Here is a 72,089-nt window from a genome sequence, read left to right on the forward strand (position 1 = left end):
CACCCTATCCGTAGTATCCTCCTCTGTCCTCTGATTTCAAGATTTCAAACCACAGGAAAATCACTGGGTTACAAGAAGCAGAAAAGCATGCACACATAGGACATGTATGCTATTGCTATTCAAATCTGTCAAGGACAAAAACATGAAGACAATTCTGTATCAAGCCTTGTATTCATTGCTTTCCCTGGTGCAGTGGATAGCACTGTTGCCCTCACAGGGTTTGCATGTTCTTCCCGTGTTTGCATGGGTTTTCTCCAGGTACTCTGGCTTCCTCCCACATTCTGAAGACATGAAGTTAGTGGGGCTATAGGTTAATTGATCATTCTAAATTGCCCATAGGTGTGAGTGTGAATGGTTGTCTGTTTCTCTGTGTTAGACCTGCAATACACTGAAAAAAAGGCCATGTTGGATTTACTTGATTCAATAGTGGACATCGGTTGCACACAAATGTTTTGCTTTGGCAGAAACTTAAACAATTGAGTTCAATCAACACAACTTGTTCATATTCAATAAACCTGTGCATTTTGTGTTCATAAAACGCGATTGAAACATGTTTAGATGAAGTAAGTTGAGCTCTTGGAATATTTTAATCCTTCACAATTTTGTCATTTTATTTCAACACTATTCAATAACTTTTACCCCAGTACTACTTGGTCACTTAAATACTACATGTTCTCTTCATATTATGTAATGTTCAACAAAGTCTAGATCCTGGTTACCATAAAAATTCAATGGATCTACAACAACTACCATCCTCCTATCTTTATCCTGGTTGTAGGGGGGCTGGGAAATAACCCTGAAGTGATAGGTTTCAAGGCAGGGTACACCCTGGACAACTCATAAGTCTATCACAAACAACCATTTGCACTTACATTGACAGGTAATTTAGAATCACCAATTAACCTAACCTAACTCCAACAACTGCATGGCTTTTAACTGTGGGAAGAAACCAGAATACCCAGAGAGAAACCAGTGCAAACTAGCCAGATTGTGGATTTGAACCCAGAATCTTCTTACTGTGAAGCAACAGCACTAACCACCATGCCAACAATCCAGACTTAACAGAAGTAGGAAAGCTATGATTTCAAGGCTTGATGCAGAAGTTTTTTGTACGTTTTTGTCCTTGACAGGTTAATCCACAATAAATAGCAATAGCATACATGTGGTGTGTGTGTAATTGTCTGCCTCTTATAACTCCAGTGATTTTCCTGCAGTTTGACATCTCGTGCGATCTTGTGAATTTCATGAGTTCAGCAACTAACCACTCTTACTAGATTGTATCATGTCATCTCAACAAGGACAAATTAAGTTGTTGAATTTATGTATTAAAAGATCAGATACTTCATGATTTAATTATGTTCATAGAAACATGAAATTATTGTGTTTAAATTACAAGTTAGACTTTTTTAATGTAACAACCACCCAATTTACTTTTTTCGGTATACCAAAAAAAAGTAGAAGCGGCTGCTCGATTTGACTGAGATCGAAGCCTTCCTGAAACCACGATCCAAAGCGCACGAGACTGAAAGTTATTGACTTACTTCACTCGAACATGAAATGAACAATTTAATCTAGTCTCTCTGCATATCATGTAGTTTCTACACTATATAGTTACACTTAACTTTAAAGCATGATGCACTTATGTTAAATACACGCAAGATGCTTACGTAAATCCAAGAGTTGGCCAATCCCTTCTTTTCAGTGTAGACTGGTGATCTATCGAGGGTGTCTCCACCTCTCCTCCTATGCCCCATGACATAGGCTCCAGCCCCCCTGCGACCCTAAAAGGGACAAGTGGAAGAGGATGGATGGAGCGACAGCTACGTGAATTTTGTTAAAAACTGATCAAACTGGAGGAAAAAAAAGATTTTTTTTTAATGTTAACCAGACTCTAGACTTTGTTGAACGCTCCAAAAAATAACGCTTTAAATGAATTTAAAATAATCATGAAAGGGATTTCCGCGTTAATAAATGGCTTTCTATTAGATGGAATAATTCTGTTCGACTAATGTAATTTGCATGGGTTGGATCAACGGAATTAAATTAAGTTGGACTCAACTGCAGTAAATAAGTTGATTCATCATTAATTGATTAAGTTGGTCCAATTCAAGTACATTAAGTTGAAACAGAATTGCATAATGATAAAATAAAGCAATTTAATCACGTGAATTTGTTTAAATAGTTATTTTTTTGAGTGTGTGGTAATCGGAGCACTTGTGGCAGTGACCCCTAAACTGGTTGAGTAGCTCCAGCAAATCCCAGGATCAACATCTTCTGTCCAGAAGAGAGCAGTTCTAATGCAGTTCTAGGACGAGCAAAGATACTGAGCTGCTAGAGGACCCAAGCTTGAAGGAGACCACCCTCAGCGCAAGTGGGGAATCTATTTATTTATTATTGTCACGGCTCTGGGTCATTTTGACCCAGCATTTTGAGTTTTTTATGTTTTGGTTTGATTTTGTATTTTGGGTTATATTCTTGATCTCTTGTTGGGCTTTGTTGACTATTATTATTATTTAGTCTGTTTCAGTTTATTCTGGTTAAGGGTTTAGTTCTTAGGTTTTGTGTCTCGTGTTAACTGTAGGTTTAGTTCAGTGTCAAGTTTGCGTCTTTGTGTTATTGTTTCTTGTTTCCTGTTTTATTGTGAAGGTCTGTGTCTCATGTGAGTGTATTCAGTTTTGCTTCCCCTGTGTCTTGTCAATTACTTCCAGCTGTGTGCCCCACCTGTGTGTAATCTCCCTGTGTTCTTCTGTGTGTATTTAAGTCGTGTTTACTCGCGTGCTGGTCGCTGGTCTGTCTGTGTGGTCACCTTGCCGTCCACCTTGATATGCCGCTGCTCACCCGCCGCCGCCGTGTTCGTGTTCGTGTTCATGTTTGCTGTTGGATAGTTTAGTTTCTTCCAGGTTAGGTTATCTTTAGTTCCGTTACGCCATTTTTCACCTTGTGTTTTATTTTTACAATAAGCCTCCTTTGCACCTCCACGAGTGCCTGCACTTGGATCCTCCTTTATTTTCTCCACACGGCTCATCCCATTCGTCGTGACAATTATTATTAGTTTTAAACACCTTAGTAAAAATTTCAAGCAAACTCTGTTCACTTTGTCATTATGAAGTATTGTGTGTCAAATTCTCAGGTGAAAAATTACTTACTACTTCAGTAACTACTGAAGTGCTGTGAATACTTTTTGGATTCACTGTAGAGTTTGTTTTTGTTTTTGTGTTTTCAGCCTAATGATGGGCTCCTTAAGTCGTGTTGACATCTTACTCTCTTATTGAAAGTTCACATCTTGGTTTTCGATTTAACCTCCACTGTGGTAGAATATATTGATATACAGAGGAGTTTGTGGTTGGCTCCTCTCCACTTTGGGTCTAGGGTCTATTTACGTCAGCATTTTGGCTTATGGATTCTGTTAAATGAAAAGTGAAATGGCATAATGTGTTGTTGATCTGAGGCTGTATGTAAGACCTGCTAATGGCCCTGTTATCTTTAGACAGACATAGCATACAAGAGCTTTGTGCAACATATGGGTATTTACTTTAAGTACAATTTACCAACATCTACTACGACATCATGGTGACCTTACAAGAATAATTAGTCTAATGAGAAAAACATCTGAGATATTTCTATTTTTAGTGAACCTTCCCACAGTATCACTTGCCTGAGGGAAACCACAAGGAAGTTACAGAGAATGGGTGTTGTATAATGAGAAAAGGAATAGAAGCGGTTCCTTCCATCATGCTGGTTCCTGTACTGGAACCAATTCTAAAAATTCTAACAGTTCAATTTAAGAGGTTGCCAAGTTAGTAATGGAACTATATATTTTATTATTATTATTATTATGTTTGTTTGAATATAGTGTAATTTTGTACAGGTTTGCAGATTTTCAGATAGAAATGTATAAACAATTTCCACAGAAAGCATATATACCACTGTTTCATGATTACTGTGCAAAAAAGAGAGGTGAGCAAAGTGTAGACAACTGATGGCCTGCTGTACCCCAGTCAGACAGAAATCAGAAATACACTGAACAAATGGTTATCTGCTAGGGATACCTACATTACTAAATCATTTTACTGAAAACCTTTTTAACAATAGAGTTTATATGAGAGTACTTTAGAGTAATTTCAAAACAATCCAGTCATTAACTTTAAAAAATAACTTCAAAAACAAATAAAGGAAAGGACAGAGGAAGGACCTTTGCTGCTGGGCGGAGGCAAACACGTCAATTCTGACACAAAGGTTGTTATAGGAAATACGAATCAATTTTTTTTTCCGTGCCGTTGCCTGAGATGCTGTGGCATGAGGCGGTGCTCGAAAACCCTCTAATGTGGGTTACAACAATTCTAAGATTCTAAGATGAGTGGGCCAGAAGTCCCTCACAGAGCTGTAAAAGACTCATTGCCATTTATTGCAAATGCTTAATTGCAGTTGTTGCTGCTAAGAGTGGCCCAACCAGTTATTAGGTTTAGGGGGCAATCACCTTTTTACCGAGGGCCATGAAGGTTTGGATTTTTTTCCCTTAACAATAAATAACTTCATTTAGAAACTGCATTTTGTGTTTACTTGTGTTTGTATGTTCACCATATTGACAAACATACAAAAAAATAGGAAATTAAGAATGGGAAAACACTTTTTCATATCACTGTATTACAATTCTTAAGGCTGTAATTCCTAAAGAGTTAATACAATTCTTAAAAAAAAATCCATTCAATTAAATGTAATGGTCTTCAATAACAGACTGGCAGTTCAATCAGCTGTTTGAAAAGAAAGTATCATTCTTCAAATACTTTTGAACCTGGGAAACCAAAGGCAACTGTTCAATCTGCATTAAAATAGCCTGTATCATATGTTCAAATATGACTAAAATATCAAGCCATCATTTAGAGTGGCACTGTCATAATGTATTGAAAAAATATTACAATCCAAGAGTCCATGATTCTGGTTAAGTAAATATAAATATGTATATAATATATAATATAAATATTTAAAAGTCATTAGAAAAGCCATCTTTTAATCGGTCCAAATTATATGCTCCAAAAGATAATGGCGGGTTGGCATTGTCCAAGATGGTTTGGTATCACTATGCTTTCTCCCTCTCTCAGTTAGTTAAGATATACAATTCCCTTACGGAGAAGCCTTCATGGGTTGCGATTGAGGAAAGTCTTGTGGCTCCTTCGTCTTTAGAGGCCTTCCTCACTCAGAAGGGAAGACCAGTACCGTTTAAAGATCCTGTATTGGCTTTCATGCAAGAGACCTGGTCTAGAGCTCACCAATATATCAACGTTAGCCCTTATCTAACCTCTAGAGCCTCTATCTGGCATAATAAGAAAATATTAATTGGTAAGAAACCAGTCAGGTGGGAGGCTTGGGCTAGGACAGGTATCAATCAGGTGGGGGATTTATTTGGGCAGACTGGCATGAAATCGTTTGCAGAAATCAGACGAGAATTTAATCTGGATCCAAGGGAAATTTGGAGGTTTTTTCAAATAAGACACTGTATTAAAACCATTTTGAATAATAACCCAGACCCCCATCTAGTATTCAGGAGATGTTTGCAGCTCCTGGCATTAATAGAATCAGGGCATCCAAATTCTATGGGATGTTCAGAGGCGCACTCTCCCAATTTGGGGGATTGAGGCAGTGTTGGGAGAAGGATCTGGGTATCCAGATTTTAGAGGACACTTGGAAGCAGCTGGTTTCATCATGGTATGTTTGCTCACCTGAAACACAGTCTCAACTTATCCAGTACAAGTTGCTTCACAGAAATTACTGGACTCCCAGTAAATTAGTCAGGCTGAAGCTTGTGGATAATGACACCTGTTGGAAATGTCAGGAGGAAGCCGGGACTCTATTTCATATGTTGTACACATGTCGGAAAAATGATTATTTGTGGGACGGGATCATTAACTTGGTGAATGATATTTTTAAACTTAATCTCTAAATCCCCAGCTGTATGTGTCCTGGGCCTGTTACCTGACAACAGTATTCTTTCAAAAAACAGAGACTGTGGATGCGTCTGGCTTTCATAACAGGATGCAGGATAATACTGAGGCACTGGAAGTCATCCAGCCCCTGTTCTCTCAGGGAATGGACTGAACAAATGTCTAAGATGGCATCATATGAACGGGTTATGTACAGAATTAAGGGGAGAGAAGATATTTTTGAGCAGGTTTGGGGTCCTTTTTTGTTGTATATCGACAATGTCTCTTAGATATTGTGATAAGTGTTTTTTTTTTTTTGGGGGGGGGGTGTTCATGTGTCGTTGGTATTCTGGTTGTTGTTCTTTTACTTTGAAAGTCAGCAGAGGGAAGAAATTGTCTAATGTTATCAGTGGTCAAGGTTATGTCTTATTTTTTTGGCACCTGGGGGTTTAGCCCCCATTGATTTTGTTTTTGTTGATGTTTCCCAGGAGGCGGTTTATCTTTTTGTTTCTCCTGGAGTTTTTTTTGTTCTTTTTTGTTTTTTTTTTTGTTTTTTTTGTTTGTTTGTTTGTTTTTTGTTTTTTGTTATTGTTTTGTTTTTGTTTGTTTGTTTGTTTGTTTGTCTTTAGTTATTGTTAGTCCTTATTTGTTGGTTGTTGTTAAGAAACGGACAGAGAACTGACAGTATGATTATTCCTGTTGTATATTTGTTAATGTTTCTGTCCATTTAAAATATGAATTAAAAAAAAAAAAAAAAAAAAGTCATTAGAAATGCAATGATGTAACTGTTCATAGAAGTAAGAAGCAAAACAATTAAGAGTAATTCAAAAAGGATGTAGTAGCTTTTTTTCATATGAGTACTCTTGTGAGGCCAAGTTGCCATGTCTGCTCGGTACAATCGGATGTCATTTCAAAGTTCAACAAGCTCATTTCAAAAGCTCACAATTCTTAGCTTGTTGGATGTTGAAATTTTGTTTATTTGATTTATCTGTTTGGTTTCAAAGATTTAAGATGTATATTACCTTTTAGTTATCTCGGAGGCGTCTTGTCAACAATTTGGCTGGCAGTGGTGTTTCAGCAAATATGTATGCAGCTCCAGGGGTCACAGATTCTCCATCCAGGTTTGAGCAGACGAAAAGTCCTGCTTGTTGTTCCTGCACTTACTCAGTCTGTGCTGTTACACTAATAAAGAGTAATGCAGTTCAAAAGAACTGATAGTTTACCCTATTTTCTTTTGCCCATGTCCCAAAATGAGTTAAAAAATGAATAGACAGCTGACTCATTACTGGAAAGGCTGTTTAAGCGTGCTGCTAACTGAGTAAGTGAGAGGAGGGTTGTTACTGACCATTTTCTGTAGGATGATATTTTAATGACGGAGTGGGTGCCCCATGAAAAGGATTTCATTGTGCATCCAATTTTTCAAGCAGTAATTCCATTCAGGTAGTGTAATTTGTTTGGTGACTTACCTTCTTGCACTGAATGGGCAGAGTGTGATACTGATGTAGGCGATGCACAGACTATTTGCCAGGATTTTTGTAGAGTAAATATTTAAAAGCTGGGGTGAGTATGACTTTGTCTGGTTAGGAAGTAACGAACAAACAAATGGTCACAAAGTTAGACTCTATTTCACTGACACAAGTGATCAAGTGATGCAAGCTGGTTTGACATATGCACCAAACAATCAGTACATTCACACACACTCCAGTGACATTTATCTAGAAGTCTGTGCTTTACTTTTCATCATAACATCATTTTATCTATCCATCCATCTATCACATTCAGACAGTTTGCGATTCCCATGCTCTATAAACAACCATGTGCCCTTGATAGCCACAATATTATTCATGCAAAATATTCAAGTTGTTTTTAGAAAACAAAAACATTTTGTTTTTAAATTCCACCTTTGTTTCCAAATAGCTACAGCCAAGAATAACGGAAACATCGAAGGTGTGTAGCGTGGCAACAGCCCTATGACATGTAACCAAAACAGTAAAATGTGTTATATTTACAACTTACCAGTATGACAATGTCATAATCAAACAAACAATTTCCAAATTGTTGTTTAAGGTGATATTTTTCCTTCTTCCAACTGCAACCCAAACCATGTGTTAGTGGCTCTGTAACCTCAGCTCATTGCTGCAGTTTCTTTTCAGCTGTTGTTGCTGTTTTAAGTTCATTTGCTTATTAGTTTCCACTTGTGTTTTCAACCCCGGGTGAGTCTCCCTTGCCCTTCATGTGTTTCATGTCTGTGGCTGTATCCCAATTCAGGGTCTGCAGCCTTAAAGGCCGCATTTTAAGGCCGATTACGTCACAGCGACGCGCCGAAGGCTGTCCCAATTCAAAGGCTGCTCGAAATGCGGCCCTCAAATGCGTCCTTCATTTCCCTGAATTTTAAGGCTGTGGCGGTGTAGACTTCGTGGCCCAACATATCCCACAATTCATAGCGCGGCGGTCGATGTGGATAATTTTGCCGCAGACGGCAGAAGCGGAGCGGCCGAAGAGTAAACTGTTAAAAGTAAGGACTGAATAATATGTCACTTAGTTATGTGCAAATGTTTAATAATGGAGAACATTAAAACATTACTGTTGGCCACATGTCGGCAAAGTTATGTGACATTAGCGATGTTTGTACTTTAAGGGTTTACTTGTTTTTAAAGCCTTTCAAATATACGCCGTTCAATAGTTGACCTTAATCTTACAGAGAATCTGATGATTTTATGCATAATTAAAGTCAGTCACATATCCACAAACACAACAAGCTGAAAGTCAGTGATGCTGCTCGGTTTGCAGTCCTGAATATGACGGCACAAGCAGGATTCACTGCACTGTTAATGTTAGCTATGTTATATTGCTGCCTCTGTTCGGTGGTGTCGAGCCAAACGGACTTTAACGTGTGTTTGAACGAGCTGACGGTTCACTCGTTAAGCTGAAAGAAAGATGCTTTAATCACAGCAGTCACACATGTGTCCACTGGACCATCTGGGAACTCTTCTTGTTTAGCACTCGTAATAACACAAACACTAAATCCTCCTTCTCTTGTGCTGTTTTGTAGCAGTGTGTACACCTGAGACTGTCACCTGTCTGTCTGCCCTGCACTCCCTCTCTCTTTTTCTTTCTCTCTGATTGTGGAATAAAAGTATGAACATGTATTTATAAGTTACACTTGTGTTTGAATCCTGCAGCTTATCACACATTTGATTTCCATGTGTGACAACTGCAAGTGTCCAGAGTGAGGACAGACTGAGGGACTCACTGCTGCACATCATCTGTGAGGCTTTGCACCCCTGATGATCCACCAGGACAAACTCAGCAGTGTGTGAGGAAGAGGAGGAGGAAGAGCCACAGCAGCTGACAGATGGAGAGAATAGACAGACTGTTCCTGTTTGTGAAGGACTGCTAGGAAAGTTTAACATAACTAATTGTCTGTCCTGAATCAGTCTTATTAGGTAATGTTCAAATAATGTTATCATCCCAGTGTTTTCAGTGTGGGAGAAAGTACTCAGGGCCTTCAAGTTACACACTATGAAAGGCAGCAACAAGTTTAATATTCAGAAACCTAAAGTATGTATCAGCAGCAGAATGGAGCTAAAAATAAATGTTTGTTTCAGTTCTATGAAGCTTTGAGTATTTTGGATTAGTAGCACTGCTGTGTTTGTTGCATCATATTGCTGTAATTGTTTATATGCTTTATATATTCTGAGGTAAGTTGATCTATAGTGTTACATCATATTCTATAAGGATGTTATGTGTTTGTAGACTTTCTGCCCAGTTTGACCCATTTAGCAGAAGTCAGCCTGTTTAAGGCTCTGATATCTATTCTGTATGACTTAAAGCAGTTATGACATGGTCTGATTTTCTCACCCAATAAAGGAATATTTAATATATCAGTCTACTCTTCATTCTATCAGAAACAGTTTTCACAGCTCGTACATTTTCTTTTTATACATATATGTAAGCATTGAGCCATATTTAGTAATGCCAACATACTGAAGGAACAACATTTGTCTCTTATATATATAATACACCTATATATACACTGTCAAAGATGCTTGTCTTTGAGTGAAGATTTAAGGTGATAGGAAATATAAACAACTGCAACTTGAATCTACTGAAGCTCAGTATTTGACACAGAGTTCACTCACATGAATTTCACTCACATGTGCTGTACCAGTGTACCTGCACATAGAAGTGATTTGATTTGAGACTTCAAACTCACTGCTGTAATAACTAATAATGATTAATATAATAACTATAATATTGGCCATATCATATTTACACTGACTTTAGTCTCATGAACAACATTAACTAATTTTTATTTACTAGCTAATCTTATATGACTGTTCAGTACAGATATGAAGGCCAACAATCATGTTTTACAGTCCTGTGGTCTCAGCCTCAGATACTTATTAAATTACACAAAGCTCGTGTAGAAACAAACAAACAAATGAACAAAATATGTTCTCCTTCATTTCTGTCAACCACACGTTTCCAGCTTTCATGGTTGCTAGGCAACCTGGGCAGCGCGACGGAGGCTAGACCGTCCCATTTCACAAGCCTCGCACTTCCGGCCTTAGCGGTCTTTGAGTACGCGGCCCTTGAGGACCGTTGAGGCTGCGTACTTTAAGGCTGCAGACCCTGAATTGGGATACAGCCTTCGTGTCTTATGTTGTCAAGTTCACATTCTCATGTCTGTGTCTCCTTATGTTTCCTGTTTTATTTTGTGTTCCTGTGTTCTGTTTTACTCTCGCCTTGTGACATCGTTATGTTCATGTGTGCCAGCTGTTTCCCCATGTGTTTCCATTTCCCTCATTATCCTCCTGTGTGTATTTAGTCCGTCTGTTTTCAGTCATTCCTTGTCAGGGGCCCGTTCTTCGTACCTCGCTTACTACATCCAAGAGCAAATGACACATCCAAGATCAAATCATCGCGCTAACTTTGAGCTCGCTAATCCGGTTCTCCGAACACACCTGTTGTTGACGATTAGTATAGCTGGATGAAGTAATCTGAGATCACTGGGTGGCTTAAAAGGGGCTACGCATCGATAGTAGAAACATTGATCGGCAACCCTGTGATTGGTCGGCGAAGATGTCGAAGGAGCGCGCTCAGTATTTCACGGCAGCAGAGCAAGAACTCTTGATTGAGGGATATCAGGAGTTTCAGAGTCTAATTAAAACGCAGGGGAACACTGCAAAGGCTGCAAAAGCAAGGAGAGAGGGCTGGCAGAAAGTTGCTGACAAATTAAACTCGTAAGTAATATATTATATTATATTACATTATATCCTCTTTCACATTAGAGCCACAACAGGACCCACTAACATGGGAACAAGTAAAAGTGAAATATAAGAATATTCTACAGAATGGTAATATGTATCACTTATATTGCTTTTAGTCTCTTGAAAAGAGACCCTGAAAAAATCTGTTTGTTTGTTTATAACAGCAACCAAGAAAAGGGCAGAGCAAATAAAGACAGGTGGTGGTCCTTGTTGTGGAAATTTCTTAACAAAGCCTGCAGACACGATGAGCGGTTACAAACCCAACACTTTATTTCCCATGCATGAGGAGAGACGTCAGTCAGGGGGGCACTGAAAGTAGTCTCTGACAATGAACAATTCAAGTTCCTTTTATACATAGTCGCAGAACAAAAGGCTTTTACAGTTGCAGTTCACACCTTGGCTCTAAACAGAAAGACCCTCTATCACTTGTGTGAATCTCCCCCACTCTGGGGTCAAGTCTTCCTGTGTGAGCTTCCGTCTCCTGGCTTCCCCCTCCTCGGAGACATTCACCAGTTTCTCACCGTCTGTTTTCCCGGCGTGAATGAGGTGTGAACCAGACGTACTAAACTAAGTAACATGAAAGCATTTCATCAAGACAATACATTAAAGAGAAATCCCACAACCCATACTAAACTAAGTAACATGAAAGCATTTCACCAAGACAATACATTAAAAGACAATACACTAAAGAGAAATCCCACAACATCCTGCACCCCTTCGTCACACCCCGGCAGAGGAGCTGGCCCTAGGGTTGAATGCCACCAGACCCATTGTGGAGGGCATCCCTGGGGGCAGCTCTTCCTTAGACCAGCAGCCGGGGTGCAGTAGCAGCACCTTCATAACTGGTAAATGAGCTCATAATTCTATTTGTACAATGTAAAATATTTGGTTGTTGCCTTAATTAAAATGCTTTTTGTACTGTGTCATTTATTGACATTGTGTGTTTTTTTGTGTGTAGTTTCACATAACACTCCATCACTTTTACCTGTTCCTGAAACGTGCCACTCGCAAAGAAACGCAAGGCAATGCACACAGTTTGTGCAGTTGTTAATGCCCGACTACGGTGAGTGGAACTCTTAACATAGGGATCCAACAAGTTGGTTAAGTAAATAATACCCTAACGGGAAAATCGATATCTCTCTATGAGCACACTGTCGCGCTGAGCTAAAGGATCCTGTCTATCCCGCAATATACGCTGAATTCTGAGAACTCTCCTTATCAATCTTGCACCTTCCGCAATGGGTTGCTCGCGTACAAACGGACAGGACATGGCTGCGACAGACTTCCCAAATCCACCTTCGCTTTTATAGCCGTGGTCTCTCATCTTGATTACACGAAGTGTTTTACTATTACTACTCTAAAATATGAATTACATCTGAAATAATCAAATACATGAAATAGAATGATTAATAGTACATTTCCCTTTTTTTTAAGAAATGACCTGTATAAAAGAATCAAATACTGCATTATCTTTAGTTACATTGATAATATTTATTTATGGAAAAACAGTGGAGAAATATCGCTGTTGCTTTCGTATAAATGAAGCGGACATACCTGAGTGGCCGCGATCTAATCCTGTTTACATAAAGTAAGCCTGCTCCCGAGCAGGTTTACGCTTACGGATCTGTTGCTATGACAGCAAGTCCCGGATGAGCTTCGGAGAACCGAATGATCCAAGATCACGCGAAATCGTCAACATTCAAATCCGGCTAACTTACTTAGCGAGGTACGAAGAACGGGCCCCAGGTCGTCTGTGCTTTCATGTCGTGTCTCCAGGTATCCATGCCAGTTCTCCATGTTTAAGGGTTTTTGTTTTTTTTCTCATGTTTTAGTTCTAGTTCAGCCAGTTTAGGTTATTGTTTAGTTTCACCCATGCCCTTTGTTTGTATTTATTGTGCTAACCTTAAATGACAGTCTGCCAAGTTGTTTCCCACTGCCAAGATGAAAGAATTCACTTCCTTTGCAGTCTTGGTCCACTGATAGTGAGTTCATTGAAATTTTTTAAAATGATCAGTTCTGCTGCTCTGTATTTGTATCTTGTCAATTAAAAGTTTTTAGGAATAATTTGAGATAGGGATACTGAGTAGAATAAACAAAAAACTGAACTTCATTGTAAAAATAGAGAATATAGGGAGCAGGTAATGAAACAAAATAAATCAATAAAAAAGCCCAAAAATCCAAGCAAACTGAGAGCTTAAATACACCAAGTTTACTGATATATTCATTAAAGAATTTTAAAAGTTGTTTATTTACTATTATTTAATAGTTTCAAGGACAGCTGAAAGACAATTACATAACCACAAAAAGCTCTTTTAAAGTCCCACTTAAAATGAGCCCAGCTGAAAACAATGAAAAGGTAAATTGCATTCAGCTTTGATCCTGGAATTAAGTGGATTATAAGCAGCTGAATCCACTTATTATTTGTGCCATTTCAACACAAATACATATTATGACATTTTGCTGATGGTGGCAAAATTATCACCTATAGTGTGCACAATAATGTCCTGTTTGGATAAGTGCAGTGTGTGGGACCTATATCCTCAAGTGGCTTGGCCATGAATGCAAAGGTGAGGCATTTAATGTCTCAGTACAGTAAATATTTTCACAAGTAAAAAGATGACCAAATAAAGTTTAACACTGCTTATTTTGTTCAGTGAGCGATCGCGTCATACTGCTTAGTCTTTTATTTTTCCCCTCATTGGTGCTAAAGCAACTTGCAAAAATATCATGCTTATGATTATTCTCAATTCAGTAACACTTGTGCAGTAAGTTAAATACATTGCACTAGCTAGGACCACATCCTCATTTAGGTTTGACAAGGTTTCTACTAGAAAATGGTGAACAGCTTGAGCATGAATTTAGGCTGCATTTTGGAGAAGGCCTCAAATTGGAGTGGCAGTGGCTCCAGAAATTCAGATAAATTATCTGCAGTCTAAAGTGTGAAAAGTTGTATTTGAGTATTGAAAACTACTGCAGGGCTAGAATAGACCTGCAAAGCTAAAATGAGTATATCCAAATATGTTGCAGTTTTTTCAGCTGTCTGGCATAAATCCTGCCTCCAAAATGATTAATTATAATCAACATTATTCATGACAGATGAGTATCCCCTTCATATTTCCTTTTAACCAGCCTAAAGTATTGATCACTATGTAGAAGTAGTGTTTTAAGAAGAACAGTTCAACACATTCAGAACTCAAATATTGGATGAAAAGATGATCACAGGGGAACTACATGCCAGAGTCCCACGAGGATTATCAAGATTCAGATGCAAGCATAACCTTTGGGTGTAGCTGGTTAGAAAGTGGACAGACTTAAAACCACTAGTACCTGATCTTGGATCATCTTATTGGTTGGACACAAGCCCCATTGTGCCAAGCAAAACCAGTCAACAAATTCCATAACAGGCTCACCAAAATTGAAATTGAGCTTCACAACTGAGGACACAACTGACTCTGATTAAGAAAAAAAAAGAAAAGAAAGAAAATTGGGGGATTTCAGGAATAGTGTTTAAGTTTTGGGACCAATTGAAAGTAAAGACAAAAAAAACAAGACTAAAAGCAGTAAAAATAAAGTTTGTTCACTGTATACACTGTCAAGGGATATACCTTAGCAAGGGGCTTTGAGACATGCCCTTGCAACCCAAATGATTTGGATAAAGAATATGGAAAAACCAAAAAAACAAAGTACTTTGGTTATCAGCATATGTCAAGCAGCATGTAGAAGCTCATCAGTGTCAAGAAGTGGTTGCCTTATCGATATGGACAAGAATGTTAATTTAAAGACTTATATTAAATTATGTTAGCTAAGTAGTCACATACTTGATAACTCAGAGAAAAATAACAACACTAAAACTGTAATGGGATAACGTCTGTGCTGCCCCTGGCTGCAACAATGAGTTTTATGTTAAGAAACTGAGGATATACTGTTCACTTTCACTGTCTGTCTCTTTAGTAGCAAGTGGCTGTTCACTGATTGGCTAACAGCATTCAAAATCCAGCTGTTAGCTGTAGTGTTCAGGCTTGCATAGCACCTTAGGGAGGAGAACCCATTTGAGTCACCAGACAGATAAGCTGGTCTCCAGCTTTTCCTCACCAGGCCAGGTTGAGGTGAAAATGTGCCATCAGCTGGCAAAGCAGATGTTGGCAAGATGCGATCAGCGCTATTTTATGTAATAAAATGTTCTCTCATTTCCCAAACACAACTAAAACGTTTACAGCATCACAGGTTACTACAAGCATATCACATCCCTACCTCTTTAAGCAGGTCATACGGGTGGTTGCCATGGTGATGTGTGAAGTGATGTCTCCAAATAAGGAGATGTCCAGAAAGCATCAGAAGAAGAAATGTAAGCCGTGTATTGGATTCCAGTCGAATAAGGAGTGGCTTTTCTCCAACTTTTGACCAATCACCTTAGTATCCTGTTTATCACATATAATAAAAAGTGTTTACTGCCTGGGTGCAGCAGCCTTTTTGTCTCTGAGGCAGAGAGGAGGTCCATGGTGCCATGTAAAACTCATCTGAAATTCGAACTGTTTTGATAATAAATTGGGAAAACTTATAATTCGAGCATATTTGTCTTCTCTCTCATAAAAAACCCTACACTTCACACACATGATGTATATGGAGTGGACTGTTATGTTGTAAACTGTCTGAATGTGCTAGTGAAGTGAAGGATTATTTTATTGATTAAAATGGTGCCGATCGCATCAGCTAATTGCGCCGCTGGGTACACAGGAGGAAAAAAGTTTCTGTCAGTCTTTTGAGCCACCTGTCACCTGGCTCAAACAGGCTCTCCTCCAAACAGTCCTCATTTATAATGGGCTTTACAAACTGGAACATCATATGATTGCTCGGTTTTTCTCTGTATGTATTATTGTAAGGTCCACCTTACAATATACAGCACCTTGAGGTAATTGTTGTTGTGATTAGGTGCTGTATAAACAAAATTGAATTAAACTGAATTGAATGGTCCTCTTGTCCAAGGAACAAGTCACTTAAATGGCTGTCAATGTGGTGCAACCAAGTCCAACACAAATGGTAGATACTCCTGTTCAGAAGTTAAAATCTGTATCTCATTGTACAACTGTATAGTGACAATAAAGGCATTCTATTCTATTCTATTCTAAAATCAACTTTTCATCACAGCTGTAGTAGCAAAATGAAGATCTGCAATATCTGTGGATCAAAGATAGCCATGCGGACACAAAGTACACACATAAGGTGCATAGAGAAGAAAAACAGAATTCAGTTATTTCCAAATTTTATAAAGTCATATTTTCTTCACAATACAACATAGAAAATATTTTAAAACAAAATAAAAAAAAACATTTTGAATTTGATGACACAAAAAAACTACTACAAAAAACAGGGCAATATTTCATATCAATACAGTCCATAAATGTCTGGGAACTGAAGAGACCAGCTGCTGGACTTTTGGGAGAGAAATGTTGAACCATTCTTGTATGAAGGCAGAAAAGGATCCAGGAGAACCGGACCATCTGCAGCCCCTAAGAGTGCACATAACCACACATCTTGGTGACATCTGCCCAGAGGGTAGAGTCCCAGAGGACCAGTAGTGACAAGCAGCCAACCGCGCTAGAGGCCAGCCATGGAATGTCCTTGACTGAATTTAATGTAGGGCTTTGTATGGAGGGCTTGTTTTTTTCTGCTGTGCTGCCACATGTCATGTTGACTGATATACTTGGTTGGAGCCTACAAAGCAACACCCCTCCCCCACATTGGACAATCGGACCATCTCTCCCTGTTCCTCACACCTAGGTATTCACCACTCATCCAACGTGTGAAACCTGCTGTGAGGACAATTAAAGTGTGGCCAGAGGGGACAGACGCAGTGCTCCAGGACAGGTTTAAAAACACAGACTGGAATATGTTCACCCACACAGACCTGGACCAGTATGCCTCATCTGTACTGGATTACTTCTCCAAAGCCACAGACAGTGTCACCACCCAGAAACGGATCACCATGTACCCCAACCAGAAGCCTTGGATGAACCGGGATGTTCGTCTCCTCCTGAAGGCCCGCAACACCGCCTTTAGGTCAGGAGATGCACACGCCTACAGTACAGCCAGGGCTAATCTAAAGAAGGGCATCAAAAAAGCCAAACACCATTACAAAAAGAAGGTAGAAGAACACTTCTCCAACTCCAACCCCCGACGCATGTGGCAAGGACTCCAGACCATTACAGACTACAGGACCACCAAACCCTCCCCCACATCCTCTGATGTCTCCTTCCTCAACGAGCTCAACAACTTTTATGCTCGTTTTGAGCGAGGGAACCCCACAACCACAACCAAAACAGACACGACGCCAGACCACCAACCTCTGACTCTCTCCCCCACCGATGTAGGAGCGGTGCTGAGCAGGATCAATGTCCACAAGGCTGCAGGTCCTGATGGCATCCCCGGGCGTGTTCTCAGAGCGTGTTCTGGGGAGCTTGCAGGAGTGCTCACAGACATATTCAACCTGTCCTTGGCCCACGCTGTGGTACCGGCCTGCTTCAAATCCACCTCCATCGTCCCGATACCCAAAAACTCCAACCCATCTAGCCTCAATGACTACCGCCCAGTAGCACTCACCCCCATCATCACTAAGTGCTTAGAGCAGCTGGTCTTAGCACTTCAAATCCTGTCTCCCCCCCACCCTGGACCCCCACCAATTCGCATACCGCCAGAACAGGAGCACAGAGGATGCAGTGTCCATCGCACTGCACTCTGTCCTCTCACACCTGGACAACAACAACACCTACGCCAGAATGCTGTTTATAGACTTCAGTTCAGCGTTCAATACAATCCACCCCTCACAACTCATCAGGAAACTGACAGACCTGGGCATCAGTTCCCTCATCTGCAAATGGTTACTGGACTTCCTGACCAACCGCCCCCCAACATGTCCGGCTGGATAACCGCTGCTCATCTACAATCACAATGAACACCGTGTACCACAAGGCTGTGTGATGAGCCCTTTCCTCTACTCCCTCTTCACCCACGACTGCAGACCTGCTGATGGTTCCAACACCATCATTAAGTTTGCAGATGACACCACGGTGATTGGCCTCATCAGTGACAACGATGAGACCGCCTACAGGGAGGAGGTGGATCGTCTGGCTGAGTGATGCGACACAAACAACCTGCTGCTTAACACCGAGAAGACTAAGGAGCTCATCGTGGACTACAGGAGGAATGCTGACCCACATCCACCCATCCACATTAAGGTGACGGCTGTGGAGCGTGTGAACAGCTTCAAGTTCCTGGGAGTCCACATCTCCGAGGATCTCATCTGGACGACCAACTGCTCCAAGCTGGTCAAGAAGGCTCACCAGCGCCTCTTCTTCTTGAGGACTCTGAGGAAGAACCACCTGTCCTCAGACATCCTGGTGAACTTCTATTGCTGCACCATCGAGAGCATCCTGGCCAACTGTATAACAGTCTGGTACGGGAACTGCTCTGCCTCGGACCGGAAGGCATTGCAGAGGGTCGTGAAAACTGCCCAGCGCATCGCCGGAGCACCACTTCCTGCCATAAAGGACATCTACAGGAAGCGGTGTCTGAAAAGGGCTGGGAAAATCATCAAAGACCCCAGTCACCCATCACATGGACTCTTCACCCTCCTGCCCTCTGGGAGGCGCTACAGGAGCCTCCGGACTAAGACCACCAGGTACCAGAACAGCTTCTTCCCCCACAGCTGTCAGACTCCTGAACTCTGCCTCCTGACATCTGACCCACGTTAAACTCATGGACTGAACATACACACACCCACAACCACCTACACACACACACACAATGGACAACTGTACCCTCAAACACACAATAATAACATGGACTGAACCACCACTCACAACCACTAGCACTTTATATAGCCTCTGTAGAAATTATCCACATATCTCACTTATCTAACTGCACTACTGTATAGTTCTGTGTAAATAATCATTCTGTACATACAATAATTTTTAATCCTACAACTGTTCATAACTTGCATAGTTCACATTTCTGTATAACTGTATATCTCATATTTCTGTATAGTTTTTTATTTCATATTCTGTATAGTTTTTCATATTTATATCCTGTTCATAGCCTGTACATAGCTTGTACTCACTACAGCCTGTACATACTTATAGTTATAGCATATTCATAACATACTTCATACCGTGTACATTATAACTGTCACGGTCCTGGGTCGGTACGACCCAGCATTTTGAGTTTCCTATGTTTTGGTTTATTCTTGCATTAGTTCTTCTCTGGTGATACTGTTTTGATTATAATTATATTCTGTTTCTTTAGCTATCTGATGATGATGATTATGATGATGATTATTATTGTTTGAGTTCTATGCATTATATTCGGTCTACCTCTGAGTCTGCGTCTGTGTCTCTGTCTGTCTATGGTGTCACCCCGTCTGTTTGTGAATCTGTCTGTTTAGTTCAGCGTCTTGTCTGATTTCCTATGTCTGAGTTTCATGTTTTATTGTGAAGGTCTGTGTCTTATGTGAGTGTGCTCAGTTTACGTTTTCCCTGTCTCGTCATGTGTGATCTCTCCCAGGTGTGTTCCCCTCCTGTCTCTCATCCCATGATTACTGCCGTGTGTATATAAGCCCTGTGTTTCCTTTGGTCTCTGTCGCGTCGTTAACGTCTTCTGCCCTCACTCCCTGTGTGTTCTGTTTGCCGTCATGCCAGTCTAGTTGTTTTTCAGTATAGTTAGTTTTCTGTTCGGTAACCCCTGCAATAAAGCTGTTTGTTCGGAATTCACTTTCGCTTCCATGAGTCCTGCATCTTGGGTCCTTCCTCTCTGCCTGCCTGCACACAGCCGAGACATGACAATAACATACCATAATAGACCCATTTCTGTAATATACTTACATATCTATATTATTGCTAATATATATTGTAATATATCTATATCATGGCTAAAGCACTTCTGGATGGATGCAAACTGCATTTCGTTGCCCTGTACCTGTGACATATGCAATGACAATAAAGTTGAATTCTATTATTCTATTCTATTCTATTCTATTCTATATATATTTTTTAAAATGCACATATTAATGTGTTGATGTTAGTATTTTTGGTGGTACCCAATTATCTTTAGTAACACAAGGACTCTTCAGGATATGGAATAAAGAGTGTTGTGTGTTCTTTTACAGCTTGTATATGTCAGCTGTTGTACACAGATTTCAAGTTTTTAATACTTTGTAATAAGGCAGTTCTCCTCTGGATAAATCCTGCATGCCATCTGAGTCTCTGTTCTTAGGACTTCAAAGCCAACCAGCCCAGAGTAATTCCTAATCACTAATTGCTAATATTACCATATATATAGCTGCTTTGGGAGGAAAATCCATGGGTAAAACCAGAGTTTTGGGGGGGGGGGTTTGGTTTTTTTTTGGTAGGTTGATGTTTGCTCATGTCTGCCTGTTCAACGGCCAGTGTCCTTTGCAACTGTGTGGCTTTTCCATCCTGTTGCTCTGATGAAGCTATGCAGCCTTGATGCTTGTTTCACTTCTGTACATGCTCTGACTCTTCTCCCTCTGACTGCGCTCACCTCCCATCTTTTATGTGTGAGTGTGTGAGCAATTGTGGAGAGTTGCTTTGATTAAGGTGTGGGAAGGAAGTAAAAAAAAAAAAAAAAACATACTATAAAACCAAACCAATGAAAGACAGCATGAAGCATTAAAACAAGTTATACCCCGTAACACATAAAGTAGCGCATTGTTTTTAGATCAGCTGAATAACTTTACCCTCCCATTTAGCATTTTTGTGATTGCAGCCTCATGCAAATGTATCTAATTTACTACCACTTGGTAAATCTGGCTGTGAGAGTCGTACCTGCAGCTTGAATTCTCCGTGGTTCTGAATGTGTTTGCTGGTCAATGTGACTGATCATAACACGCCAAAACGACCCGCAAGCCACCGGGAAATAGCCACCGTACCCCCCATGCCCAGTTTATCTCTGTAGACATCATTTCTGCTTATCCAGCTCGGATAATCATCATGAAAAATCGTTGTAATTCTATAAATTTGATTTTACGCTATTGATAATGATATTGGGCGTTTTGAAGCCTCGCTCTTCACTGTGTCTTCACAGGTTAGATAGATAGAGAGATAGATAGATAGATAGATAGATAGATAGATAGACTGCGTTTCTTGCTCTTTTTATGTCTACTTCCACTCGTTTGCAATTTGCTATAGAGATTTTGAGGCTTTTTAACTAAGCACCCACCAAATAAGATATTGTAGTTTGATTTCTAAATGGTGTTAACAATAACGATATCTTCACCAGAAAACCACTTCAAAGTCCGATAAGTACAAGAAAATTTGCTTCACTAACATTTTTAACAAACTACTTTTCAATTGTGCGCTGAGGACGAGCAAAACGAGAAAAGCACAAATCTGTCGACAAAGATATTAACTGAAACTGGACAACGTGGAATGGAGATTTTGTTTCTTTTAACGATGTGTTTATGCTGTTTGTTTTTAAGCTATTTAATATATTCTCGTAGGAGATTAGAGAGCCTCTTATCGGTCGGACTACATGTAGAGGCAGAGCGGTCTGAGGACTGCAGGTGGGAACAATCTCTTGTCGGCAAAATATGGACCATATCCGTATGGCATGTTAACTATAAGAGATGTCCTTCACAAACACTTTCCAAAAAATGACAAGCTAACTCCCACGGGTGTCTTAAGGGCAACATCAAAAGAATAGAGCAATAATATATAAAGTTACAACTGTTCACCATCATATGTGAACGCCATAAAAACTGAACCCAACAATAAGAAAGGATAATCAAGCTTGCGCTTGAAAAACATTGTCAACTATTTCAGGTAAGGGAAAAGTCAGTGCTGGAACCAGTTTTGAAATCTGGTGATCCAGTTTTAAATTGGTTTTAAGTTTCACCTGAGCAAAAATATTAAAGTCTCGGTGGCGTTTCTATCGTACACCTAATTACTATATCCTGTAACAGATGCATGCTGAAAGTCTTATAATCGCGTTTTGCTGACAAAGCGCTTGTTGGGTGTAAAAGTGTTGGGCAAGCACACTGATTGTGTCTTTATACATGCCATATTTTTAGACTATATCACGTGGGGGTGTGGCTTTAAAAGAGCTTAGATTCATCTGTTTTTTCCCTCTTGAATTTCATTCTCATATTCAGGCACTCAGATTCTACTAAAAGGCTTCCTGATGTTTCCTCTTTGGGGTCTAGGATTTGGTAGGTTGAAATCGTTTACAAAATGACTTTAGGATTATTTGAGATAAATTCTATTTATTTGATTCTTTACCTACATATCTATACTTTTAATAATGCTTATATGTCCATTTCAGCCTGGCTGATTTTTGGCTTGACCACTAATTCTGGTGAGTTTTTCTTTCTTTTTTTTTTCTTGTTTCTCTTGTGTGTGTGTGTGTGTGTGTGTGTGTGTGTGTGTGTGTGTGTGTGTGTGTGTGTGTGTGTGTGTGTGTGTGTGTGTGTGTGTGTGTGTGTGTGTGTGTGTGTTTGATTGAAGGGCCGCTTGATCACTGTTTCCACACAGTTGATACAATTGTTTTTATTTATGCTTTGTTGTACATCTGTGCGTATATATGTTTGTGTTTAAGAGGCAAAAGGCGGATGGAGTTATAGAAATACTGTATGCGAGTTATAGGTTCTAAGACTGCATGTATACATAATGCGCCATGTCAATTTGGCATCATTGTTTTTAATGGGTGGCTGTAGCTCAGGTGGCAGAGCAGGTCAGCCACTAATCAGAAGGTCGGTGGTTCGATGGCTGCATGCCAAATATCCTTGGACAAAATACTAACCCCATGTTTGCCCACTACTGGTGGTGGTCAGAGGGTCTGGTGGCGCCAGTGTCCGGCAGCCTCGCCTCTGTCAGTGCGCCCCAGGGCAGCTGTGGCTACAATGTAGCTTGCCATCACCAGTGTGTGAATGACTGAATGTAGTGTAAAGCGCTTTGGGGTCCTTAGGGACTAAGTAAAGCGCTATACAAATGCAGGCCATTTACCATTTTAAGAGCAGATAAGTGGTTGTAAGTCTCATGTGCGTGATGACGCAATAAGCACTGTCACGCGCATGATACTTTTATCTACTAATTTATTGGAGAACAACTCCAAGTTCGTGGAAACTGTGCCTTTGGTATTTTTTTCTTCTCTTGCCTGAAACCCTCCTCCTTATGTCTATGGTGTGTATTTTGCCGTGACGTAGAATTTTACAGTGATGATGCTTTGGGAAAGAAAAAGGGCAATCCGTTTGTTAGGGTGACATGTGGGTGGAGGCGCTTGGCTGATACTCGCATTTGAAGAAACCCCAGCTCACTCTTGTGCTGTTCATTAAAGCACAGTGATAATCATGTGTAACCAATGTAATTATTTAATGATTGATAGCTTTAGAAGCAACTGAACTATACAATATTTAAACAATCCCAGTGTTACTTTCATATGGAGATTAAGAAACTTACTATCAATCTAGATGATTGTTGAAATATGAACAGAGTTTACTCTAATTATATTTATCAGTGACTCACACTTTGGATCTTGTCCTTCCTGACAGAGCCTGCAGTGGGAGCTAATGCAACCTCCAGAGAGGACTGTAATCAGTAAGTCACTCCCTCTTCACTCACTGTGTGTATGTGAGGATGTGTTCTCCTTTTATAATGGGGGGAAAATGCCTGAGCCCTGAGGAAAAAAGGAACTTCCCACTGAAAGTGTTTTTGAATTCCCTGCCTTTTTGGAGCTAAAAGAAGTCACCCACATATATCAATATCAATGGAAAGCCCAGGATGTCCTCTATTTAGTACAACAGGACTTAGTAGGGTAGCTCAAATAAGTCAAAAGACATTGACTAAAAACGAATGTCCATTACATAGGACATAAATGTATAGGCTGGTTCTCAGTAAGATATTTTTTTCTTTTTTGGAATGCTCAATTCAGTTTCACTAGCCACACACAACCTGTTTAATGTCAGACTTGTTGAATCAAGAAATCACTTAAATAGATCCTGTCCGACAAAGTGAAGCAGTCTAAAGGATCTTGGAAAACAACACACCTTGTGCCACAACTTAAAGAAACTCAAGAACAGAGGCAAAATAAAGCAACTGAGTAATCTATCAGTCTGGAGAGGGTTAAAAAGCAATTTCTCAGGTTTTGGGACTCCGCCAAACTATGGTGAGAGCCATTATGCACAAAAGGACAAAACAGTGGTGTACCTTCCCAGGAGTGGCTGGCCTACCAAAATGATTCCTAGAGCATATCTGGTGGTCACAACAAATAAAAGACAACATTTAAAGACCCGCAGTACTCACTTGACTCAGTTAAGTTTGGCGTTCATGATCCAACAATAAGAAAGAAATTGGGCAAAAAAATGGCATCCATGGTAGAGCTCCAAAGAGAAAACCGCTGCTCCAAATAAACCTGTGGTGGCGAATTTATCTCCCAAGATTTGAAAAAGTAATTCTTCTACTTGTTAATGTGATCTGTCCAGGTGTATTTCTGACTCGTACATACAACAAAGCTATCATATCGCAATGTCACGTGATTGCAAACTGTTTGCTGCTACAGCGCACATTTCCCACGATACAGTTAGGTCCATATATATTCGGTCATTGAAAAAAGTTTTTTTTTTTTTTTAACCTGTTTACTGAAACATAGTCCAATTATAGTTAAATAATGGACATAATGTGTAGACTCTCAGCTTTCATATGAGGGTATTCACATTCAACATGAATGAAGGGTTTTACAAGTTTCAGCTCCTTAACATGTGCCACCCTCTCCTTAATGTGGCCAAAAGTAATTGGACAGTTGACGCTAAGGCTATTTCATAGGCAGGTAAGGGCAATTCGTTTGTTATGTCATCACCAATTAAGCAGATAAATGGCCTGGAGTTAATTTGAGGTGGGGTGCTTTCATTTGGAAGATTTTACTGTGAACAAACCACATTCAGTCAAAGGAGCTCTCCATGCAGGTGAAACAAGCCATCCTTAAGTTCAGAAAACAGAAAAAACTCATCAGAGAAATTGCTACAATATTAGGTGTGACAAAATCTGCAGTTTGGTACATCCTGAGAAAGAAAGAAAGCACTGGTGAACTCAGCAACGCAAAAAGACCTGGATGTCCACAGAAGACAACAGTGGTGGATGATCGCAGAATCATTTCAGTGGTGATGAGAAACCGCTTCACAACAGCCAACCAAGTGAACAACATTCTTCAGGAGGAAGGCATATCATTATCCAGGTCACAAAGAAAAGACTGCATGAGAGTAAATACAGAGGGTTCATTACAAGGTGCAAGCCACTCATAAGCCTTAAGAACATAAGCCTTAAGAATAGAAAGGGTAGGACTTTGCAAAAAAAAAAAAAAAAAATCTAAAAAAGCCAGCACAGTTCTAGAAAAAGATTATTTGGAAAGATGAAACCAAGCTCAACCTCTAGCAGAAAGGTGGCTAGAAAAAAAGTGTGTAGGAGGCATGGAACAGCTCATGATCAAAGCATACCACATCATCTGTAAAACACGGCAGTTGGCATGCATGGCTGCCGGTAGCACTGGGACACTAGTGTTTATTGATGCAGGATAGAAACAGCTGAATGAATTCTGGGGTGTTCAGAGACATACTGTCTGCTCAAATCCAGCAAAATGCAGTCAAACTGATTGGTTGGCAACTGACCCAAAGCATACAGTCAAAGCAACCCAGGAGTTTATTAAAGCAAATAAGTGGAATATTCTTGAATGGTCAAGTCAGTCTTTAACAACTGAGCATGCATTGCACTTGTTGAAGACTAAACTTTGGACAGAAAGGAAAACAAACATCAACTGAAAACAGCTGCAGTAAGGGCTTGTCAGAGCATTAAAAAGGAGGAAACCCAGCATCTGATGATTCCCATGACTTCACTGCGAGCAAAGGGTTTTCAACCAAGTATTAGAAATTAACATTTTATTTTCAGTTAGTTAATTTGCCCAATTACTTTTGAGCCCCTAAAATGACAGGATTGTGTTAAATAATGTTTTAGTTCCTCACACGGCATGGGCGTGATGTTCGACTCACTTTGATGGTTTTGGTTCTCCATAATCTGCATGGCTATTCTGTTTATGAGATGTTTACACAGAATAAAATTGTAACAAATAGGTCACCTGTAAATAATAGATGTGTTTCTGGGAGAGAAACAATAGAAAAGATTGGAGATAGAAGTGAACATTTCTGCTTTTCTGCTTCTCAGCTGATTTCAACTGAGGTAGTTAATACATTCATAGTTCAGTATTCTTCTCTCTCTGTCTACTGATATGAGTCCATGCAGCTTACCCAATCTCGTTCTTTCTCTTACTCTCCTTCTGTTTTAAGACATTTTATTTTGAAAAAACACTTTGGATCCCGGTTTGGTTAATTGCTCATTTACCTACTTGTATTAAAGATAAGTAATACTGAAACCATGAACATCTGTTATTACAACGCATAGCCAAAAAATGGAATCCCGGTGCCACATTTGGCATGGATTAGAGAAAACTGTAAATAAACCTGTGCACCCAATTCTTGATTTTTAAAGTCATGAAACCATGCCAACTGTAAATGCTTTGTTAGATAAATATTAGATAAATATTAAATAAGCCTCATATCTCTCAAACTGGATTAAAGCCAGGTCAAAGACGTAGTCTTGGGCAAGGACTTAAAAACACCAGTGAAGGAGCAGATCTCATTAAAGGGATGTTCCAAAGCTTCAGGGAAGCAACCAAGAAGACACAATCCCTGATATAGGTCATATTTACTTATGTCATAGAAGCCATTATGGTTGGTCTATTTAGCAATCACCAGACCACGAGACCACATAGTCTGATAAAAACATGGTACAGCTAATTAACATCAATTTAATACTTAGTTGCTACATTTATGATATATAAACTGAAACAAGCTTCAGAGGAACTTTCTACTTTAAGCAGAGAATTTAAAAGAAACCTTCTCTACAATTTGAATATGCATCATCAGCCAAGTTCAGAAACTCTGTTTTTTAAGTAGAAGGGATTTTAAAATGTGATCGAGTAAGTCATATTTTTAAGTAAGCACATGCGCAACATGGGTGCAGATGTGTGTATGCAGTAGTATGTATTCACAGATTATGGCTACTTATTTTAACATTCTGAGTGTTTTCACATTAGTCCATCAGAGGTCAGTATTGCAGAGGATTATGGAGGAATGCATAGGTCTAACTTTTTTTATATTTATACAGAATTTATGTACTTTTATGTCAGATGAATACAAATGAGTCTCAGTTATAATGTCCTGGATTTTGTCTTCTATGCTTTTCAGAAGAGACTGCAATGGAATACAGTATGACATCCGAGAGGCTGTTTGCTGTGAAAATAAGCTTCACCCTGGTGTAAGTCTATTTTGCTGTGGAAAGGAGCCTTACAATCCTGGAACAGCCACTTGTTGTAAAATACGACATGGACACAGCACCACAGGTAATCAACTTGTAAAACAACTAACAAAAGAATCATTAAAATTTAAAGTGGAATTTTGACTTTGTGATCTTGCAAGAAATTGGGCACCTTTACAAGGTGAAAATGAGAATTTAATAATGTAAGTATTAGTTAATGGTGTGGTGAGCACAAAAAGGTTTAAAGCAGCAGCTTCAGTTATGGAACAAGATATTAATCCAATGTTGGAACTGCAGTTAGTGGAACATTTGAACTGTAATGGACTATAAACGTTAATACTGTGTAACCTTAACTGAATAAACTGGCAACTGGCCTCTTAAAAATCATTGTAGCTACTGTCCTGCTAACATAAATAAACACTGTGTAATGACCATGCTTTAAATTTCCTTGGGGTTACAAAGTGCCTTACGGAGATTAGAAACAGCCAAACACAAAAGATTCAAACAAAACTTTAAAAAAGAGCTTTTAAAAAGACCGTGCTAACAAATATGATTCATCCATGGATTCATCTGTTAGCACTTAAACTAAGTTAGATGTTTTCATTTATTCAAAGCTGCTGCAACAGTCCTTTTTTACTGCTCTGTGTACGTCACTCACCCTGACATTGTGCGCAGTAAGCAGATCAAAGGCTTTAGAAAAACATCAGTGAGGAAATTTTCTCTGAGTCATTCACTTCTCCCAAGAGTAAACAATGCCTTGAGTGCATGATGAAACACTGTGAAAGATCAGATATTTACTGACTTTGTCAAACCACCACAATCTTCATCAGAAACATTTCTTTAAACCTTCAAGAGTTGTGGTTGTGTTTTTTGTGGTTGGTTCACGTAAAAGTGAATAAACCCCTAGCTATTTTTAGATCAAGCTTTGGGACTCGTTGAACTTGTGAACCTTCTAGTACTGAGTTAATGCACTTACCATGACACACTTTCAGCTGTTACACAGGGTCTAAGTGAAAATGTGTCCAAGTGCTGTGACCTGAAGGCGTACAACCCAGTCAATGAAATATGCTGTCAATCAACCATCGTAGCAAAACCTGGACCAATGGCTGAATGCTGTGGTAAAGGTAAGCAGAACTGAACACACTGATGAAAAACATCATATTATAACCCTATACCAAGGAAAGTTAACTGTCCAGTTAAAAGAAACTTATGAAAATATACAAATTGTGTTGGAGAAGTTTAAATATAATGAGCAAATGTGATTTTATCACTGAATTTTCTGGAAAACAGCAGAAAAAGTTTCTTTTAATGTAGTGCAATTGTTTATTCAGTAGAATAATTCAGTAGTACAACATTTGTAGGAGGTAGAAATATAATGAATCACCAAGGTCTTTTTCACAGAGGCTTATGATAAGGACAAGCAGTTGTGCTGTGGTCCGACTGAGAGCAAGATGATTCTGATGAGGAATTCCAGTCACCACCAGTGCTGTGGTCACAACCAGTATGACACAGAGACTCAGTGCTGCTGTTCAAATGAGGAAAGCGTGGAGATACAATCAAAGGATTCATCCTGTTGTTTCAAGGACTTTGGTGTATCTGCAGGTCAGTTCAGGACTTAACTGCATGTAACACTGTGTGGGACCAATCTAATGAAAGTTGATGCAGTTTGAGTCACTGTACAAATCAGTCTTAAGGGGGGCAGTCTTGGGGGGAAAAATGATTGACTAGAAAGTATGCAAGCAAAGACAAATTAGTAAACCTGCCCCAACCATGTGCATTTTCCTAACTTGCAATTCAAAAACGAACAAATAAACAAAACTGTTTCCTGAGCAAATGTGTTATTTTCTGTTTTCCTTCATGCAATCTCTTTGTCTAAAAGTTATTATACAGTAGTTATGTTAAACCAAAAGCTTAGGTCATTAGCACTGGAACTCCAGTGTTAAATTTGACAGCAAATCTTGACTTTGTTTTAGTCAGTCTGTTGTCTTGTCATTTACGTTTAGTTATAAGTTAGACTAAAAGTAAAAGAATTTAGAAGCCTATTTTTAGTCAACTAAACATCATGAGATTGTAGTATACTATATCTGAAGTTGATTCAGTTGACTAAAATACAAAGTGTAAAAGTTCGCTGAGATTTTAACAGTTTTAACCTTTGTTCTTTGTCATTCAGTGCCAAATATGCATGTACTTACTCATCTCTCCCTCCAAAGCGTTGACATTTCTTTCATGAGAAACAGGGAGCATGGGAGCGAATTATAGTATTTATTCCCTCAAATAAGTTGTACAGTTTCTTGGAGACAGATCAAATGTGCACATTCTGCAGAAGAAGTTTGTTTAAGTTTGGGAACTGAAAAGGAATTTGGACCAGGAAATGGCTAATGACATCAGACTTAAGAGGCAGATAACAGCGCAACAAAAGAATTCAGGTCACCTGATCCAGCCCTAATTATATGCTTCATTTAAAAGAAAAGTTTTAAGCCTACTTTTATAGAGGGCTGTGTTTTATTCTATTCGGGCTCATTCGACTTAATTCTCAATTCAGTTTTATTTATTTAGCGCTAAATCACAACAACAGTTGCCTCAAGGTGCTTATATTGTAAGGTGAAAACCCTAAAAAAATATAAAAGAAAACAGAGAAAACCCCAACAGTCATATAACCCCTTATGAGCAAGCACTTTGGCAACAATGGGAAGGAAAAACTTTGCTTTAACAGGAAGAAACCTCCAGCAGAGCCAGGTTCAGGGAAGGGTGGCCATCTGGTGTGACTATATGGGATGAGGAGAGAAAGACAGGACAAAAGACATGGTGTGGAAAAGATCCAAAGATGAATAATAACTAAAGCAGAGTAGAGTATAAATACATTAGTGGAAAATGTGACTGAAGAAGAACTACTCAAGGGAAGATTCAAGTTCAGCTGATTCAGCCCTAACTATATGCTTTATCAAAAAAAGAAGTTTTAAACCTAATTTTAAAAGCAGGGAGGGTGTCTGTCTCCCAAATCTGTCCCCCACATATGAGGGTCCTGAAAGCTGAAGGCTCTGCCTCCTATTCTTCTTTTAAATACTCTAGGAACCACAAGCAAGTCTGCAGTTTGAGAGTGAAGTGCTCTAATGGGGTGACATGGTACTATAAGGTCATTACGATAAGAAGAGTACTGATAATTCAAGATGTTGTATGTGAGGAGCAGGGTTTTAAATTTGATTCTGAATTTAACACGGAGCCAATGAAGAGAGGATATTTCTAATTTTAGCAGCATTATATGGTAAAGGAATTTTATGCTGGTTACTATGAATGATGTATGTATTTTGACCTTGTCTTTGCCTCTACAGCTCCTTTATGTGGAAATACGACCTTCAACATACATACGCATTTATGTTGTCAGTCAACTGTTGTTGCCAAATCTTCACCACAGCACAGATGTTGTGATAAAGGTAAGCAGAGCTAATCAAAATACAAGTATTTAATTATAAATAACAGTATTTAAATGATCTGTTGTATGAGGAACATATAAAACCTGTTTCCTCAAAAAAGCTTAACATTAACTTAATTATGAATAAAGTACACTATATGCATTTCATTTTCTAGTATCTGGTTCTTTTTCCACAGGGACATATGATGTGGAAAAGGAGCTGTGTTGTGGTCCAATTAACGATAAGAAGATCCTTAAAAGGAACTCTACAGATCACCAATGCTGTTATCATGACCAGTTCAACACAAAGACTGAGTGCTGTTGTTGGAAAAAGGAAAGTGCTGAAGTACAATTGAAGAATTCATCTTGCTGTTCAGAGGAGTCAGCTGTGTTTGAAGGTCAGAACTTGTCTAATACAATTTCATGCACTTCTTAGAAATATTCAACTGAATTTACGTTGGCATTTTGTATTTTTGCAAAATTCTAGTAGGTGGAAAAATGCTACATTTACTCCATGATATGGAGCTGTTGTTGTGACTTTGGGATGGCAGCATGGACTGCTAAATCCAATAATCAGAATCACAATACTTTATGAGGGCTTGAGGAAATGATGTGGTCACAGCTGATCCAAGTCATTAACTAGTAACCAGAACAGTAAAAAATCCTGAGCATTGTTCAGCAGATATTAAAAGACTTCAGCCACCTCTGTCTCTTCCTGAAGAGTGCAGTGGTGTTTAGCACAGTCCAGTTTATTGTCAATGTGTACTCTAAGGTATTTATACATACTATGTCCACATGGAGTCCCTGGATTGAAACAGGGGTCACAGGTTTCATGATCCTCCTAAAGTCCACAATCAATTCATTGGTCTTTGTCATGTTGAGCTGCAGATAATTCTGCTTGCACCACATGACAAAGGAGTCCACGTGTGGTTGAGTACCTGGTACTCCACGTTGATGCATCACCTTCACCACTGCAGACTCGTCAGAAAACTTCTGAAGATGGCAGGGCTTTGTGCAGTGTCTCCTGTCAGTGGTGTAGAGGGTGAATAGGAAAGGGGAGTGGACGGTCCCTTGTGCTGCCCCAGTGTTGTTGATCATCTCGTCAGACACAGTTTTGAAGACACACATGCCATGAACCTTCAGTTAGGTAATCAGGAATCCAGAACACAAGAGAGGCATCTACCTGCATTGCTGTCAGCTTCTCACAAAGGATGGTCAACCTGATGGTACTGAATGCACTGGAGAAGTAAAAAAACATGACCTTCACAGTACTTGCTGTCTGATTCAAATGGGCATAGACACAGTTGAGCAGGCAGATGATGGCGTCTTCAGCTCCAAGACGGGGCTGGTAAGCGAACTGAGAGAGATTCAGATATGGAGCTGATCAAGGATGAGTCCTTCCAGGTTCTTGATGTGGTCACTGCCACCAGTCTACAATGACCAGAAAAATGTTTTGGTCATCAATTCAATTCAGTTTTCTATATAGCGTCAATTCATACCAGCCTTTGTTTCAAGGCATGTTATATTTAACCCACTATCATGGCAAAATGTGACGTTGGGTCCACCGTGTCCACTCATGGTATGCCTGTCCAATCAGTTAGGGTTATCAGGTTGCTATATTGCAAGGTAAAGAACCTACAATATTAGAAAGAAACCCCAATAATTACACATCATCCTATAAGCAAGCACTTGGCAACAGTGGTACTTTTATGGGGAAGAGCTCTCTAGCAGAGCCAGACTCATGAGAGGCACCCATCTGCCACAACTGGTTTGGGGTGAGGGGATAGAGAAGAGAGAACAGACAAAAGACACAATATGGGAGAGAAAGCCAGAGTTTAATAATTACTAATGATTAAATAGTAGTAGTGTATTAAGGATGAAAGTAGAAAATGAGAGATAAAGATGAATAGAGAACAGTTGGTGAACCAGGAAATGCAGACTAGTAAGGAGGAAGTGAAGATAGCTATGAAGAGGATGAAGAAGGGGAGCAGAAGTAACACAAAGGATGACAAGCAGATAGTCTGAAAAGGAACAGAAGGAAGCACACACTAAATATACACACAAGGTAATGAGAGAAATGCACAACAGGAGGGAGACACAGCTGAACCTAATTAGACGTGGTGAGACAGGGAGACTTAGGGAGCTAGAAACACAGAAACCGAGAGACTAGCAATGATAAATCATGAGGAAATCAAAGATTAACAAGAATAATACAAAACATAGAACACTGGGTCACCGTCCCAGAGCCATAACTCCTTTAGATGTTTAGAGGTGTCTAGGGTAGAGGGCAGTGTTTTTTTTAAACAGACTGACAGTATGATCCTAGAGAGTGATTGGAGGCCTGAGGAAAGGATAAGAAGTGGATAGGCACTAATTTTCAAGAACAAAGGTAAACCATAACCATTAAATAGTAACTACAGAAGGATAAAGTTGATGAGCTATAGCATCAAGCTGTGGGAAAGAGGCTAAGAGGAGAGATGATGATCAGTGAGCTGCAGTTATTGCTTCGTGCCAAAAAAAGCATTACAGATTCAGTGTTTGCTTTGAGACTGTTGATGGAGAAGTACAGAGAAAGTCAGAGGAAGCTTCACTGTGCATCTGTAGATTTGCAAATCATGGATCGGCTCTGAGCTAATTCTTGCTGGCCATGGTTATGGACAGGGCAACAGGTCAGCCTGAGTTCAGGCAGTGCTGTGAACTATGTTTGCAGACAGCATTGTGCTCTGTAGTGAGAGAGTGAGGAAACAGCCTGGAGACTTGGAGGATGTCCTGGAAAATAGGAGAGTAGGCAGGATGGAGTGGGTGTCATGTTAATGAAAGAGATTTCTCACTTCATTTAAAACAAAAGTTCCATCCAGGAGAAAAAAAAATGTTACAAACCAGATGAGAAGGCATTTTACACTGTTAAATATTTGAAATGTGTTTTATACCTAAAGCTAAATGGGTCTTGCATTTAAAAAATGTAAAAATTAGTTCTGTCAGTGTTTATCTCATTAACATGGGGCTGCACAGCGTTAATGTGTTAACGAGCTAACCGTGCTAACACGTTGTCACCATGCAGCCCCACGCACAGGGGGATCCACGCTAACTCACTAATGGAGATTTGTTGTGTTAATGTAGTTATGGCGTTAATGTCATTTTAACGAGATTAGCGCTGACAGCACTAGTAAAAATGGAAGATCTGAAACATTCAGATGACATTTTTGTTTTGGATATAAACAAAAATGTTTATATCCAAAATGTATTTAAAAAACTGTTTTTTTAATACATTCCTACCACCAGGGTGAATAAGTTTGAAGTCACTTAATGGTCCAAATACATTATCTCAGAAAATCTTATAGATCAATAGTCAAGATGGGAGTTAGAGTTGAAAAATTCAGCTTGATTTGTTTTCTTCTTGATAGCACAGGTGTTTTTTTTATTGAGATAAGTTAATGAATTTACTGTGCAGTGCACCGCTTTCTTTTTCTGTTTATGAGAGTCAATATAGCTCATCAAAGAGTCTTTCTCTTTCCTTGTCATCTATATGACAGTAATCATCCAAATAACTGCATTTATGTGATTTTGTCACGGAGTACAAGGTGGACTCACACGCTGGACTCCGGGGATGATGCACACAAGAGAATTTATTAAAGAACAATGTCCAATGAGTGTATATACACAGATGCGGGGCAGTGCTATTTACAAGGGTGCGGGGCAGTGCTATGTACAAAAGGTGAGGGGGGCAGGGCTCCGGGGAAAATCCAGGGGAACACGCTCGTCTCTCTCCACACAATCCAAACACGAATCCACTCGCACACCAGGGAAACAGTCCAGGGAGTCTGTACACAAAAAAACGCTTGTTAGATTCCAAACACACACTGCATGGGAAAATATGTGCTTAGACACTTGACTTTCACTTTCACTTCCTGGCTTAAATACCACCCACACTGATGAGGCCCAGGTGTTTCTTCCTCCGAGGGCGTGGGCCAAGGGCGTGAACCCATAATGAGTTCAGCCCTGGCGAGAGAGAGAGAGAGAGAGAGAGAGAGAGAGCGGACTAGAGAGAAAGGGGCAGAGACAGCTGATCAGCGACCAGTTGAACCTCCAGGCCGTGACAGTTTTATTTGATTGTTTTATAGTCTTAGGCTTTACTGGGCCTCACAAACCACAGCAAAAACAATAATATGCCATATACTGTTTTCTTAATTTATAAATGTGCATGTAGCCACTTAAATAGAAGCAGTAGTATTACAACATTAACTTACAAGGCCCAGTCAAAATTTCTGGGACCCATCCAAAGGGTGTATAGTGTAAACTAGGGATGGGAAGCCACAGTGTTTTCTTGCTGGGTTTGGTTTCAGATTAATTTATACTGAATTCCTACATGCAGTGCACAAGAAGCGTAAAGGTGGATGTGTGTGTATTGTGGTATTTTGGCAAAAACAAATAGGCCAAAAGACCACAGATGCTCTGAATCATCTTTTTCATAGATAATTCATCCCCAAATGTTCCTATCTACCCTTTCCACCCTCACACCCCTCCTTAGGTCAAAGCAAGTCCAAGGTGGATAACCAAGTCTGCTGTGATGGCTGTGCATCTGTGCAGAAGCCTTGGATTAATCAAGTAATGTACTCAATACATTGTTTGCTTCTTTTCCCAGGCCTGCCCAGCTGGCTGACCTTTTTCTATTAATGCAAGTCAAAATGATTATCTCTGGGAAACTCTAACTGTTTCCAGTGAAGGCTAGAAGCTATAAACACTGTTTTCAGCTTTCAGTTCTTTTTCTTTTGCTTACAGAAAAAGGAAGAATATAATAAGTCCATTCTGGCAAGATTTTTAATGAGATAATTGATTAGAAAGAATTCTGGACAGCACAGGTCCAGAATTAAAGGTAAATTTGAGCAGGATTCAATTGCTGCAAAGAACAATAGAATGTAGAGATAACGGCAGTCGAGCCCAGTGATCCCAGTGCAAAAAAAAGAGCTGTTTTTGTACCACTTTGATGAGAAAGCTTGGAGCTCCACCCCGCTCCTTTTACATGGTAACTGAGGGTGTTTTCTATCTGATATATAGGATGTTTCTGCATTGCTGCACACATTACTGTATTATCTGTGATTCTTCAAGTGCTGTGGAGAGACGCCGTATGGCTCGGCACAGCGTGGAGTTCTCTGTTGTAATAACATCTTGTACGAGAACAGAGATGATGGAGAGGAATGTTCAGAGACTGGTATTCCTTACAACCTGGCTAAAGGGACTATATGCTGCTCTCAGTTTCACGGCAGCCCGGGAAAACACTGCTGTGGGACAGAAATTTACCATCCTGATGCTGAGATCTGCTGCAACGGACACAGGTGATTGTGTGTGTGTGTGTGTGTGTGTGTGTGTGTGTGTGTGTGTGTGTCCTGAGGGACAGCTCATGCCAAGCATTTTTGAGACAAAGTTAGAGAAGTGAGGCTGTTTAGGCATGTGCATAGGAGGGATTGTGGATATACTGGAGAAAGAATGTTAAATCTGGAGCTGCCAGGCAGGAGAAAGACATTACTCTCACATGAAGATTTACGTATGTACTAAAGAGGACATTCAAAGATTTGGTGTGAAAAAAAGAGGATGGTAGGGAATATGCAGTTTGGGAACTTCTAAAGGGATCAGCTGAAAGAAGAAATCAGTTTCGGGTTGTATTGTATTGCTGATGAAATCTTGTGAAACAAACTCTCTCTCTCTTTTTTTTAAAATCAGTCAGTATGTAACACTGGTTTGCATTTTGTCTCTCAAGACAGCTGTGCTAAACGGAACCAGTTAATTTGATGTTTTCTCAGAGAGGGTGGAGGAAACCTCAGAAAGGAGCGGCATGGAAAAATTCTTTTTCATGGAATGCACATGTGTCTGCCATACACAAAGGCTCCAGTTGTGCACAAACCCTATCCTCCCTTTGTTTTCAATCTGGTATCTGTAAAATGCACTGAGCTACTGTGCCAGAGAATTTCTGTCTCAGTCTGTGTAGTCTCTGACTGGGTTTGGTCCTGTTTTAGTTAAAGTTTATTGTTAAAGGCTGTCTTCGTGTGTGCATGTCTTTTTATAATTATGCTCTTTGTCTTTCTTTTTAGAGATTATTATCTGAATTATCGCCCTACTCAGCAGCAAATAGCATTCAGGTTTCAGTTTTTTTCTTTTCATAGTTTGCTCTTTACAAGATGAACTGGTTGAATCTTGGCTGCTCTAATCAACCTTATTTCCAGTTGGAGTAGCTGTCAAAGTGTGGGTGACAACACCTTTATGTTATTTTCTGGTTTTATGTTTTATTCTATTATCCTTTAGATTGTAACATTGTTATGTGTGTTTTTTGTGTTTTATTGTAAATTGATTTTCATCTGTAAAAGTGCTTAATAAGTACATTTTACTTTTACTTACTAACAGCGTCAGCATTACACATAGCCATAGCCAGCAGCCACTACCTTAATTATAACTAAGCAAGCAGCTAATGTGGCTGCAGGGTAACTGCTAAGAGTTAAATGGCTGACATTAATATGATAACTGCATAGCATGTTACTGTTGTTGAAACAGAAACATTACTGATGTCACAAAATAAATTGATGTTCCATGATGTGAACGTCATCAACAGTTTATGTGTTCAGCTGCTAATGAGGGGAGCATCTATGTATACCTATCTTTAGCAGTGCTGTCTGAAGTTGCACGTCCACTGGAGGAGGCACATACAGCACTTTTGGTATCGATATTGTTGGAGATAAAATTATAATTCATGATTAATTTTCAGTATTTTCATCTGAGTTTAGTATAGATGAAAATCCTTTTTTTCCTGGCAACACTGTGTTGAAGAAGTTAAGAAGGTATCTTCCAGAGTGAGATCCAGTTAATACATAAGACAAGAGTCATCGCATTCAGAATCTTTTCGGCATACATCTTTATCTCAGTGTCCTTATTGAATCATAACGGTTACCTCTGTTTTCCACCCAGACATTCCAAATCGAAAAATATTCACTGCTGTGGGATTAAAGCCTACAACATTAAAGACCCACAGATGAAGTGCTGTGCAGGAACACTGTACAATCTGACACTGTTAGATGAGCATGGACAGGATGCACAGTGTTGCGGATCCCTTCTGCAAAAGCAACAGGTAGAGTTAATATTACTGATGCTATCTCAAGATCTACTGTTTGTTTATGTAATCATGTCTTACACTTTATTAGGTCATAAGATCTTAGAGTAGAATAAATAAAATAGAATTGAATAGAATAGAATTCAACTTTATTGTAGGAGAGATTACATGTACGTAGTCTCTCCTACAACATGCAATGGTCCAAGCACATTCTGTGGGAAGAGGTGTGCAAAATATGGAGAGGGGCTTCCAACCAGTGCAGATGTACTCCTATGCAGTCCTCAAACCATCTATCTTCTTAGCTAAAAATGTAAACATTAACATCCTTGAAGGCGCGTGCACAGTTGAGTCTTGTTCTGATGAACTGCCTTGTTCTGATGTTGTGACATGTGGAATGTAGTCTCTCCCACAATATGCAATGGTCCAAGGACACTTTGGGGGAGGAAGTGTGCAAAATACTTTCACAGGAGGCTTGGCTGCTGTGAGGAAGTAGAGGGAGAGATGAAAGGGTGGCTGCCGTTGCAGGTTTAAGCCTTGATTATAATATGTTACAAAAATCGACATGGATAGCTGGAGACATAACAACTGTGTGGTCATTCCTCTTACACTTCTTTGAAGTCCGCTTGGTGTCTCCCACTTGGGTATATGATGAGTCAGTACATTGTCTGCAGATGTCCCTAGTACACGTGGACCATAATAAACCAAAGCTTTCAAACAAGAAATTTAGTGGTGTCAGTGAGCTGGACCCATAGGCCCCTTTACCATTAGTACCTACTTGGATTGACTTGGCATGGTTTGTCACAGTTTCCAGGGTTTTCCATTAGGTCCAGGTGCTTTTTTAGTGGCTGCTCAGCCCGGATTCCAAGCAATCCAAACAGGTACTAAAATGTGACTGTTGGGTCTGCGCTTCCACAGGCCCTGCTAGTTTAGAAACTTATTCTCGTTAACGAAAGAAACAAGACAGAACATCTTCAACCGGTTTTTTACTTGCTAGCAAGGGAGGTCCCGGTCAGTGTCTCAGAAAAGCACTCAGAATCCTACCACAGACTGACCTCAACTCAGGCCTCCGCTTGCTGCCTTTTTATTTCCATGACAGTTACAGTTTACAGTTTACACAAGCACCTCCCCTCGTAAAATCCCCCTATGGTTCTAAAAGACAAGGCACTATGTGTGTATGTGTGTGCGTGTGCGTGTGTGTGTGTGTGGGGGGATGTGTTTGACTTTGAGTCAAAGGAGTTTGCAAAGAAAAGCGTCTGGACTTCTTTGAGTTGCTTGAAGACGTTTCACCTCTCATCCGAGAAGCTTCTTCAGTTCTAAGGTCAAATGGCCGAGAGTCCCAGATTTAAACCCAGTGGGAGTATCCCCCAAGGAGGGACAAAGGACCCCTGGTGATCCTCTAATCACATGCGCCAAGGTGTGAAAGTGGGTGTGGGACCTAATCAGCCAGGGTTTCGGGTGAGCTCATTGTGAAACCTGGCCCCACCCTATCATGTGATTTCCTGAGGTCAGATGGCCCAGGATGTGAGTGGGCGTTAAGGCGTCTGGGAAGGGAACTCAAAACTGGATTATAGATGGCAGACAGTTGGTGTCGTAAACCACCGCCTCTGTTCAAAGATGGTCGCTCACAGTGGACATAGATGGCCTCTTTCACTCCTCTTTCAAACCATCTGTCCTCTCTGTCCAATATGTGAACATTGGCATCCTCGAAAGAGTGACCTTTATCCTTAAGATGCAGGTGGACTGCTGAGTCTTGTCCTGTGGAGGTGGCTCTTCTATGTTGTGCCATGCGCTTGTGAAGTGGCTGTTTGGTCTCTCCAATGTAGAGGTCCGGGCATTCCTCACTGCACTGTACAGCATACACCACGTTGTTCAGTCTGTGTTTTGGAGTTTTGTCTTTCGGGTGAACCAGTTTGTGTCTGAGTGTGTTGCTGGGTCTGAAGTACACTGGGATGTCATGCTTGGAGAAAAAGATGAGATCAGACACCAGCGAGGGAGGATAAGAAAGACAGACGCAACAACGTTGTCATCCCCTATGTAGCCGGTGTATCAGAGAAACTCAGGAGAGTTTTCTCCAAGCATGACATCCCAGTGTACTTCAGACCCAGCAATACACTCAGACACAAACTGGTTCACCCGAAAGACAAAACTCCAAAACACAGACTGAACAACGTGGTGTATGCTGTACAGTGCAGTGAGGAATGCCCGGACCTCTACATTGGAGAGACCAAACAGCCACTTCACAAGCGCATGGCACAACATAGAAGAGCCACCACCACAGGACAAGACTCAGCAGTCCACCTGCATCTTAAGGATAAAGGTCACTCTTTCAAGGATGCCAATGTTCACATATTGGACAGAGAGGACAGATGGTTTGAAAGAGGAGTGAAAGAGGCCATCTATGTCCACTGTGAGCGACCATCTTTGAACAGAGGCGGTGGTTTACAACACCAACTGTCTGCCATCTATAATCCAGTTTTGAGTTCCCTTCCCAGACGCCTTAACGCCCACTCACATCCTGGGCCATCTGACCTCAGGAAATCACATGATAGGGTGGGGCCAGGTTTCACAATGAGCTCACCCGAAACCCTGGCTGATTAGGTCCCACACCCACTTTCACACCTTGGCGCATGTGATTAGAGGATCACCAGGGGTCCTTTGTCCCTCCTTGGGGATACTCCCACTGGGTTTAAATCTGGGACTCTCGGCCATTTGACCTTAGAACTGAAGAAGCTTCTCGGATGAGAGGTGAAACGTCTTCAAGCAACTCAAAGAAGTCCAGACGCTTTTCTTTGCAAACTCCTTTGACTACGATGACCTGGATGACTGAGAACCTTCACAGACATATGTTTGACTTTGACTTTCACTTCCTGGCTTAAATACCATCCACACTGATGAGGCCCAGGTGTTTCTTCCTCCGAGGGCGTGGGCCAAGGGCGTGAACCCATAATGAGTTCAGCCCTGGCGAGAGAGAGAGAGTGAGAGAGAGAGAGAGCGGACTAGAGAGAAAGGGGCCTTTTATGACCAAAAGGGTCATAAAAGCAGGAAGCTTACCACACAAGAAACAGATCTTTCAGATAGGATGTGGCTAATAAAAACACTTCAGCCTCCCCCAGCACCAGAGAGGTGGTCAGAGACAAAGGAATGTCTTTGATCATGCTGTTTGAACTAAGACTTTACAAATTTAAGAAACACAGTGACAACATTTAACAATTTGACTCCAACAGTGACATCATCAGACTGGTTGCCACGAATTGGGTGGTCAGTAGCATCACTTGATGAGTCATGAGAGTATCTCATTCGCGAAAATCCATAGTCTGCTTCGAAGTCCACCTTTGTTGGAGCATTCGTGTCGCATATCAATTGCAATGCACAGACACGTTGCTATGACAACAAGCACACAAATAAGGTACTAGTGGGTTGTAATGGAAAACCAGTCAATCCGAGTCAAGTTGAGTTGATCCGAGTAGGTACTAATGGAAAAGGGGTTATAGAGTCACACTGGTTAAAAAAAAATGACTTTGCTCATTGGCCCACTCCAAACTGCTTTCAACTCCACTGCTGTTGGTTGGCTTTAAACCAGTGATAGTCTTTATGCCAACCAGACTTCCTTCCCTCAGAAGAATTTCCTCCACAGTTTAGGGATAAAACATCCAAAACACAAGCTAAAAAATGTACTGTGTGCTGTGCATTACAGTGCTGAGATTGTTACATAGGAGAAACCTAACAATCACCCCCCCCACACACAGGAGAGCCAAGTCATCAGGATAAGACTCAGTTGTACATTTATAACTAAAGGAGAACAGACACTCAATTGAAGATCCCACGAGGAAAACAATTGGTTTAAGAGAGGAGCAAAGCAGTCCAATGTAAATGACGATCACTGAATAGAGGTGGTGGTCTATGACACCAACCATCAGACAGTCTTGAAATCCCTTCCCTGGTGTTTCAAACCACACTTGAAGCACACCTTGAACCATGTGATCTTAAGAACTCACATGATTGCACGGTGGGGCAGTGTCTCATAAGAGATTCACACTTTGGCTCTAGTTACCATTATGACACACTGCTAGATTTGCACACATTTGCTGTTATTGAAGTCACTTACGACTAACATGGACTGGATTACTGTGAATCTACACAGACATACAAAGCTGATTTTAGCTGATGTAGCAACATTACTGGGTGAACTTGACATTAACTAACACAGTCCTCAAAAACTCCAAACAATCATGTTTTTATTAAATATAAAAAACACTGTCTTTTTAAAACCAGGACATTTGCTGCTCAAGTGAGGACAGAGAAGTGCTATACTCTGCTAGGACAGGATTCAGATGCTGTGGTCACCTCTACTTCAACACCACCCTGTGGTCATGCTGTGCCGAGCGGCTGAGATCAATCCATGAACCAGGACAAGATCAGAGGAAGATGAGTAATGGTCTGTCGTTTCTACTTAAAAGTCCTTTCACAAAGTAGAACTTCATTTTGTGTCATTTGAACTTAATAGCACAGCTTAGATCATGTATTTCACCTGTTCTGTGTCTATAATGGGTTTTTTTTTACAGAATCCAGACTTCAATCAGTGAATAATATGAACAAAACTGATCTTTGCAAAAAAAGTAGGATATCAGTCTATAAGTAATTTTTTAAAAAAACATTGGAACAAATGGTGTTTAGGAATTTATGGGGGTTTGTAATGAAATGTATTTGTGTGCGTCTCTGTTTAGTGCGCATCGGGACGGTGGAAAGTGTCTCTCTGCATAGCATTGTGTTCAAGAGCGTGCTGAAGATCCGTGGGAAGAAGGCCAAAGTGAAAGCGTTGCCTTTCCCTTATATCTTGAAAACAGATGATCGCTGCAGCTCACCCAAACTGATTCCTGGGAAGACCTACTTCTTTAACAAAGTTAATGTTTTCACCGATTCCAACCATGACACTGTTCTTCAGTCACTCCACTTCATTTTTTCCAAGTGTTCACCTTAGATCACCAGTCGCTGATGGATACATATTACTTCTTACTCACACACCGATTTACATTTTTTCATAACAGCTACTACAGAGATGCGTTGTCACATAACGGTCTGTTACCTCTAAAACAATCAACCTTAAAGGTACTCATCCTCATAAAAAAATTTCAACCTGACGTTTTACCAGCGATACCAGTGGCAAAGTTGGTGAAAACCAACCCAAAGAGATCTTTTCAGTTCATCATTGCTTTTCTTACTCATTCAGACTCAAAATTTGACCTGTTTGCTTCGATTAGCATGCACTCACCTTGAACATTGCTCTGGATCCCACAGATCTTCATGAGCTTTACTGATCTTTATGTTACTTTTTCAGATTTTTGAATAGGTTTGAGTTTGCATTTGCAGCAGTGTTGCACTGCCAAAAATTTTAGGCCAGTCACTTTTTTTTTCTACAAGATGAGATCAGTTATTGTTGCACAAATAACAGTTGGAGTTTTTTTGTTTGTTTATTTTAAAATTTTCTATTATACAGATTATGTAACTTGAGTAAAAACAAAAACACAGCTGGTTTGCTAGTAGCAGGCAACCATTTACCTTATTTAGAGACAATGATGCACAATATTACTGCAATACAGACAAATGTGATGCGAGTATACAATGCATTACTTTTTATATCACACCCACACTGCTTACTTATTTCATTAAGAAAATCGCATTGTGTTTCCAAAACAGCAGTATCAGTTACTAGTGATATTACTTATACATTGTTATCAATATATTATACATTGTTTTTCAAATATTGTTTCACTTGTTACATTACTCTGCTTGTATTCAGCCAAACCATGTTCCTCTTTGGTTTAAGATGCCCCCAAAAGTCTCATCACTGTGAGACTTTATGTAAAGATGTTTGAAATGAGTAAGAACAATGTACTTCAAAGTGTAATATTTACTGAACTTCATATTGTAGTCAGTCACACAACTTAAAGTAATAACTGAGTGTAACACAGCCAATTGGTACACAGTGTTGTTCAAATCTAAATCTGTAATATATGCAATAATAGAATATGATCACCAACTGCCAGTCTGAAACAAAAAGAAAAAGCTAAAGAAGCAAACAGTATATCAAAGCTTGTGCGAGTCTGGGATCAGCAGTAACTGATACCTTAGCAGTCATTATAGCAGGTAGCACACAAGAATAGCATACAGCTCTGTGCTCAAGCTACGCTGCTATTAGCTAATATGGTCTTTAAATATTGGGGATTATTATTTTTATGCTATTCTGATTCTTGCACTAAACTAAATTATAAATGGCGACTGTTTGCACATCATTAACCCATATAGTTGAATTTATACATGTTCTATTAATGGCATTCTCTTATTTTTATTCATTAAGCTACTAGATGTACTCAACTTGGCATTTATCGTGAAATATGCTTTAAGGACCCAAAAGACCACCCAGAGGTCACATTTAAATGTCTTGGGTTTGTTTACTTGTAACTACTCATTTTTGTTCTCCTTGGTTTAAGCTACATTTTTTTATTCGGAATATGTTTGGCATTTATTTCACTGTATGTTTCTTCACAATATATAAGACACACCTTTAACCCAGAGAAACCCTGGAAATGTTGAAGGCACGCAATTTTATATTTTGCATGTTTTAGTGAAATTGTAGGAAGTACTGTCTTTTTAAGGATAAAGCTTTGAATAAATAAATATAACAGCATGTTGTGTTTTATCTTATTGAATTGATGGTCTTTAGGTTGGTCTTGCGATTTATTCATGGATCAAAAGATAGTTCCAGCTGGAGATGAAATGAATACAGAAATACACAGAAAGTAGTGACTCTTGTGCCAAAAATCCCCTGAAATATAGATTTCAAAGTGACCTTTGAAATTGACCTGGCCTCTTGTCCCCAGGCAACAGCTGTCTGACAGAACATGCTGTATTCCCCTCGTTTCAGCTACTTGAGTGGACTCAATGGATTGTTTAAGTTACAGTCATTATAATACTGACAAGTCAAAGCTTTATTGAATTTTCTACTTCATGGGGAGGACATGGGTTTCATCAAAACTTTGTTCCTAAATCTCTCATTTAAGGTGTTGCATTTGCAGCTTTGTTGTAGATAATAGCTACACTGTTAGAAAAAGCGTCTTGAAAAAACGGTGATATTCCGGCAGCTGGGGCGCCAAAATACGACCGTAAAATAACAGAAAATAACTGTCCCATAAAAATACGGTTATTTCCAGTAATGAAAATACAAGTAGTTGCGCTAATTTGACATGGGATCTCGCCTTTTTCAAGTGCCGCTAAACATTAAATTAGGAACAAGTTAATGTCATTAAACAGTGAAATCATCTATAAATAGAAAAAGAAAACATCCCAAAAACAGTAATATTCCGCAGCTGGGCGCCAAAATACGACCGTAAAATAACAGAAAATAACTGTCCCATAAAAATACGGTCATTTTCAGTAGTGAAAATAGAGTTTGTTGCGCTAATGTTACATGGGATTCTGCCTTTTCCAAGTGCTTTTAGACATCAAATTAGGAACATTGTAATGTGATCAAACAATGAAATTACCGATAAACAAGGTCAATGAATGTGGCAATATGAATCATAATACGTAAATGTCCAGAAATATACAGTTAACAGTTGGTTTGACTAATAATGGATTGCATGCTCTGGGACAGACTGACAGAGGCGAGGCTGCCGTATCGCACCATCGGCCCCTCCGGCCATCGCCAGTAGGTGAAGTGTCTTGACCACGGACACAACGACCGAGAGTGTTCGAGCCAGGGCTTGAACCGGCAACCTTCTGATCACAAGGCGAACGGCCAACTCTTGAGCCACGATCGCCCTAACTAGCAATGATAATAATACTTATGTGATGTAACACAAGCTTATAGGGATCATGTTATATACTTTACCGTAGCATTACATTTGAATTCAACAGTTCAATCTTTCAAATAGCGGACAGATATTTGTGGAATCATGATACATTTGTGAATGTACTTTAACAATCTAAATATGCATATGTACAGACAGATACATTTAATGATCATGACAATTATGTTTCATTACATTACAGTGATTTGACGTTAATTTACATTTGAAATGTGAAGTCAAAGTCTATTTACGTAACTTTAATGATATTCTAGAAGAACAGAACAAAACTGTAAAATGCACAATTCTTTCCTACGGTCGCAGCCATACCCGCGACCTTGTTGTTGTTAGTTCACATTCATTGGCCGATGCTTAGCGTCATGTTATTATGTGTCCCAACATCCAATGGCATATCACATTGTTTTCATGGCCACACCCTCACCCCAGGTGCAGAGGCCTATTTCTGTTCAGGAATGTTGTGAATACTTTGAGATTTATATTAATTGCAATTCCTACCTCTATATTTATTTTAAAAAAAATATAATTAGCACATTATGGCATGCAACGGAATCTTAACTAAGAAGCTCAAAGAGAGAGATTGAGCTTGTTATTCAACCCCAAGCTGTTAGGGGGAGCTTTTTATTTAAACACTTTCTGGTGCTTCCATGTGCCTCAAGGTTCAACAACAGCAGAACAGAAGTCACTCAAGGTACATGAGTGACTAACAACAACTGTCAGTGACTCTGCACCACAGCGCAAACACAACATTCAAGATAACAGTTAAAAGTAACTAACCATAAACAATAAAACAAGAACATCTAAATAGCAGCACATGTCCCAAGGCATGATGGGAGAGAACTAGCTGTTTCTGGATGTATTTTTACGATCTAAATATGCATATGTACAAAAAAATATATTTAAAAAACAAGTAAATTGTGTTTTACTATATTTACAGTGATGTTATGTTGTTTTACCTTTGACATGTAAGATCACAGTCTGCTTATGTAAATTGAATGATATCCTAGGAAGACAGTACAAAACTGTAAAAAATTACAGTAATATACTTTGACATTACTATTTTTTGGAACAGTGTACTTCAGACATTATCAAGCTCTTTTGTAAGTATTGTAATATAATTCCTACTATAACTAGATCTTAAAACTTGACATGTCACATACTTCTTTTCCCTAAACAGAGGCTGTCTTTGCATGTTGTGCTAACAGTGTGTTCCTTGAGTTCATTCACACAAACTAAAAAAGTTCTGCTTCATTTTCTTCAAACAACTGTTGGTTTGTCCATGTTGTTTACTTTGACTTCTTAACAACAAATGAGATTAATAAATCATTAATCCTTCATTAATGTTTCAGAGAGCAAAGAAGGTGATTTTTTTTAGGTTTTACAACACTGGTTTGTGAAGAAATACATCTATTATCAAATAAGACCATCTCCCGTTTCACCTAAAACATGAAAACTGTCACAGGCAAACTGTGTGGAGATGAGAGACATGGACCCAAGCGCAGACAAACAGAGAGATGGGTGGATGTTTAACTGAAGGTGAGCCTTTGTTTGTGGATGAAGAAAAACACTACAAAACAACAAGTGAAGGGAATTGAGAAAAAAAAAAAAAAACCTAAATTGGGGACAGCTAAACATAAGCATTTGAGATACATGGAAAACACACTGTAGAAACCTGAAACCTTGAGAAACCTGGGGACTTGGAAACACAAGTAGCACAGCAGTGGATGATGAACAGGAGAGGATAAGCATGTGATGAAGAGCAAAGGTACACAGATGAAGCACCGGGGATGACAAATGGACAATCTGGAAATGCGCAGAGAAAAGCACACACTATATATACACACACAAGGTAAGGAAATGCACAACAGGAGGGAGACACAGATGAACATAATAGACATGACGAGACAGGGAGGAAGCAAAACAAAATGGATTAATGTATGACACAGATCAGCAAAGATAAACAGGATAACATAGAGACGCGGGGGTTGACAAGGGGAAACAGCTAAAAGGGGAGACAGACGAAAGAGAACACATAGCACAGGAATAGAAGCCGAGAGACTAGAAATAATAAATGAACTCAAAGATATAATAAATCAAAATATTAAACACTGGGTCACCGACCGAAATTAAGACTGACATTGTGTAAGAGAGAATATGCATTCTATAAAAAAGATGCATCAAGTATAATGAGGAGTCATTATCAGGGCTCTAGACTAACTTTTTGACATGGGCGCACCGGTACGCCTAACTTTAAAAATTTAGGTGTACCGGCACAAAAGTTAGGCGCACTCAAATTTTTCAACCGCATTGCTTAACACCGCAGTTTTACATGTGCACTTTCTTTGGGGGGAAGTCCATACAGACAATATTCATTTCTAAATTATTAACTAACAAACTTGTGCTTAAATTGCTTTGTCAATATTGTAGAAAATGTTAAACTTAATCATCATCTTGGCTCCTCTGACGACCTGTTTGCTGTTGCATGCTGCTGAAAGGCAGTGGGGAGAGGGGACACTTGGGCAGTGCATTTATTGCAGCATATAATGTGTTTTCTGGATACACTGCTGTTTTGTCAGCATTCAAAGATTGATGGCACCGTGTCAGAGCTGGCTATGAATTTCAGACGGATCAGGCCTTAACTTAACACAAAAGTTATCAATAGTTCTTTTCATCTTTTCTTATTACCCACAGCTACATCCACTTCTGTCAGGCCTAGGCTGCTCACTAGGGCTGGGTATCATCACTGATTTCTATAATCCATTCGATTCCGGTTCTCAAAGTCCTGATTCGATTCAATTTAGCCTCAGACAGTCAGAAATATTATAATTCTGATCATTTATCAGTACTGATACACATGAGACTTCATCAGAATTGTGAACATCACAGCAGATGCCTTTGTGTCAAAGTAATTGAGAATAAAACACAGAAAAACATGAAGGAGATTTTCCTGGTCTGGCTTTTTATAGCAGATAACCTTAAAAATATTCTGCAATATTCTGCAATTTTGCATAATTTTAAGAAGTTTAAATTTCTTCAGTATTGAACAGCAGAAATTAGGCTTTCTTGTCCGAGGTCATTTAAGTGGAAAAAGAAAAGAAAAAGACAGCGGCCGACAGCGCTGTAAACAACGGTAGACTGGTGGGTAATAAGCGAATGAATAATGCAGAAAACAGAGATTTGAGACGGGAAACTGTTCTTGAAGTACAGAGAGAGAGAGAGAGCTGTGCATGAAGTGTGATTCTTATCGTGGTGGAAGCAAAATAGCAAAAGTCAGAGGGCATTCATGACGACATTGATCAAATGTGAAGCGCAGTTTGCTGCTTCTTTTGCTGCTGGCTTGGTGAATTTTGGTTGGAGAGACAAAACCTGCAGCTCAGAATCAGCGCAAAAAAGACGGAAACACAGCGCGGACCCGACGCATCAGAATCGCTAAGCTTCGACAGCGTGTCCGTGTTCGGGCCGTGGGGTGAGAAAGCCGAGAAAGACAAAGCTGATTCTGATGCGTCGGGTCGCTCTGTGTTTACGTCTTTGTGTGGAATCCATTAATGAATTGATATCGCTTTATTCAAGCTACTCACCTCTCTCTTCCACCTGCACTTTCAACTGGACCACGGCCAATCAGAGATGTCCCGCCCCTGACTATCTCTGATTGGTTTAGTCCACGATAGGGGCATAATGTGTGTCTGTTGTTGACCACACGGAGAGTTGCAGAGATTTTTTCTTTTTTTTTTTTGTTACCCGAAAATATTTGGTTGCACCGGTGCGACCAAATATTTTTTTTTTAGTCGCACCACTGGTCGCACTCTAGAGCCCTGATTATACAGGTTTATAGAGAATGGTGGGAATGATTTCCTGAAGCATTCTTTATGTCAGTGAGGTTGAATTAGCCTGAGGGAGAAGGAGCTCTGCAAATGGGCTGTCCATCATGGTGAGCAGTTTGTGACCACTGAACCTCACTGAATAAAATGACTCCAAATTCTGACCAATAATACTTCCAGCCATGCAGATTAGTGTCTTGATCTATGCTGGCATCTCTGGCACTGATGCTGCCTCACCAGCAGACAACTGCAAAATAGATGGCCCTCGCTACCACAGGCTGGTAAATAATCTTCAACTTGCTGCAAACAATAAAGGAACTGAGTTTTCTTAAAAAGTAGAGTCTGCTCACCCCCTTCTTGTACACAACATCACTGTTGGTCATCCAGTCCAGTAAGTCATATAGGTGAACGCCCAAATACCTGTAGCTGTCCACTGTTTCCACCTCTTCATCCATGATGTTGACGAACCTAGTTACAGTATTTTTCCTCTGAAAGTTAACCACCATCTGTTTTGTCTTGCTGACCTTCAGATATAGGTGATTTATTTTGTCTCCACAAAGTTCTTCACCAGCTATCTGTATTCCATCACAAGTTTTATTCGTGACCATGAATAAGGTTTTAAATGTGACATGGTGATCTAAAGTGCTGAGGGCATCAATGGTAAATGGCCTGTATTTATATAGCGCCTTTATGGTCCCTAAGGACCCCAAAGCGCTTTACATATCCAGTCATTCACCCACTCACACACACATTCACACACTGGTGATGGCAAGCTACGTTGTAGCCACAGCCACCCTGGAGCGCACTGACAGAGGCGAGGCTGCCGGACACTGGCGCCACCGGGCCCTCTGACCACCACCAGTAGGCAACAGGTGAAGTGTCTTGCCCAAGGACACAATGACCGAGACTGTCCAAGCCGGGGCTCGAACCGGCAACCTTCCGATTACAAGGCGAACTCCCAACTCTTGAGCCACGATCGCCCCAAATACAGGGGAAGACTTGTAGCGTGACCATCTAGTGTTGGTAAACTGAACAGAGGAGATGGGAGTTAGTGAGGGACAAGAAATTCATCCAGGAGGAATTGAAAGGTTAATGGGAAGGGAGTGGCTTACTTGGCAGGCAGAGTTTTGAGGCTTAGAGGGAGAAGGATAGGTAAAGGTCGAACTGGTGAGCCGAGAAGATATCCTTCCAGAGAAGGAGACCGTGGTGGTGTGAATCCATTGAGGAGTTGCACAGTGGCATGACGAGAGAAACAGGTAAGTTGACAAACTGGCAGGGAAGAGATGGTGACATTGGTCATACCTTCCATGGATTGCCAATGATTAGCCCCAGGTGAATTGAGCAGGTGAGAAGATGCCAACTCCCCTCAGGAGAACATGGAGCTCAGCGGATATGTACCTGCAGCTCACCATGATCACGACAGGTGAGAGCAAAGTAGATAACAGCATTATCCACACCCACAAGATACTGGTAAGATAGTCGAGGTTCGCGATGTACAGTCATTTCATATACAGTTTCACAGTTTCAAGCCTCCCTAAAACCACCATTTTCCTCAGTAGATCTACAAAATGTGTAGTAGCTACAACAGCATAACGGTTTAAATATTTTCATTTTTGTGTATTCTGGGTCACTTATGGAAAATTTTTTAAATTAGAATTCAAAATATAAAGATAGATGTTGCTGGGTTTAAAAAAAAAAACATGTCTTGCAAAGACCGCAAAGCGCTTTACATATCCAGTCATCCACCCATTCACACACTGGTGATGGCAAGCTACATTGCAGCCACTGACAGAGGCGAGGCTGCCGGACACTGGCGCCACCGGGCCCTCTGACCACCACTAGTAGGCAACGGGTGAAGTGTCTTGCCCAAGGACACAACGACCAAGACTGTCCAAGCCGGGGCTCGAACCGGCAACCTTCTAATTACAAGGCGAACTCCCAACTCTTGAGCCATGATCGCCCCATGCAAGAACAAACAGACATGAAGTAATTACTAAAAGAAATTTTTTTTTAAAAGCATAAGATGAAAATTACTCTCTCTTCTTGTATTCTGTTTGTTTGGGAGTGTTTTTCTGGTTATTGTTACTGATGCAAGTAAGTGACTGTATTGAAGAGAATTCAGGAAGGCTCCAAGCCAATGGTATGGCCCTACCCTGGTGCCTTTTTGTTTAATTTTGGCACTCATGCTTATTTTGTTTCATTCCAGTTAGTCCCAGATTTTCCACTGGAAAATGTTACAGTATTTACATGAGATGGATCCCATACAACGGGGAAAATACCAAACATATTACAGAAAAAACTGGCAGCAATTAGGGACACAACTAAATACTTAACATTCCACTGAAGACTAGGCAAAGAGACCTGCTTCCTTCTTATTTCTTCCACATTACTCATGAGAAAGAGTAAAAGCCCTCAGGGTAGATTTGAACCCAGATCTCTGCATTAGCCTTAGGCCCAGTGAGTTAAACCAGCACCAATATGTTCAAAATCCAATTCACGTCTTACATTAAAAAAAAAAATTGCACCAACTGTATAATTGATTGATGCTGTACAGCTGTTAGTCAGTGGGACAAAAGGTTAAAAGGTCTTCTTTCCCTATGGGAGTACTGACATTCCAATGCAGTCTTGTCTAAGTTATTAAAGGCAAACAAAAGGAAGGACAGAGGAAGGCCTGCCTATGGTGTGGCATTTCTTAATCAAGGTCGAGTTATAATTCAAGGAAGCATGAGTACAATGAGTGATAATACGAAACTAAAACATTGAGTGGGTGCTTAATCATATCACAAATGCACAGATTTTGTACAAATAATTTGTTGAGGAAATTAGTAAAGTTTGGCTAGAACACCACCAAATCATGTATAATGGGCGAGGTGTTGGTCTTATGAAGTTCTCCTGATAGAAAAGTAAATCAAACAGTCTTCCACTACCATAATGTATTTTAAATTGAGCTATCAAGGTATGATTAAAGTGTGGACTTGTAGCCTTGATTTTTAGAGTGTTGCATTGACTATTTAGGAATCACAGTCATTTGTGTATGAAACATAATTTAAAAAATAACAAATAAATAAACTAATAATGAACCATTTTAAAATAACAGAATTATTTTTAATACTTGGAGATGTCAGCTGAGATGCACTGATGTATTTTTAATGTCTCTAATCCACTTACATAAAAGCAGGGCTCTAGAGTGCGACCAATTTGGTCGCATTTGTGACCCAGTTAACTAGCTAACTGACTGGATGCCCATTAACCTTATAACTCTTGTTGTCTGTGTGTGTGTGTACAGAGAGACAGCCAGGTTCATAATGGATATAAGGAAGTTTTTTTTCCAAAAAAGGAGCCACATTCAGGGAAAAGTATAAGATCAAATGATCCATCAATCAAGAATAATGTTGGATCAGTGTTTCAATATTTATATCTTTTATTAGATGTTCATGTGGTTTGGTTATTTGCCTTTTGGTTGAAAGTACACTGAGAGAGGACTTTTTTATTAGTGATCTTAATAGTATTTTTTTTTTTCATATTAATGTAATTTTTTCATCTAATTGAATACAATCTATTTGTGTATGATTGTCAGTCCAAAGAAAGAGAGAGGAAAGAGGGGAACATGAGGAGAAAGTACAAGGTCAGGAAGAACCAGGTAAGAAAAAAGACATTAACAGACTAATTAATGCTTCAATCTTAAATATGATCAACTTATCTCTACTAATCGGCTATGTACCACAGGCCTTCAAGCTGGCTGTAGTTAAACCTTTACTTAAAAAGCCATCTCTAGACCCAGCTGTCTTAGCTAATTATAGGCCAATCTCCATCTCCTCTTCCTTTCATATCAAAAATCCTTGAAAGAGTAGTTGTCAAACAGCTAACAGATCATCTGCAGAGGAATGGCTTATTTGAAGAGTTTCAGTCAGGTTTCAGAGCTCATCACAGCACAGAAACAGCTTTAGTGAAGGTTACAAATGATCTTCTTATGGCCTCTGACAGTGGACTCATCTCTGTGCTTGTCCTGCCAGACCTTAGTGCAGCGTTCAATACTGTTGACCATAATATTCTTTTAGTGCGATTAGAGCACGCTGTAGGTATTTCAGGTACTGCGCTGCAGTGGTTTGTATCATATCTATCTAATAGACTCCAATTTGTACATGTAAATGGAGAGTCCTCTCCACACACTAAGGTCAATTATGGTGTTCCACAGGGTTCAGTGCTAGGACCAATTCTGTTTACATTATACATGCTTCCCTTAGGCAGCATCATCAGAAGACATAGCATAAATTTTCACTGCTATGCTGATGACACCGAGCTCTATCTATCCATGAAGCCAGATAACACACTAATTAGTTACCCTGCAAGAATGTCTTAAAGACATAAAGACCTGGATGGCCGCTAACTTTCTGCTTCTTAATTCAGATAAAACTGAGGTTATTTTACTCGGCCCTGAAAATCTTAGAAATATGGTATCTAACCAGATTCCTACTCTGGATGGCATTACCTTGGCCTCCAGTAACACTGTGAGGAACCTTGTGAGGAGTCATTTTTGACCAAGACATGTCCTTCAATGCACATATTAAACAAATATGTAAGACTGCTTTCTTCCACTTGGCAACATCTCTAAAATTAGAAATATCCTGTCTCAGAGTGATGCTGAAAAACTAGTTCATGCATTTATTACTTCTAGGCTGGACTACTGTAATTCATTATTATCAGGATGTCCTAAAAACTCCCTGAAAAGCCTTCAGCTAATCCAAAATGCTGCAGCAAGAGTACTGACAGGACTAGAAAGAGAGAGCAGATTTCTCCTGTTTTGGCTTCCCTTCATTGGCTTCCTGTTAAATCCAGAATTGAATTCAAAATCCTGCTCCTCACATACAAGGTCTTAAATAATCAGGCCCCATCTTATCTTAATGACCTTGTAGTACCATATCACCCTATTAGAGCACTTCGCTCTCGCACTGCAGGCTTACTTGTTGTTCCTAGAGTATTTAAAAGTAGAATGGGAGGGAGAGCCTTCAGTTTTCAGGCCCTTCTTCTGTGGAACCAGCTTCCAGTTTGGATTCGGGAGACAGACACTATCTCTACTTTTAAGATTAAGCTTAAAATTTTCCTTTTTGCTAAAGCATATAGTTAGGGCTGGACCAGGTGACCCTGAATCATCCCTTAGTTATGCTGCAATAGACGTAGGCTGCTGGGGGATTCCCATGATGCATTGAGTTTTTCTTTTCCAGTCACCTTTCTCACTCACTATGTGTTAATAGTAGGGATGGGTATCGAAAACCGGTTCTTGTTGAGAACCGGTTCCCACTGTTTCAATTCCTTGGAATCGTTTGCCATTTTTGCAAACGATTCCCTTATCGATTCCAGTCGCCCGAATGACGCGTCCCGCGTTGCGGGCGTCGGAGTGTACCTGGCAGGAAACACGGCGCCTAAGCGGCTCAAACGCTTAAAAGTTTGTTTATATTTTTACGACAACGGATTGTCATCCGTTCAGGGCAACTTGCAATACTTGCAAAGTAGATATTTCATTAAGGGAGGAAACACTACGAATATGCAAAAGCATTTGCTCACAAAACACGCGATGAACTTAAATGAATGTCTTTAATTCCGCTCCGGACTCGTGAATCTCAACCCAGCAGCAGCGGTAACGTTTGCACGTCATCTCCCGTTAATGCGGCAGGTAAATAATCAACTAACAGTGCATATTATGTTAGCGCGATCTGCTTTATTACAAAACCTGCCATTGTGCATTTAGGTGACCATGATGAGAGAGACAGACAGAGTCTGGCTGGCGCTCGCTGGCAGTTGTCGCTGCAGTCTACCGGTAGCGTCTCTTTTCAGGCCCGCATGTCACCGAGCAGTGACTAGTTTGTGGTCAAAACCTTGCAGCCATTTGCCACAGCAGATGGTAAGTGAATGTGTTTAATTGTAGGCAGGGACATTACTGGATATTCTTGTGTAATTGCTACAGAATAATTTATGTTATACTTCGTTATTGCTACAGAAGAATATTTATTTTATTATTTTACGTTTACAATTTTCCCCGGGGACCCTGTGACACCCCATTGAAGAGCCATAGGCTGTGGATCTCTTAAGATCTCACTGTTGGGTTTGTAAGGCCATGTTACTCCTAAATTTCTATCTTGTTGAAAGAGAAGATATAAAACAGTTCTAAGCTAATCGACCTTAGTGTTCTCCTTTTTAAAAACAAGAATCGATAAGAGAATCGATAAAGAATCGAATCGTTAAACAGAATCGAAAATGGAATCGGAATCGTTAAAATCTTATCAATACCCATCCCTAGTTAATAGACCTCTCTGCATCGAATCATATCTGTTATTAATCTCTGTCTCTCTTCCACAGCATGTCTTTCATCCTGTTTTCCTTCTCTCACCCCAACCATTCGCAGCAGATGGCCCCGCCCCTCCCTGAGCCTGGTTCTGCTGGAGGTTTCTTCCTGTTAAAAGGGAGTTTTTCCTTCCCACTGTCACCAAAGTGCTTGCTCATAGGGGGTCATATGATTGTTGGGTTTTTCTCTGTATCTATTATTATAGGGTATACTGTACAATATAAAGTGCCTTGAGGCAACTGCTGTTGTGATTTGGCGCTATATAAATAAAATTGAATTGAATTGAATTGAATTGAACAGGGAATAGTGACAGGCAAAACTGAAACTGTTAACTTGCTTGACAAAAGTTGACCACCAAAAGTGATTTGCCAACCTCAAGGTGAGGCGACATAGGTCAAAATAAAATAAAAAATCTGCCATAGTAGTAGCTGCAGTAAAGATCTTTTATACATAGTATACATTGTACCATAGGCAAAGTTGACTCATATTTATAATTTTTTTAATTAATATTTTACACATTTGTACATTTGAAGGACTCTTCTATTTTTGGAGTGTATTTTTTATGTATCTGTATTATATTATACATACACAATAAAAGTGAATCTCTGTGCAAAAAATGCACTCAGTTTACTTTTTACTCACTGTGAGCATCATTCATTTTTCTCCCCCAGTAATTAAGGTTAGGATATGTATTTTTTTTTATTCCAATCCATTCTTCTTTGGCAGCATTTAAATATTCTTTATCAGATTTGGTTTTGTTACAAACCTTTCAAAAAGGTGTTTTGCTTTTCTTTCACAAATGTGGGGATTAAATTATGTTAAAATGTACAAAACAGTGTTGTCATGTTTTGTGACGAGGACCCAGGCACAGAGAGACTTGATGAATTTAAGAATCTTATGATTTAAGAAAGAAATTTGCAGACTTGCACAGAGATGGTAAAATTATGATGACTGATAACGGAGATGAAGACAACAGACGATAAGGACAGGGAGGAACAGGAGTTTAAATGCACCCAAAAGACAGTCAGAGAGAACTTGGGACAACTGGAGACATTTAAGGATGCAGGGACTGACAGAGACAGGGAAGAAGTCTCATCGTGACGAGTAAAGTTTATCTTGCTTGGCTGGGCAGGTCTCTGGGTGCTCAGCACCCCCAAAGCTCTGATCCTAGAATCGCCCCTGCTCGTTACTGAAAAAAGTAACACCGTTAGCAATGCCGTTACTTGTAACACCATTATTCCCATCACTGGTTGACAGTGTTGAAGATTTTATCTACGTGCAAGCAGAAATATTTAGAAAAATATTCTAAAATAGTTAAAATAGTTCAGATGCTAACGCTAGATTGAGTTTACAACTATTCACAGATGAAAGACAAAAATGTGGTCCTACATGGCATTTGTATTAGGCAATGCTTAAGTGTCCAATCAGTAAAAATCAATATTTAACTTTCCACCATAAAATCCTAACCTGACTATGGCCCAAGACACATTTCATTTACTAAGTCATGTGTCATAAGTAAACTGTATGACAAATGATATATAACAGTCTGGTCTAAATTGACTTTATACTATGCAAAACCACAATTTACATTTTCACGTGTGAATCTAGTTACCCTTTACATGCTTTAAATTCAGAGGATGAACGCTGATTGCTGAAATTGCAAATGCCAAAAAAAGTGTACCCTAAAAGAAACTTTTGCCGTAGTTTTTCAGCAGTCATCATTCAACAGAATAACATTAGATTTAACATTATTCTACCATAATTTGGAAAAACAGTATGCTACTGCTAAAATTCTGCCATCAATTTACAGAAATTTCTAAGAGTGTATATGATTGTAGCAGAATTGGTTGACAACATTGGCATCTAAAGACTATAAAAAACGTGAGCTTTTAAGATATATTCTTGCACTTTGTGATTTTGTGAAAATTTATGGCACCGCTTTGACGTTGTAGGGTGTCAAAATGAAAAAATGAAAAGTGTTTTATATAATACTTCATATGGTTTCTTGACATTTTTTTTCGAGGTCAACTTTGACCTTGGGTCAATGAAGGTCAATGTCATATGTTTAGGCAACATACTTACTCATGTCCACGAAAAGCCTGGAATATTATTGTGTATTTTAAGGATGATATATAAAAATTGTTGTGTTTTTACGGATCATCGTGGGTTATATAAAGTGTTAACGATTTTAAGATTTGTTGTTGTTCTTGACCTTCATCCGATTTCATACCTAAATTAAATCAGCTTGAGTTGCTATATATTGCTATCATTCACCACACAAAATTTGAAAATGATATCTTGAAAACTGTGGATGCTAGACAAACAGACCGACAAACAAACAGAACCAATTACATACTCCCTCCTTTCATTAGGAGTACAACAAAGTTTACATGTGTGAATATGGTAATTTGAAGTCAATTATTATTGTCAATAGGGCTGAAACAACAATAGTCACATTGGTGATTCAATCAATAAATTAAAGAATTTATTCATTAATTGATTGATTCACTCTTGGTTCTTGGCAGAGGTGGACACATCTTTTTTCCCCCCTCTCTCCCTTATCTTTCCTGCTTGGCTTCTATGTCTTTGTTTAGTCTAGTCTCTTCTAACTTTAACACTCAGGGAGTCTCTCAGTCTTGTTGTCTAAAACCTAAAGAATTATGAGTATGAGTACTCAGACTTAGCTCGGCGATATGGCCTAAAATCCATATCACGGTATAATTTTAAGCATGCCTGGTAATGATATATATCGCGATATAATCTTTTCTGCTGTATACCCTATAAAGCGCACTTAAAATCCTTCAATTTTCTCAAAAATCGACAGTGCACCTTATAATTATGTATAAATTCTGGTTGTGCTTACTGATGTCGAACCGATTTTATGTGGTACACGGCGCTCAAAAATCTGTCAAAAATGTTTCAGTACGACTTTGGTAAGCCACGAAGCCGCACCGCTTGATGGATTGTTGGAGCAAATTACGGCTACCGTAGTCAGGAGCCTCGCAGAGTAATCTGGGTCCAAAACTCTGTCCACTTCAGGTCCCAAAATCAAATGGACACTGCAGCATAACTGAGAGTTAAAAACTATCTAAATTATTTTATCTTTAATAAAATGATCGGCGTTGCTGCTTTACCAGGTGTAACAATTAAGTTTAACATCCAGGCATCGATGTAAACAGAATTTATTAAATTTAACGGAGTTAGAAGTTAGCAGGAAGTTAGCTTGCTAGTTTCCACCCAAACATGATATACCATGTTCTGACTGAGAGATTTCTGAAAAAATGAAAACGTACAGCTCTGCTATCATTTCCAACATAAATGAAGACAGAAAACTAAACAGCAGTGACTTTTTAGGGTTGCTGAAGTTGAACTAGCTGGTATATAATGATGTGCTACGTGATCACTAGTGACACAGGTTGTTAGCATAACATTAGTACAGTGAAGCTGGAGGATGAATGCAAACTTTTTTCCACTCGATAAAAGTTAACAAGGGTTCCCGATGGTTAGGGACAAATGCAATCGCATGGCAGGATGCTGTATGGACCAAACTTCAGTCAGGATAACAACTGAGATAATCCATCCACTATAAGAGGTTAGTCATTAATATACTGCAACAACATGGGAATAGAGCAGCTGTGAGAGAATTCAACCCAATAACCATGTCCTTCATGTGGCTACCCAAGGCCAAGACTGGCCAGAACAACAATTGTCATTGATAACAGACTGTCTTAACTATCTGCTCCTATCCTTCAAGGTCACCTGCATCAGCTGGAGGACTGTTGACTGTTGCTTAACCGGGTGAAATGACACTCTCTCTCAAGTTGAACACTTGATACACACACACGCAAATCTCTCATGTACACTGACACAGACGTACACTCACCCTCTCCCAACGCCTCCAAACGCTTACGTGCACCCTAAGTTGGCAGGCGGATCTGTCCAGCGCCGGAGGCCTGGCAGCAGGACCGGGCTGCTGACTACATGGGTTAACTCCTGACTCTCCACCCCCACCCTGTTGCAAGTCATGTGCTTTTACACTGTGAGATGTGAAGATTTACGTGCTTTCTGTGCTGAAGTGGTTTTTTTTCTGTTCTCAAACTGCTCTCCCCTAGGAGCTCAGTCTGGGAGGATTTCTTTTTTTCTCCTCCTCTTTCCTCATGTATTGTGTATTGCCATTGTTTTTCGTACCTCTCTGACCTGTCTTCCCAATGTTATGTTTGTGTACTCTATGTATGGTCGGAAGGGGTATTTATCATGGTGCCAGATCGACTGGCTGCCTTTAAAACAATTTCCTTCAGGATACATAAAGTATTATCAATTAATCAATCAAACAACAATAGTCACATTGGTGATTAAATAATTGATACACTGTTCTATATTTAGGCAATAAAACACTACAGATCAGTGAAACTGGCTGTTTACACTTAAAATGTTTATACAGTGAAATGAAGTAACACCTCTTGTGTCTTCGGTCACTTTTGACCAGGAATATTTTTTGTTTTACTTTTTTAACTTGGTTTCTCTCCTCCTCACCAACAGTAACATCAAGGGTGTACGAATGTTGAATAAAACACACACAATTGTGTTAAAATGTATTTTGTGTGTTGAAATCCTCTTTGTAGACAAAATCATGGAATCTTGGGCCAGTCTGGTCAAATGCGCAACATTTTTCAGACATAAAACTTTTACATCGGTCAAATTTGATGGGAGGGTGTTACAGCTTTACATCTTAACAGGTGTTACAGCTTTAAATGTACGGTCAACCTTCTCAGTATGTTCTCATGAACTACACAACAGATATAACAGCATGGTTGCAAGTGTAAAAGGTTGCCTGTCTCTGTGTCTTGTCGCTGTGATATACTGATGACCTGAACCTAGTATCCTGCACCATTTCAACTGAATAAACAGTTAAGAAAATAAATGGCTATTTCAACAGCAACAGCAAAAAAAATTCAAAGAACAGGAAAAGAAAATGCTCAGGAGAATAACAAAGTTAAAAGCTTTATTTAACAAATGCCATCAATGTAACAAATGACAAAAATGGGAGAATAAACTTCCAAGTAACCTCAAACTAAAATTTCAAAGAAAATCAAAGGTCAGGCAGAAAATTAAAATTGTGGCCAGCAGAAGGGACTCCTTAGAAAACCAAGGGCTTTTCTCAATTCTCTAATTTGTACCTCCTCTGCACCCGCATTGGATATACAAACCATGATGGGATGACTCTTCAAAAAACTATTCCTTAGTATTCACAGGTTCTTTCATTTAAGATGACAATGTCTGAACTTTCTGCCTTTTACTGTTTGAGTGTGTTTATTGGTTTGTGGCAAGAAGGTCCTAGGCTTAGATCCAGGCTGGGGCCTAGCTGTATGAAGTTTTCATGTTCACCCTCTGGTTTACTGTCTCTCATGCATTATTCCTGCGAGGCTCCAAAGAATAAAATTGTCACGGGGTGGTTGTGTGGAAGCAGAAAGATAGTCCCACGTGCAGGCTGACATGACCTCCAACACAGCTTTATTGCTGAAATTCATCAACTTAGGAACAAAATACAAAACTATGAAGGAGCATGGCCACGATCAGGACCTAGGACTAAAAACAAGTCGAGGCACCATGAACGCAGAGCACATAACCTCGGGGGAATGAAATATGTTGATGTAACAAAGAACGGAGGGATACCCAGACAATATATACACAGCAGGGAATCAGGGAAGCAAGGACACACCTTGAGAACACAGCTAAACAGAATCTAACTGACAAGACACAGGAAGCAAAACTAAACATAATGCACCTGAGACAAGGGGGTATCACAATAAAACAGGAAACTAACACTGAGACAGAGATTGAGATACACAAACTTGATACAGACAAAAGGGAAAATAAACATGGATACATGACTTACTGGGGAAATAAGACAAACTATCGAGACAGGGCACAGAGGGACCACACCGACACGAGAACACAACTGGGGAGACAGAAGGTAAACAAATATGGAGACAAGACTGATTTCCACAGGAGATGATGGGGGCAAGAACCAGAGATGAAACTAGGGCAGACTGGAGATGAAAGGGAACTAAAATAATCGGACAGGAAACCTGGTGGATTGTAGAATAGCTGTGCTGACCATCTGATGCAAAACTTGGAGCCAAGCTTACTTTTTCAAACTGATGGGCATAAAAACCATAACACAGCTTAAAGAAAGATTAAGAATGTCTTTACCCCAATGCTGTATTAATAGTATTAATTAATAATTAATTTTGTGTGCCCTCTTAGACAGTATGACCAATAATCACAATCCAATGTTCTCATGAACTTGGCAGAACCAACCTGATTAATGCAATTATCAATATAAAACAGAGGTTGGAAGAGCTAGCGAAAAAGAAAAAAGAATCTGTCTTGGAGGACCACATCCTCCACCAGCGGTAGGAAATGAAACCTCACCACTTCCCCCGCATACCTTACCATTTTCCACTGATTCAGCTTCTCTCTTCTTTGTGCACTAAAAATGTATTTCTTTCCCCAGCTTCGCATTTCCTGTTCCTGTCTTTCCTTGGATTAGACAACACCAACTGCACAAGAGGCTCAATGTCCATCACAGTGGTGACCTCCTGCTGCTAAAGTGCATTGAACTTGATACTGCTGGTTGGTGAGGATTAGTGTCCAAGCATGGTGGTGACCTCTGGTCCTGAGATTTAATAACCTCCAACAATTCTAATGTCCAATAAATGCTGCTGTGCCCTAATGACTTTGATCATGTTAATCTCTGATTACCCCTGAGGTGTAATAACATAGCATAGCAGTGATCTCTGATTGTTTTTTGTATTTTGATGCATCCACTTTGATGAGTTTAGTTTTGCCAACTATAGTTTTCACAAACTAGCACACAATAAAGATGAAATGAATGTGTAAAAATGATTACAATCTCTCTTCTTATAGACTCTACTGCAACATCATCCACAGCATCACTAACAAAATCCACATTCCCGTTGCTTTAACATCAATCTGGTTCTGCTTTTGTAATGATCTGCAAGTAAAAATAAAAAATAAAGAAATCCCCACCCAGGGTTTTTAGTCCCAGTTGTACTTATTGTGGTAGTTACCATTTTTTCCCCTCTGGTTCTGGGAAAACCCTGTGATGGAGGTACGGTCTGCGGCATTTCAGTGATGCTGGGATCTGGAGAGAGCGTGGGTGGTGACAGTTGGAAAGTCACCATCTGCAAACTCAGCCAAACACTAAGGAAAAACAAAACAATTCTCACTACAGCTGTCTGTCTATGTCCTGTCCTTTCTACAGCCAGTAAGTTTAAAAGGAAATTCCCTTGATCTGGCCTGAGATGTGAAAAGAGACGCAATAAATCACATCAAGTTGCTGCCTCCCAAGGAGTCTAACTGTAGTGCCAGCATGTTAACTTAAAAAGGTTTGAAAGGTTCCTGGCAGCAGAAGTGGTTTGTCAGGAAAGGCATTTGGTGTTAAAAAAAATTCTGATAAATCAAATCTGTGGTGCTGTCTGATGTGGTTACTCCTTGTGAATAAGGTCGAAGCTTCCTAATTCTAATGTGCTCCCTTTGCTAAACTTGCTATGTGTGCATTTGCTATACTAAAACAACAAGTAGTGTAAATAATAATTGTAAAGTGAATATGTTTTTGTTTTGTGTTTTAATCAAATTCTATTATTCCGTCAGCTTTTATTTTCTGTGACAAAAATTGAAACAATTACTGAAGGGTAAAAAAAAGCCCCAAACTGAAAACTAAAAACAAGGAATTCAGAACTGGGAGACAAGGAAAGAGGAACTAGAAGCCAACTAGGAAACAAGTAGCACGGAGGAAACACACAGCAACATAGGACGACATGACAACGAGCACAGGAAGACAAAGAGCTTAAATACACAGAGGGTTAACGAGGAAAGCAGAAACACAGAACACAGCTGGGAGACATCAAACATTACGACAAGGGAGGAAGGATGTGAAACTGTCAAAGTAAAACAAGAAACATAAGACACACACTAAGACATGGACTAACCGAACAAGGGGAGCAGATGGAGCAAGAGAAAGGACTGGGAGATAAATGAATAACCAGGAAGAACTTCACATGTAGCCTGTCTTGTCTCTCGTGCATGTTTTTGTTTATCCTTATCAGCCAAATAAACGTCTCGCTTTTTGTTATGCCCTAGTTTTCTCTCTCCCGTGTCTGCTTTTGATTTTGCGCCGCAAACACACTGGCCATCCCGGCCGTGACAATATGTCAAAGCAAATGGCAGTTGTGGTTTATGATACTTGACTAACCTGTTACAGGAAAGTTAAACTTCATTAGCATGCCAATACTATTAAATTCTGTGGTACAAAAGCCTAGTTCTTTCATATACTTAAGGCTTTTATTCATACAAACATATATGAGTAGAGACTGAGGTCCTTTTATTTAATGCAATGTCTAAAACAATGTCTGTAGTTGTTTTGCTTATGATGCTGTCATGCGAAATAAAGGGTTATCAGATTTTCTGGTTGATGTAAAAGCATGAAAAAACACAAGCTGAAGATAATGAGTGGCATTCTGAATTTTTTTTGTGTGTTAAACTGTACTTTGCAAGTCACAGTCTTTTAGGTTTTTGGTCTTGTAGTTAATATACTTCATGATTGTTCACAGTCTTTCACAGTTTTAATGCCCAAAAGGAGATTATTTATTTTTGCTGAGATTGCAGAGTTCTCACGGCAGCTGTGTGACTCATGGTTCTGCCAGTACTTGTGTAATTATTTACAAGAAAACACTAAATATCCAAGTGATTTCTTTAGGTGAGACTGATGTTGTTTTGCAGTACCTTGCCACTTTACTGACTGCATTTTGAGAATCTTCAAATGCTTCTAAACAATTATTCACTCGATTGTGTGATTACAAAATAGGGCTGTGCGATATGACCAAAATCTCATATCCCAATATAAGACATTTCTCATTCTTATAGTCATATATATCACAAAATAGTGCATTTTCTGTAAATTCTGTGAATCTCAGGCAACTCAACTTGTGTTGAGTGTTTTCAGCTGAGTGTCGTGTACCTGGAGTCAAGTGTTTTGACTGATGCATGAAACTATACATTTTTAGATATGAGTTGCAATGGCCGCTATGTTTATTTGTGAGTATTTATTACATGGCTTGCTGTGGGGAAAAGCCTGTTCTAAAGTTTGAGTCTAAAGTTTATTTTGAGCACCTGACGGCTCTTTTTTGCTTCTCATCCATAATCTCTCTATACTTTTTCATATGATTCTTGCGTAGGTGGTTGAAGAGGTTTGTTGTGTTTGAGTCTGTGGTGGGGACCGGTTTGCGGCATAATTTGCATAGTACAGTTTTCTTGTCTGTGTCAGACGTTTCATAACCAAACCATGTCCATCCTACAGAGGCAGTCCCTTGTTTAGGAATAAGGTCCTCGATTTGTTTTCACTGGTCCTTCTGTTTGGAGCTACCTGGTTCTGCCTCATCAGCAGCAGCAGATGGCTTTTTAAGTAACGGTTTAACTACTGCCAGTGTGAAGGCCAGTGGTACATAGCCAATTATTAGAGATAGGTTGATGGCAGGACTTCTTTGAGCAGTCTTGTAGTAATGGACAATAAAAGACATGTTGATGATTTGAAGTAATTACTGAAATTAACTCAGAAAGATCCATTGGAGGAAAAGACTGAAATGAATATCAATGGTAATGAAAGTAGCTATAGATAATGTTACTTCTGTGAGATGATTATGAGTAATTTTTTCTCTAATGGTTAAAATATTATTTGTGAAGAAATTCATGAAGTCATTACTAATTAATGTTAAAGGAATGGTTGGCTCAACAGTGCTCTGATTTTTTTTTTTGTTTTGGTTTTTTTTTTGGTTTTTTTGGCTAGAGTGTTGAAGAGAAACCTAGGGTTTTTCTTATTTTTCACAGAAACTACAGTATCCAGTGTCATACGCAGGTAGGAGGCAAAAGTATTAACAAGATAATCGACCTCTGTTGGAGCAGCATTCAGGTAGCTGCTCTGCTCTGTGTTGGTACAGGGCTTTGAAGATGCTAACATTGGGTGGATTATGTTCTTAAACTTAGTTACAGCACTTTCAGAAAGACATACTGTGATGAAATCTACTCCCCACTGCTGTGTAATCAATTATCGTAAATTTAAATGTGATCAGGAAATGATCAGACAAGAGAGGGTTTTCAGGAAACACTGTTAAACGTTCAGTCTCTATGCCAAATGTTAAAACAAGATCTAGAGTGTGATTAAAGTGATGGGTGGGATCGTTTACATTTTGAGAGAAGCCAATCGAGTCTAATAACAGATTAAATGCAGTGTTGAGGCTGTCATTTTTAGCATCTACATGGATGTTAAAATCACCCAAAATAACTCTTTGTCACGGTCCCGGTGCCTCACCGGCTGGCTCCGTGTTAGACAACATGTTTTTGTTTTTGTTCTCTCTCTCTCTTCCCCCTGCCGTGGCGGTGCTCACTGCGGGCTGACGCCCCTGGCCCACGCACCTGTGCTCATCATCACACCTGTCGCTGATTGCTACAATCAGAAGGGCTTCTTAAGATGGCAGACTTACGCTACTCGTCGCTGGAACGTTGAGCCACCAGCGTTAGTTCTTCTGTGATCAGTCTGAGTCTGTAAGTCTTCTTGCGATCTTGAACTAATCGGATTTGTCTGTGTGTGTGTGTAGATTCTCCCTGGACCTGTCCCTGTATCTTTGAGGGAGCGAGTGAGCAAGAGGAAAGTTGGAGGAAAAGGAGTGGGATTGTTGTTGAGAGAGTGGAGTGTGTTTTTGGACCCTTCCCCTTCCCCTTGGACCCTGGAGCCCCGGACCCCTCTCCCGAACACTTATATATATATATTATCACCTGGTGAAATCACTGTAAATAAACGCACTATCAGCTTTTGCAAAGGTCTCCTGGTCTGCGCCTGAGTCCGTCTACAAAACCGTGTCACTATTTATCTGAGCTGAGCACTAAATCAGATAAAAAGTCTGATAAATCAGACAGAAACTCTGTGTAACGCCCAGGTGGACGACAGTTTACAAATACGACTGGTTTTTGAGTTTTCCAGCTGGGATGTACAAGGCTAAGCATCAGACTTTCAAATGAATTAAAAATCTGTCTTGGTCTTGACAGACTGAGTGTCCAATTCAGTGATCCTGGCTTCCAGAGCTGCAAATAGACTACATTTATTACAAGCATCATTACTGCTAAAGGAGGCCGAAGAGTAACTAAATATCTGACACAATGAGCAGGAAAGTGCAGGAGGGACAGATGAAGAGGCCATGCTGCTAGCGCGTCGGCTACGAACTAAGCTAAGCTAACGAAACAATAAAGACACAGTGAGTGAATACTTTGGTTATAAATTAGCAAGTGATACACAGAGTGTGCTTTGGATGAAGCATGTGAAAATTATTGTGAAGATTATAATGAAATAAGAAGATATCTAAAAATTTTTAATTAATTTGCTATGCAGATAAGCTACACAAAAACACCACTGTGTGTTGGAACAGGAAGTGATACTCTACTGCAGAGAGACCGAACACCAAGTGATAACTGGAGAGGCGGCGACAGCTAAAGATTCAAAGGAAATACTTTTTGGTTCTATGGAAAGAGGAATGGTGCTTGTATAGAACTTTTCTTAATGGACTTTGATTGTTCAGGAAGAGCTCTCAAAACAACTTGCTACATTTTCCTATTCACACAAGCACTTTGATCTATTGTATTTTTCTGTGTAAGTACTTTCTATCTGACACTCACACCCACCGATCCATCCAACACGGGGTTAGTATCTTGCCCAAGGATATTTGACATACAGACTGGAACAGCCAGGGATAGCACCACCAACCTTCCTATTTGTAAATGACATTAGTAAATGAGCTCATTGCTTATGTGTTCTTTCCTGAGGTTCCCACTACCTTACTTTTCGCCCCATTGCTCCTGAGTCTGCTATAGCTGACTCAGAATGTCATTATACTGCTGATCACAAGATGCTTAGTGAGTTAGTTCTTGGCAGGAAGAAACCTCTCGCACAACCAGGCTCCAGAATAGGCAGCAAATGAGTGGCTGGAAGGGAAAAAGAAGAGAACATTACACTTTTTGGGACTTTATAACATCAAATGGCCAAACACATGCATTTTTACATACGCACTTTCCTCCTATGTTTAGGACAAATTCTTGTTAAAACGATCCCAGATCCCTCATTTATCACAAAAAAGTTGTGTACTGTAAACGTCCAGCTATCCTCGTTTAATGTGCCACCCAATGTGTGGGAGGCACAGTATCTTGCTGACCAGCAATAGGAAATGACTTAAACAGCTGTGAGAAATAAAATCTTTCCCAGTGGGAATTTTATTATGCAACTGGGGGAATGGCAGAAAGGAAATGCAGTTTACTAATTGTAATCAGTCCGTTGAAAATTTGTCAAACAGTGATTATTTGCACTTTGACAAAAAAATAAATAAAAACCCAGTAATGATTTAAAAGAGGGTTATAGACCAGGCTTTCAGCCGTAAAAAGTTGATGGGGTATTGTTGTTCCCTGCTTCCCTACCGGTGATGTGGATACTCAAGTTTGTGAATGTGATAACTCAAGAACGAAGCGAGAACTTGAAAGTGCAGTAAATCATATATTTCAGTGCTGTCAATAAACTAAAAAAATTAACTAGTTAATCTCACAATTTTAGGTAATTAATCGCAATTACTTGATCAATAGCTTGGCTGTAATTACATTTTTTCAACTTTATATTTAAGCTTGTAATACAATGAAATAAATGGAGAATAAACAAAGAATGTATGCATAAATTCAAAGAGAATTTGAACAGTTTCCTTCAATCTTTTAGCACAGGTTCTCTCCTGTGAAATACAACTTAAAAAAACATATTTACTAATAGGTAAGTATACACAAATATATAATATATATAAGTGCTGTCAAACAATTAAAACGTTTAATCCGATTCATCACAGGGTTACTGTGGATTAATTTTGATTAATCACGATTAAATATTAATTATTTTTATTCTATATTAATCGCATTTCATTTTGCATGAGCGAACGGACTCGAGAAAACTTAACATGTTTATTGAACATCTTGAACATTCATGTTAACGAAAAACTCTGTAAACATTTATCCACTTTCTCTCTGTCACTCTTGCGGAGGCACTTCAAGTCCTTGAAACAAGGAACCAAAGCTATGTAAAGCGCGTGTTCTCAACGAAATTAAGTAGTTTGTAGTTTGTTGCAATCCACTTGGCAATTGTGTCAGTCGATATGTCCGAGGTAGACTTACTGAGTCCCCGATGCTCCATGAGTGGTTTGTCGCAAGCTGGGTGACGCGTTAGCCAAATTGCTAGCAGCATCCCTGACCAACGTATGCTTCACGTCAATGTGATATTTTAAGCTGGAAGTGCTTCAGTGAAAAGAAAATTCTTTCTTGCACAATGTGCAATACTTAATGTCAGTTGATTGTTCGGTCTTATTATTTATTTAATACTCAAATTTCCCATCGAGAGGGCCAATGTGCGTTTATCATCTTCCATATTGAGTTGATTGGTTCAACTGCCCGTCACTTTCAGATCAACTGCCCATTTCCATGTGCGAAGGTAACTCTACTTGGACAAACTGCCTGAAATGCGTTGACAGAGACATTTCAGGGATTTTGAGTCATTCTGCACTCCAGATGCTTTAAAAATTTTAATCACATTCACAAAATTTTAAGCGCTAATTTTGACATGATATATTTATGTAATTGTAATTATGCTATTGGTAATCAAAAGACTAAGGATATAGTTGAAAATACAAGATATGAACGGGAAAACAATAATTATATCAGTATTTCTTTTTAGTTTTAACACACAACTTAAGAAATACTGAATAGTTGTTTTGAAAATGTAAGTATTTAATCAACTTAATAAAAGAAGTGATAAAGATGTCTTTAAGTTTATTTTTCCTCATTCAGTGAGAGTCTGACAAGTCCACTTCAACAAGTCCACTGATTAGCATTCAGAATCTACCTAGCACTCTTTAATAAACTTTCCATCAGAAGATGGTTCAATTCCTCTTTTAAGATTTTGTGGGATATGACATAACTTGCCAGCTGCAAACCTGGATGTGTGTAGTTTTGTAAAAAAAAATTCTTGTTGGTTTTGCAGTTTAGCTAGCAAAGCATCCGACTCCTTGAGCGGCTATTCAAAAGACAAGTTCTTGTATTTTTCTGCAAGTCTGGTCATGGAGTGATTTAAATTATATCAGAATCAGAAAGACTTTATTTATCCCCAAGGGGCAATTAAGATACAACAGAGCAGCATGACGTTGAAGATAAGGACAGGGCATAAACAGGCAATAAGAGCGAGATAATAAATACACAGAATATACAGTATATACACAGTTTTAAAATTACACAGTTTTAAAATTAAATTGACTGAAAGGTGAATAAATAACTGCAAGTGAGTAAAGTGTTGTCAGTATAAAAAGAATGTAGTTTATGTTTATGGGTGTGTGAGATGGTGTTATTGGCTGGAGTTAAAAAGGCTTTGGGGAAAGGGTGGCTTTCCTTCTCTCAGTCCTGCAGGAAATGCAGCGGAAGCGTCAGCCAGAGGGGAGCCATTGAAATGTGAGAGGGGATATTAATGATTTTGGCTGCCTTTCTAAGGGCCTGTAGACTGAAAACCTGTGCCAGAGTTCTGACAGGCAGGCCAATGATTTTAGAGCACACTGATGCAGTGTGCTGCAGTCTGCTCCTGTTCTGAAGGCTGAGGGAGTGGAACCAGCAGATAATGGAGAAGGTCATGATGCTTTTCAGGAAGGCATAGTAAAAAGTTATCATGATGGGTGTGCTGACTCCAAAGGAGTTGATTTTCCTAAGAAGGTATAGGCGTTGGTGGCACCTCCTGCGAATCTCCTCTATGTTGGCAGAGAATTTCAGCAGGTTGTCAAAGATGGTTCCCAGGTATTTGTACTCCTCAACTACCTCCACTGGCTTCCCATGGATGGTGGTGGTGACTGAAGCAGCCAGATCCCTCTGCCTACTGGAGAAAGTCACCACCATCTCTTTGGTTTTGCTCATGTTCAGTTCAAGTTTGGAGCTGTCACACCACTCTAGAAACTCCTGAAGAGTGGGCCCGTGGTGTTGTGAGGTGCCTATATAGTCTTTGAACACAGCGACCTATGCACAAACTAAGCTCACAGCTGTTTCTTTGGCTTCTCTAAATAAATATATTGCAGTCCATGCCTTGTTAGAAATGCGGCATTTGGTATCAACCTTTTCTTTTTTTCACATGAGCTGGCATGTCTGACATGACAGACGAAAAGCACTGACCTGCACGTGTCCATAGATAAGTCACACTTTCGAAAACAAAAGAAGCAGAGCATGGCATGGTTCATGCATGGCATGAACTAGTCTTTAGTCTGGTCCGCGTGTGGTGGACCAGACTGAAGGGTGAAGGGACTGGATGTGGCCAGCAGGCTGTAAAATGCCCAGGTCTGCCAAACGTGTATCTACTAAAAATCTTGGAGGAGTTCAAATCTCAGTAACCTCAACCTCAAGGTCCAGGTCAGAGGTCAGCTTTTCTGATTATCTTGTGAATGCAATAGCCAAAGAAGGAACTCATCTCTGATTTAAAAAATTATACCACAGGTGCATCTACTAAAACACTTGAATGGGTTTGAATCTCAAGGTCAGAGGTCAAGTTTTCTGAAAATCTTGTAAAGGAATAACTTCAGAAATTGATAACATAGGTGTATCTACCTTTTTTATAGTACTTTGAGTTTTTAATTCCAGAACAACTGACAAGAATTTATTTAGTTTAATGTAAGTCTTGAGTTAGGTAGTTGCCCATGAAGAAGAAAACACTCCTCGTAAACCAGCGCCTTTGAACAGAAGCGGTGGTTTACGACACCAACTGTCTGTCATCTATAATCCAGTTTTGAGATCCCTTCCCAGACGCCTTAATGCCCACTCACATCCTGGGCCATCTGACCTCAGGAAATCACATGATAGGGTGGGGCCAGGTTTCACAATG

General features: G+C 39.7%; 1 protein-coding gene across 1 annotated transcript; it reads left to right on the forward strand.

Annotated features, from left to right (window-relative positions):
- The first annotated feature begins 22,339 nt into the window (after positions 1-22,339).
- On the forward strand, positions 22,340-44,748 carry LOC120432937. Its single transcript, XM_039598340.1, has 14 exons — positions 22,340-22,409; positions 22,523-22,555; positions 23,748-23,793; positions 27,489-27,643; positions 28,551-28,682; positions 28,960-29,160; positions 30,888-30,989; positions 31,165-31,365; positions 35,496-35,572; positions 36,074-36,300; positions 37,922-38,081; positions 42,336-42,498; positions 42,626-42,679; positions 42,788-44,748. The coding sequence occupies exons 1-14, from the start codon at positions 22,382-22,384 to the stop codon at positions 43,039-43,041; spliced, it is 1,833 nt and encodes a 610-aa protein (XP_039454274.1). The 5' UTR covers positions 22,340-22,381; the 3' UTR covers positions 43,042-44,748.
- The last annotated feature ends 27,341 nt before the right edge of the window (positions 44,749-72,089 follow it).

The sequence above is a fragment of the Oreochromis aureus genome, linkage group 14 (assembly GCF_013358895.1).
Source record: "Oreochromis aureus strain Israel breed Guangdong linkage group 14, ZZ_aureus, whole genome shotgun sequence".
Classification (NCBI taxonomy): Eukaryota; Metazoa; Chordata; class Actinopteri; order Cichliformes; family Cichlidae; genus Oreochromis; species Oreochromis aureus.

What these genes read in the sequence shown, in the direction of transcription:
- LOC120432937 (XM_039598340.1), top strand. Translation starts at nt 22,382, where the DNA reads ATGTTTCCTCTTTGGGGTCTAGGATTTG. An exon ending in TCTTTGGGGTCTAGGATTTG is followed by an intron (nt 22,410 to 22,522) that starts GTAGGTTGAAAT and finishes TGTCCATTTCAG; the next exon opens with CCTGGCTGATTTTTGGCTTG. An exon ending in CCCTTCTGCAAAAGCAACAG is followed by an intron (nt 38,082 to 42,335) that starts GTAGAGTTAATA and finishes TTTTAAAACCAG; the next exon opens with GACATTTGCTGCTCAAGTGA.